The 72,089-nt window shown below is 34.4% G+C and overlaps 2 protein-coding genes and 2 long non-coding RNA genes across 5 annotated transcripts in view; all 4 read right to left on the bottom strand.

Annotated features, from left to right (window-relative positions):
- The window catches only part of LOC145804644 (uncharacterized), a 4,628-nt gene extending 2,309 nt beyond the window's left edge, over positions 1 to 2,319 (bottom strand). The window contains exons 1-2 of the long non-coding RNA XR_014346846.1: positions 2,258 to 2,319; positions 792 to 907 (exon numbers count right to left, since the gene is read on the bottom strand). This is a non-coding gene — a long non-coding RNA (uncharacterized LOC145804644). The remainder of the gene's footprint in view (positions 1 to 791; positions 908 to 2,257) is intronic.
- LOC145804643 (uncharacterized) overlaps positions 1 to 10,485 on the bottom strand; it is a 16,357-nt gene extending 5,872 nt beyond the window's left edge. Inside the window, exons 1-2 of one of the 2 annotated variants that reach the window (XR_014346845.1) lie at positions 10,380 to 10,481; positions 10,079 to 10,239 (exon numbers count right to left, since the gene is read on the bottom strand). This is a non-coding gene — a long non-coding RNA (uncharacterized LOC145804643). Of the gene's footprint in view, positions 1 to 10,078 lie in introns of both variants that reach the window. The other variant, XR_014346844.1, reaches the window with a different exon arrangement.
- Positions 10,486 to 10,888: 403 nt separating this feature from the next.
- Positions 10,889 to 11,637, bottom strand: LOC145803752 (plasma membrane ATPase 2-like). The gene is made up of 2 exons (XM_082897087.1): positions 11,517 to 11,637; positions 10,889 to 11,199 (listed from the first exon to the last, which is right to left on the bottom strand). Exons 1-2 carry the CDS (start codon positions 11,635 to 11,637, stop codon positions 10,889 to 10,891), a joined length of 432 nt encoding a protein of 143 aa, XP_082753213.1.
- A 12,081-nt stretch (positions 11,638 to 23,718) lies between these two features.
- LOC114262419 (strigolactones hydrolase CXE15-like) lies at positions 23,719 to 64,681 on the bottom strand. The gene is made up of 4 exons (XM_082897086.1): positions 64,637 to 64,681; positions 63,904 to 64,017; positions 44,563 to 44,981; positions 23,719 to 24,010 (listed from the first exon to the last, which is right to left on the bottom strand). Exons 1-4 carry the CDS (start codon positions 64,679 to 64,681, stop codon positions 23,719 to 23,721), a joined length of 870 nt encoding a protein of 289 aa, XP_082753212.1.
- Positions 64,682 to 72,089: the final 7,408 nt, after the last annotated feature.

Genomic DNA, 72,089 nt, shown 5'->3' with positions numbered 1-72,089 from the left:
TTCATTCAGAGATTTAACATCACTTCTTAAAATCTAAAGGAGTAAGGATTAATATGTATAAATCTCTCTTGTTTTTCTTTATCATTAAATCCCAAGTTACTTTCATCAAACTTGTAAGGTGTTTCATAGTGATGGATGAGTGTGTTCCCCAAGTGTCCAAAGCGTGTCCAACTATCTGTATCTAAAAAAATTTAAATAATAATAATAATATAACATGTTTGGACACGTGTCCAACATGTATTCAACACAGGCATAGCACTTTTTTAGATGTATTTGTGCTTCTTAGATCACCCAAAACAGTAAAGTAAATAGAAGGGAAAGGTGGAGATTTTGTTTGCTTCATCATTAAGCCACCTGTCAAGCTGTCAAAGAAAAAGATATAAATTTTGCACCCAAAAAAAAAAAACACTTTTCAGATCATTTACTAATTACAGGAAACATATTGCAAATGCAAGTAAAGCACTATGTTTCATAACGGGCTTTGTGAAGTTCGAAAAAGGGTCAGGAATCACCCTTCAAAAGCATACCCAGCGGTTAACAGCAAATTTATGTATTGCAAAAGAAAATTGTTTAGTTTGATATTGAATCCTATTTTGAGAATAACAATATCTTCCACTTTAGTTGTGTTTCTCATGGCATAATCCTTTCTTTTCTTTTACTTCTTAACTTCCAAGTCCCTAGCTAGTAGCTAGTAGCTACTATACGTCGGTTATAAAGTTTAATCAAAAGAATTCTAAAGAGTGTTTTTTATGCTTCCTTACTTCCTGCATGATTCTTCTTATTATGCTCACCTTGTGAAGACAAATGCTGGCCCAAGTTTAACTCCCTTTGATGCAGTAAATTTGAATCGGTTGAAGATCAGCCACCTGGATAGAATGGGAATTCCTTGTTCTATTTGCAGACTAAACTGCATATAAAACAAATTTGAAGTAAAAAATATAGCACTTTTAAGTTTTTGAATCACATTGGCAATAACAATATTTAGTTTTAGTTTGGTAATTAAAGATATATTACTCGACTGAAACTACAATCATTTGCCTCTGCAAATTGAGACTCCTGCTTCAGTACTACCATATTGTCCTCATAACTGCCACTGTACAACAGGTAATTCACAGAGAAGTTTCAATCAGTTTGTCAGTTAACTATGAATTTGTGGGTGAATGTAAAGCATATAACTTTCAATTGTTTGAGGTTTATGTGTCATGCATATATATTGACAACTACAAGTACTTGAAGAAATTGTTCATACACGAATGAAGAAATTGAAATTAATATCTGAATGGCTAGCAGATGGGAACGATTACGACCAAATGATGTTAACAAACTGTTCCATTTTGAACTCAAAATTATGTAGATAATGAAAATTACAAAAGGAATAGAGGAGGAGCGAAAAGGGGGCCTCGTAATTACTGGGGTGGAAATGTTAGGGATATCATTATCTAATATCAGCCATGTGCATCCAATTCAATTCAAGTTAAATTCGATAATATGTTCCAAAAGCCTCTCTTGCCTTTAACCAAAACCCAAGTTTTTTTTTTCTCTTTTTGTGTTTTCTATGATTATTATTATTTATTACTTTTCTATAGTTTTTAAATTCCATGCAAAGGACTTTTTTTTTTTCTTTTCGTATTCATATTGCAAAAGCTTGGAGCATTCTTTGTATCACACAATTAGTATGAAATCCCGTAGGCCTCAAAAACTAGAGAAAAAAGGCAAGTTGGGTTCCATGTGAGCAGAACTCATAGGCATGTTGTTTCCAACAAAACAATCACCTTACCAAATAAAATTATAATAATTTTAACAACAATTGAAATGAACAATTTTTTTTAGGAAGGTAGGTCGGCAGATAATGTGGCCTGTAGTATATGCTTCTCAAATTCATTGTACTACGCTGAAAATTATTATGCTGCTGCATATGGAGAGGTCATAGTATCTTCGACTATTCTCAAATATTATTGTGCTGCTGCACATGGTGGTCCACTAAGAAATGCAAAACAAACGTGTAAAGATGTTCTTTTTCCCCTAATTTGCTCACAAATCTATGGAACACGCCAAAAGATTTTATCAACAAAACAATTTGCAGAGTCTTAAAAACTAGTGTTGGACTCATGCAATGCATTGGATAATTAATTTTAAGCAGGCATTTCTTGCTAAATATATATTATAATACATTTAAGACAAACACATAAAGTGCACAGTTAAGACTAGTACCAGTAACCCAAGAAACCAACATTGAGGACGACTATATCATACTTACATTTGAGCAGAAATGGAGAGAAAATTTAGGGCAAAGATGAACTGTCCATCTTCTGATTTCGTTCTGACGCGTTAATGCGCCTCGCCACCTGGTCTTTCTCATCACAATCAGCCCGTTTGAGATCGCCGTTCTGACGAGGCCGACGATAGTCCTTTGTAGACAAAGGTTCTAAAACAGTTGAGGGGAGTGTAGGGTCTGGATTTGAACATATGGCTTGTGGAGGGATTGGAGAAGATCGAAGGTAGGGTTAGGGTTTTGGATCCGACGACGAGAGTGGAGAAGACGATGTAGACGACCGGCGAAGAGAATAGGAGAAGAGAGAGAGGGCGGTGAGGGAGGAGGTGTCGCGGCGGCGGCGGTGGTCGCCTGTGGCGGTACCAGAGGCGACGACGTAGGAGGCGGAAGAGATAAAAGAGAGAGGAGAGTGAGAGGGAGTGTTAGGTTAGGTATTGGGGATTTGAGATGGTGACAAACGGGGGGGGGGGGAATTCATGCGCGGGAAAAAAGAATAAATAAATTTTCTTTGTTTTTTTTTTTTTTTTTTTTTTTTAGTTAATGATTTTTATTTATTTTTTTTTTTAGGTTACTAAAGTTAAAAATTTATTTGTTTCATTTTATTTTATTGAAAAAATTTTATTCTTTTTTTATTTGGTAAAATAGGGTTAAAAGTATAAATCTAGATACATTTAAAAGTATAAAATTTAGATACATTTAAAAGTATAAATCTCATTAAAAAAATAAAATTACACCAAATATAAAAAAAAAACATTTATTTTTTTATTTTTTGTATTCATAGATATTTTTCCCTCTCTAACTTTTAGTAATGGGAGAGGTCCACAATAAATTTTTTTTTTTAGTCTAAGGTCCCTCACTCACACCCATATATATAACACATTCTCTCATTCTCTCTCCTTTCTTTTCTTGCACCAAACAACTCCTCTCTCTTTGCTCTTCATTCGCAACATTGTTCAGAGCTTCATTAGCATTGACTACGATGGAGGAATTTGCATAAACAACATTTATAAAGCTTTGCAAATGAAGATCATCGATTTATATGAAGATTCCTGATAGTGCTTTATACAGCAAGATTTACATGAAGTAGAGCACTAGTCCTCATTGTTATTCCTCCGATCACTAGTCCTCCAATGAAGATTCCTCCGTCGACAAATATGAATTCGTTTAGTAACTTGCTACTGTGGATCTTCGACGAGGCTGCATCTGAAGGGTTCAATTAATTTCTTTCGATGTTTAGAGACGTGCGAGATCAAGATGCCCAATAAAATTTCTCTATGATGTGTCCAGAGAAATTTGTGATGTGTAAACAGAAGTTGTGGTAGTGGTAGAGGAGATGGAGTAGCGATGGTGGAGGAGAGGTAATGGTAGTAGTAGTGGCAGTAGTGGTGGTGGTGGTAGTGGAGTGGTGCTGATAGTGGTAGTAATGATAGTCGTAGAAGTGGAGTGGCAACAGTGGTAGTAGTGGTGGTAGTGGAATGACATTTGCAGTAGTGGTGAAGGTGGTAGACGAGATGTGTGGTGAGAGAGAGATGAGTGAGAGGCAGATAGAGAAGATAAACAGAGATAGAAACAGAGACAAAGTGATAAGCGAGAGAGACAAAGTGGTCGCTAAAAGTGCATTTTCTTGTATTGGATCGATAAGTCCAGAGGGAAGCTTGGTAAAAACCTTAAAAAAGTGAGGAAGAAAGTGAGCAAGGCGAACAAACGAACATATATTTGCAATTGATCAAACAAACATAAATATGAAGTACCAACACAAAATACTCTTCGAAATGTATGAGGGCTTAGGGGCAAAACTTTGAGAGTCCTAAATTTTGAGAGGGAATTTCAAATTAAAGTAAAATTTTGGTAATTACACATATTATAGGATTAATTAGACAATAAATTAATTAAGAAAATTAAATTATCATTAGCTAACTTAAATGATAGTGACAATCACTTGTTTTCCAACGAATCCATTGATGACATCTCTCTTTAACTCATAAGTTTTCCATTTACTCGCTACTTCATCTTTACCTTTAAGTTTGTAATTTTTATTTCTTTAGTAGAAATTTCACTTTTTCAATAATTTCACCTAAATAATAAGGTTAAATTTCACTATTTAGAGATAATGAAATTTCACTACTTAAAATGATGGTATGTTTTATGATAACGATGACAAGGATTATAAAGGTGGTGGTAATAACAACGGTGGCTTAATGGCTATAACTAAATTTGAAGAATCAGGAAAGGAAGACCTACCACATACCTTGGAGCATTGTGTTCTTATACACTGTTTGGGCAATCTGGAAAGATAGAAACAATGTGGTCTTCAGACAAGATGATGGAAATGTCCACGAAATTATTAGATCCATTCAACACCAAGCCACAGAGACATATGAGGCATTCCAAACTGATCACTTTACAGGTCAACCTCTAAAATCACATAACTAATTGGGTTTTGCCTTTTGCAGGGGAAATTAAACTCAACGTTGACGGTTGTTCAAAAGGCAATCCGAGCCCAGCTGGATATGGAGGCCTTTTCAGGGATGAAAGAGGAGCTTGGCTTCATGGATATCATGGAAAATTGAAGAAAGCAACTAGCATGCAGGCTGAGCTCTGGGTAGTTTACCGAGGCCTCACCACAATGCTTGAGAAGGGAATGAAGGACATATGCATTGAGACAGACTCAGAACAAGTTGTTAAACTCATCAAGGATTCACCATCTCAGCACTTTCAGTATAGGGCTCTGCTTGAAGATGCTAAGTTTCTAATGCAAAGATACAACTGCACAATAGCTCATATACGTAGAGAGGGAAACAAGAGTGCGGATGGTTTGGCAAATATGGGTGTAAATCACCAAGTCCCTTTTGTGTTTCTTAATGATCCCCCCACTGAGATTGCAAATATGCTTGTTGCAGACATCATTGGGGTTTCTTCTTCTCCTTCTACTATGTAAGGCAGCTTTGCCTATTTCTCTATTTTGTCTGTTATCTCATTTTCTTATGAATCAAAATAAATAAATAAATAAAAATAACAATGGTGGCTTCATAATGGTGGCGGTGGTGGTGCTAACAGTGACAGTGACGGTGATGATGGTTGCAGCAACATTAGTGATGATTGTAGCAATTGTGAGGTTATAATGATGTATGTTGATGCTTGTGTATAAATATTTACAAATTCAATTAGCATTAAATAATTATGTAATTTTATGTGAGAAATTCATCATAATTTAAATGACTTTTATCCTACAAACTCAATTATAATTGGATTCAAATGGATTGGACAAAGGGTACCGCCTCTTACGCCAACACCACAAAATTATGATAATAAATTTTAAATAATATATACTTTGCAAAAAAATATAAAAATTATCATTTAGAATTTTCTTGACACTATGAATTATCTTCAAACTAGTTACGCGCTATAAGAAATTGCACATTTGAAAACTAAATTTTTAATTGTTAAAAATCATTTTTAGTCGACGAATGTAATTCCCAATTAAATTATCACCCAATTGGTCATTGACTAATTGTCGGGAAAAGTATTGGTGACTAAAATTATTTTAGTAGCCAAAGAATACCATTCGTCGACTAATAATTTAGTCGCCATAATTTTGTTTATAAATTTAATTTGAACTTTTATCGACTAAATTTTTAGTCGTAGATAAATTTTATGACTACTATGTTTTATTTAGTGATTAAAATATAGTCGTCAATTCTTTTTTCCATTATCAGTGACAAATTAATTTTGTAGCCAAACATCTAATTGACTCCTTTAGCTAGCAACCAAGCTTTTTTGTAGGCAACAAAATTGTAACTTTTTTGGTGACTTAGAATGTTTAGTCATAAAAAATATCGACAATTTTTTTGGCGATTAAATTTTTAGTAGGCAAAAACTTCAAATTTTTTGGGCTACTAAATATTTAGTCACAAAAAAAAATTTATTTTTCATCTTATTTTTATTTTTTACTACAAATTATTTAGACACCAAAAAATATTTTCTTTATTTTGGCTACCAAATATTTAATCGCGCAAAAGCCTTTATTTCTTTTTGGCTACGAATTGGTTAGTTGCCAACAACTTCACTTCTTTTTAGCTACTAAATGTTTATTCATCAAAAACTTTCTTCACTTTTTTTATTTTTAATTTTATCTTTATACACACACACACATATATATATATATATATATATATATTTATTTCGCCACAACCTGTATTTATTCTGTGCAACCTGTACCTTGTATATAAAGAAAATAATAACAATCCAAGAAAATTTAACTTTTAGCATCAAATTCGAAATATAATAGAAATTCCATACGAATCAAGCATAATCCAACCTAAAATAATAATTTTATACAAAACAGAGGATTATACAAAAATCATGTCTACCGTACACAAAACAAAAATAATATCCACAATACCATGTCAAATGATAATCTATACCCTGCCAAAAGTAATATGTTCTATGCCAAAAGCAATTTGTACCATGCCAATAGTTATCTGTATGAATAATAGTAATCCAAAAAAAAAAAAAACGAAGGACAACATAATAACGGATTATAAAAAAAACAATGTCCTCCATACAAAAATAAAGAATATCCACTTTTTCACGCCAAAAACCATCTGTAAAAATAAAATTAACCATTAGTATTGATTGAATAACATCATCATTTCAAATTATAAAAGAAAATTATATAAAACTCGAATGTATATTATCTTTTCAAAATTGTATAATTATAGCCGTAATCATACGTTGCATGTCCAAACAAGTTTCTGCCAAGTTTTTCCCTCCCGAAATGCAATTTTTCAGTTAAGTTTAAGGCAATTTTTGGCCACGGTTTAGTATTTGTTACAATTGATGAATCCTTTTGCGACGGATAATTTGTTTCTGTTGCTAATGATAACGCCTTTTTGCTCATTTATCAGCAACAGTCATTTTCTGTCCCAACAAATACTATTAGCGACGAATTATTTTATCCATCTGAAATGTGTAGCTTTTGCGACGAAAATCAAGGCGTCGCAAAAAGTTATACTTGGTTTTTACGACAATTTTTAAACCGTTGCAAAAAATTCCGTGTCTAAAGCTCCTTTTTCTAGTTGTGGTAATATTAAGATATTTTCTTCACTTAAAATATTATTCATGTGACAAATATTATTATAAAAATAATAATTAAAAAAAAGGGCTTACATGGCCATAAACAACCAGTGGAATGACTCACCTGGAGATAATGTACACCATTAATTTTGTTGGTGTAGTAACTAACTCAAAGATGGAATTTCCATTGGATTTCCTGAAATCTGGAAACCTAGAGGAGCTATTTGTGAAATCTATGAACCTCCAAGACCCTGCATCTCACATGGCCAAACAAGTATATAATAAGATCCAGAATAAGTACCTAGTAAATAGGGTTTATAAAGTACCAAGCAAAGAGCATGTATTATAAGGGCAGTACCATACTGGTATCATACTACCCAGACAGTTGTGCGGGTTTAAAATCTTGGTGTGTGGTTTGGATGAAGGGCTGCTGCTGTTCAAGGCAAGGTGTGGCAATGTAGCTCAAGGCAAATTCTGCTCTATCTGTTCTGTTTTGGTGCTTCAAGGGCTGCTGTTCTGCTTTGGTGTTTCGAAGGGTTGGTGCAGGGTCTGATCTGATTGATGCCTAAAGGAGTGCTGTGTTGTTTGTTCTGGTTTTGGTGCTATAGTGCCTAACATATCTGGAAAGTGATTGTCTAGAATCTGCTGTAGCTAAGCTCTTTGCATCTGCCAAGAGAAGAGGAATGTTAGTGAATATGGTGCTTTTAGTTGCTGCTTGCAGAACTTGCCACCTGAAGGAGAGATTCAGGCTACTACTACTTCCTTTCAGGTCCAGAAGCTTCTGGTTTCTGGGAGAATAAGAGAGGCTTTACAATGTGCACAAGAAGGTCAATTGTGGGGGCCAGCCCTTGTTCTTGCAGCTCAACTTGGTGATCAGGTTGCTCTGTTTGGTGCCTAAAGGAGTGTGATCTGATTGGTGCTGAAGGGCTGCTGCTGTTCAAGGCAAGGTGTGGCAATGTAGCTCAAGGCAAATTCTGCTCTATCTGTTCTGTTTTGGTGCTTCAAGGGCTGCTGTTCTGCTTTGGTGTTTCGAAGGGTTGGTGCAGGGTCTGATCTGATGGGTGCCTAAAGGTGTGCTGTGTTGTTTGTTCTGGTTTTCGTGCTCTCTTGCCTAACATATCTGCTTTTCCAGGTTTTCTTTTCTCTCTGTTTTGTTTGCTCGTTGGTTTCTGAGCAACTAGGAGGTTGGAGCTTGATTTAGCTCCAAGCTCCTCTTTATTGATGTAATTTTCCATATTCCATCAATAGAGTCTTCTTTTTGCCGATCAAAAAAAATACTACCCAGACAGTTCCCCACAAGCATACTACAACTCCGACAACGGTTTCCTACCAATCCTGCAGTATCTCATGCACATCATAGACAGATGGCACTTCTCTCCCCAGCCACCAACGCCATTGATTTATTACCAGCACTTGGCAAGTACTCCTATCACCCTCAGCATGACAAGCTCAATTTACCTTGGAGAATAGTTTTGTTCAATCGTTCTATGTGTCAAGTCTGCATGAAACTATGAGGCATGGAAACTTGCCTTCTATGGCTAGGGAAATTGGAGGCCAAATAGTACCAAGCAAGCATCATAGAGGACAAAAGACCTCTCACCTTGGTGGTGGGCAGAGATGGACCGACAAAGGGGCTGGTAGGGGCAGTGCAACCTAAACCAAAAAACTCATTAAATATTATAATATGGCCCATGTCCATGTTCATGCTCATGCTTCTTAGCTAACAGTGATGGTAACTCAAAAAAAAAAGCATGCAGCACTGAGCATTGTTGCCCTAGCTCCTTATGGTACCCTCCATACATTGTTTACCCATTTTTAAAGCTCTACCTTCTTCAGCAACGACAAACCCATTCAGCCAAACCTACCCACTTGACCATTCCATATGAAAGACATTGCACACCTACAAGATCCCTCATCCACCTTCACTCATATTCTGTCCTCTGCTGCCCTTTCTTCACCCTCCCAAAAAGATTTTTGGCAGCCCACCCTTCAGCTTCTAACCTCCCCACTGAACTCCTTGAGCATGTCCCCCACCACAAGCCAACCACCTCCACCTACATCTCTGGATTCTTAAGCAAACTCTACCTCCCTTTCTCAATAAATGGCCACTTCGAAATATTTCCCTAACATTACTGACAAGGCTTCGGCAAATGATGCATCTGCTGTCCATTACAGGCCACCAGAATGTCCGGAACACTGACCCATCTACAGCTCCCTGTGAGACATCACACATCATCTAGTACAACCATCACAACTCAACCCGTGTTATCTTTATAAAGCAGCTTGCTTGACTATTGTTGTCTTCGAGAACATAGATGGTATTCCCCTGGTCTTTGAAGATACTGTCTTACCGCGCAAATTAAAGAGTTCAACCAACTTCTTTATCAATCAACCAAAAAGGTAAAATCACCTTAAATCAACTAAACTAGATAAATTCCTAGGGAGTTTTTTCTCCAACCAGGAAAGGATTATATCAATCAACATCATCTGCCTAGCTAAACATGATATGGGCTTCTAACATAAAGAAATAGCAAACTTAATAGTGAATTGTGGAGAAAACACCTCAGGGCAAACCAATGCAGATGATCCCACAATGGCAGATCACAAAACCAATTGTATGATGATGACAAAAAACAAAGGAACTAGAAATGGGCTTACTTATTATGAATTAGAAGGAAGAAAAAATGTGAAATTCATTTGATATCTAATCTAGTTATAAGTTTATCTTACAGGAAAAATGTCTGTATCGTATGCCGCCCAAAAGAAAATGGCAGTCATCATGGCCAAGTAACTGCCAAGAATGATTCCAGTAGCAAAAATCTCTGACAGCTTCCAGCTGTCTGGCTGAGGAGACGGTTTCACCCTATCTTTTGATATTGCCATAATGGTACCTGGCATGCCATAAAGGGAGTTAAGTATTGAGAACCACACACAAAAGCAGTATTTCAAGATAATGAAGAAAATGAGAAGAAATATGCATGCATGTGGTAACTGGAAAAGGGAATGAGTATTTAGTGTAACAAAATACAACCATCATTAAGGATGGCAATGATCAGCACCATAAAGGGTGGGAAATCGAACTTCCATATGAGGGCGAGTAACATAAAACCAAGCTGTCAAAGCAGAGATAAAAGGGAAGTAAGAAAAAGGAAAACTACAAGCCATGAACAAGAGGATCCGTCAAATACTTCATAATAATAATATTAAAAGTGAAAATTAAAATTTAAAAGAGGTTTTTCAATGGTCATCCCAAATTAAAATACTTACCACGATACGGATTGTAATAGAAACAGCATATATTTGTACCAATAGCACCCAAGATATAAATAAAATTAGTAACTTGAATAGTCCTAGCAACAGTTGGCTAACAAAGATATGTTTGATACCTATGGCTCAATGCACACTAAAAGACAAATTTTAGAGTGCGTTTATAAAGAAGTGGAGTAGGAATAACATTTCCCTTCTTTTCCTTTTTTTTCAAAAGAAAATAAAGTTAACAAATAAGACACACATCTCCTAGATAATAAAAGCTGTACCATTTCACCATTTGAAAATGTACAGGACTCTCAAATGGCTGCCTCCTTGTCTAGGCCTAGAGCCAGCTCTACTTGCCGTGTAATTTTTCATCCTCTGGAAGATAGCTCGACTAGTTAGTACGGCGCTGATGATAACACTAAGTCCAGGTTCAGTAAGGACTATGTCAGAAGCACTGCGAGCAGCATCAGTTGCATCAGCAACAACTATGCCAATGTCAGCCTTTTTAAGGGCAGGAGCATCATTAACTCCATCACTGGTCATTCCGCATATATGTTTTCTAGCTTGCAGACGTTTTACAATCTCATATTTGTGCTCTGTACCAACAAATAAAACATGGCCAATCAAACAAGAATCACAGAAGAAGATCTCGGTGAACATTCAGTGCTGGTAATTCAGTATTCTGTTGTGTATGCAACAATTGAAACGTATTACATAAAAAAAAAAAATACCAACAGATTGGTCTTTAGGCCAAGTGGTCTAGCTTCCTCCTTAAAGGAGTGTAAGGTATCAAACCTTTCTCACTTGGAAGCTATGCCTAGGGTCTAGGTTTAGATATAGTTAACCAAAAAGTAGAAAAAATATCTTCGACTTACAGGAGGAATGAAAGATAAAAAAATTAAATAAACATTACCAGGGAAAACTCCAGCAAAACCATCAGCTTTTTCAATCAGCTCGTCAACTGGCAAAGCTGCAATTGACTCATCTTTGTGCTGTCCTAACAAGGCAAATGAAGGATACATATTGGTTCCCATTCCCAATCGCCGTCCTGTTTCCTTTGCTATTGCCAGTTGATCACCTAGTGGAGATTGAAAAGGTCAATGCCAATGGGGAAAAACAAAATAAATGAAAAAGGCCAATTTCCCATAATTGGAGATAGTGAGAAAGAGATGAAATTTTTAAGAAACAGAATTCTGGAAAAAAAAGAAAAAAGATGCAACAAGACTTTTTTCATGGCATAATGCCATGAACTAAAATAGTAAGCGCCCACACTGACAATAACTTGAACTCTGCAGCCACAAATATCTGGTAGAAGTAAATATCTATCTTTTCATCTCATAATTTTTTTTTTTGGTAATGATTAAACAGATCCGATTAAAAGCACTGACCGGGAGTATTCAACAGCAAAACAGAAAGAAATATTTATTAAAAAGAATGAAAAAGAAAAAGAATATACACACTAGTGATCATTTTAACATTTACCCCCAGATTCAAAGCCCTTGTAAGAGGCATAACCATGTCATAACCATGTCACATACACACCAGTCAATGTTCATGTCAGAAATTTTCTTCACTTTCTTCTCTTGCACCTGTTGAGCTCAAGAAATAACCATCAAAGACACACAAAACTGTCTCATTCAGATATCTACTACATATTTGAGATATTAATCAGAGTGAAATATGTCAAATAAGTGTAACAACCATTTGTTGAGTGTTGTACACATTCTCTAATATAGACTGTTATATAAAACTAGGGGGTGGTGGAGCTGGCTTTAAAGTTTTTGCCCAAAACATAAATAAAGGCATCATCTTCTATTCAACAGATCAACTTTGGTCAACAGAAAATTGGCATTCCTCATCTTTTACTTTTCTGAAATTTTGTAATAAGCTTAAAAAAATATTCACAACTCAATTAAAGCTATATGATAAATTTAAGAAGGAAATCGATGATGAAAAGTGATTTTCATCAATTGTATGAATCTAAAGCAATAAAAGGGAAAAAATAGACATCAAAAAGAAGTATTTTGAGTCATATATATAAAAAAAACTCAAAACTTCGTAGTAAATGAAAAAATAATTGACAGCAATGGAGCCATCACAATTGATCTGATTATCTGCTACTATTTATTGCAGTGAGTGGTTTAAATTCAGCCTCAAAATGAGGCTTGGGGTTGATACCTTGGGTTGCCTCAGACAAGGCTTTTTAGATTCTGGAGCATAGTTAATCTACAATTGTATACTCCCCCGTGATTACTTTCAGATATGATTGTCAATTTTTCAAGATTCACAGTGATTATACTTTCTTACACGTAAATCAACAAGTATCACTGGTTCACTACTAGCATGAATCCCTTCTTATCTGAAGCTTCTGATACAATAAAAACAAAACACAAATACGATACATGCATACTTCTCTTAGGAAATTTCAACAAAAAGTAGTAATGAACCTAACTGTTTGAAGGTACATGACAAGAGAGTAATAAAGGAATGCAACCACGATAAGTTCATTAAAAAACAAAAGAAATGAATGGAAATAAATAAAACTTTGGTCAGCTTCCATAAAAATAAAAAGAAAAAGTCATGCCGGGTTGGGACAGGCAGGACAAGTATATCCAGCTGGAGTAGTGTGTGGAGGAAAAACCTTAATATGTGAACCCAAGCAGCTTGTATTTATAATATCTAATATGAACCCAAAAAAATGTAAGTAATTTGGTATAATTCATTCAGCTCTCATTCAAGATAAAAATTGCATGCATGAGGTTTAACAATGTGCAGGATCACATACGCAAGCAACCCAATCAAATAGTTTGAGGATTGGTCCCCTCTTCAATCGCAGGATCACATAGGCAGCATTTAGGAGGCCAATCATACTCTCCATCTATTACCCATTCTGAGTAAGTTTGGACCTATACAGTGACAACAAATACAACATAAGCCCTAGCGTAGCTGTAAATCCTACCATGCAAACAAGAACTCTTGATTAAGCAAACAGCTCCAAGAAAATAAATCATACAACTTGAAAAAGAAACTTGTAGTGCATAGGACAAAATAAGTAAAGCAGGTATGGAGCTACCGATTTTCTTTATATGTTCAGTAGCTTTACAATGTTGCTAATTTACCAGTTTCTTAATTTTCTTCGTAACTTTTTTTTTTGTAGGTATGAAGCTACTGATTTTCTCTCTATTGGATTTTCTTTGACTAATTTGCTTCATTTTCTTTTTGATTTAGGGCACAAGGTCAACACGTACATACTTTTATGGAGGCTGGACTATAAGGATAAGGAAGCAACTGAAATATTTCATGATGGGGTTCAATTATGTGGACAGGATTTTGATGTCACTGAAATTGCTACTCATCCTAGGCACAAAAAGCAGATGAAACCCCATCAAGTTGAGGGCTTCAATTTTCTACTGAGTAACTTGGTTGCAGAGAATCCAGGTGGCTACATCATGGCCCACGCTCCAGGCTCTGGAAAAGCTTTCATGACAATTAGTTTTATGCAGAGTTTTTTGGCCAAGTATCCCCATGCTAGACCACTGGTGGTGTTGCCAAGAGGCATTCTGGCTACATGGAAGAAAGAGTTTTTGAGATAGCAAGTTGAGGACATTGCGCTATGTGACTTCTACTTTGTAAAAGCGGATAATCGAGCACAGCGGCTTGAGGTGAGGTTTGGCGTTGACTGTTCTATGTGTGTAAGAGAGAACAGAGAAGAAAGTGTTTGTGTGAAACAGAGAAGAGGGGCATGCGGTAATAAAATTTCTCACCCTTTAGTAACTAAATTATTATTTGTCAACAAATATTAATCAATAATGACTAATCTTTTGTAGTCAAAAACATAATTTCGCTACTAATTTTTTTTGCCGTCGGCAAAAATTGAACATAAAACGACTAAATTTTTTTAGTCACCAAAAGTTTACACCTTCTGTGAAATACTTTCTTTGGACAAATTCTCCACTCGAGTTTTGATGTATTTATCTTCCATATGCCCAAAGACTTTACATTTTGAGCACTTGGATGGAGTCCACAGGTATTCAACCCCAATCTCAACACTCTGATCTTCACATTTGATTAGAAAATCAGTAGGAAGAGAATCCAATCCTATTTCCACACATATTTTAGCAAATGAAATTCTAGCACTTGAAATCCTACTAAGCCCATCATCATCCCAAAATTCTAAAGGAATGTTAAACAACTTAATCCAAATCAAAATTCTATCAAGCCTCTCCTTAGATAATTTCATCATATTGTGCCACTTTTTCAGTACAAGAAAGTGCCCCCCAAAAAACCAGGGTCCATCCTTAACAACATTAGTACTACTTTCCACACAATCAAATAAGAAAAATATAAAACTGGTGGTAGTAGACAGTACCTCCCTCAATCCCTTGTTCTTCCAAAGATTAAAAGCATAGTTCCTCACATGGTTAAAAATAACTAACTACATCCATGTAACTGAGGCATAGAGATAAATTGCAAATGGTTAGAAATAGATTATACCACATGTAACTAATCCATCAGGCTTCAATCAGAATTCCTTGTGAAGAAAGACAAGAAGAATAAACTTCTAGTATCTTTGATTAGGGAAAAAACAAACAAAAATCTTAAAAGTTATAGTACATTCATCAGTTGACATATATACTTAATGTGGGAATTGAAAATATCCTACACCAGCTAGGTTGTACAATACATTCATCAATTGCACCACATGCACATATAAATAGATTTGTTAAATAATAATCTAGTTAACAAACACTTGGACTAAGTTGCCAACGCAAAAAAGAAAAACACTAAAAAAAATCTAATAATGAGTGAAAAATGATACCGCAGCTACGCAGGTTGCATTATCTTAATAAACAGACTAAAAGTTTGAGTCTCTCTTCCTTACCTAACAAAAACATGACAAAGGAAAAGAAAATACGATCAAAACATTTTATAAAAAGAAAAAAGAAAAAGAAAAAAGAAAAAAATGAAGCAAGAAGAGAATAGAGACAGAGGACAGTATATCATGCAACACTAAACTCAGGCTGCTATCCAGCTCAATTTCGCAAGGTTTAGTTTGGAAAGCAAAGAGCATGCAGGTCGGGCCTCCACCAAGGAAACATAGCCACTATAGCACTTGTTTATCTATCCTAATAGATGTCCTTATCAAAAAATAAAAAAATAAATTGAATTTCATTAAGGCAGTGTCATCTTATGAAGTGAACAACCTCAACCTCATCATAGGGCACAATCATTGTCAGAAACTATCAAGTTGTCCTAGATACAGTTTAATTTATGAATTCAATTTTATCTTTCATTTTGGAATGGCTTCCTAAAAATAAAAGTAGAGGTGGAGATTATAAAATGCTAGTGGATGAAGTCAAAGCAACCCAACAAAGTGTGAAAACCCACATGCACTTGCTTAGGGCTTTATTTTTCCAGTCAAAAAGTCTTATTCAAACTCGAAAACTAAAGCCATAGTTGTGTAAGTATCAATGCACCTTCCCTATTAACATCCACCCAATCCTAGCTTCATCAAATTAACCTCATATACCCTAGCTTCATCAATTAACAGCTTTCAAAACTCAAAATTATACAAAATTAAAAAACCAAAATCAAATCCCTAGAAACTTTTGTGTTCTATACCAAACACTTGAAAAAACATACACACAAAATCAACTTACAAAACCTAAAGAAACAGAACAAGAACACTCCAGATTTATAGATTAATAAATAAGCATCAATCGACCAAAATATAAATTAAAATTAAACTCTTAACAGCAATCAAAATAATAAAAATCGAACAAATTTGAATGAATCAACGAGAACTCATCTCACGCACAGATAATCAGTGTGATCTTGAAAGCATCTTCGATGACATCGAAAATGTACAATAACAGAGATTGGGAACAAAGCTCTGTTCGTTATGAGAGAGAGAGAGAGAGAGATTTGCAATTCGCACCTCCAGAAGATCGTTCGACTGTCGATTGAGAACAACTTGAAGGAACTTGATTCAGAACAACTTGAATTGCCTATTTACCATTGCTCCACGAGCATTGAATAATTTCTCCTATTTACCAACTGAATGAAAATCAAAATCAAGTTACACAGACACAGACACTCATTCGTACAAATTTCGAATGAGTGTGAAACAGGAGAGATTGGAATACAAATTTAGAGAGAGAAAACAGAGTAAAAAATGGGAAAGAACAGAGTTTTAGAAGAGGAAGGGTTTCAGAAATAATCAGAGGGAGGCATACCTTGTTGATTGCTCTTCCAAAAAAAATTCTTTATTTTCTTAGAAACCAAACAGAGGCTCACTTGGTTAGATTAGGGTTTTAAACAGAACAACCACTTCGGCTTGCATTCAATCGAGCCAGAGAAAGAGAGAGGAATGAGCGCAATAGAGAGAGAAGAGAGCGAGAGGAGCGAGGGGAAGAGATGGAAGGAAGGGGCAACAGAGAGAGAGAGAGAGGGGGCGAAAGAGAGAGACGAGAGTGAAAGTAGAGAGAATGCTATGCAAGAAGAGAGAATATAGATCTGTCAACCGGTTGCTCCGGTGTCAAATTTTTCAAAATTAAATAATTCAACCGTCAAGATCAACTTATGTAATCTAATGGTCAATAATGAAGTTGCATATGGTGTGCAACCTTTAAAGGGTTGCACACTACAACAGGTCCCATAAGTAGATAGTAAACAGATAGATAAATAGGTAGGAGTAAAATAGTGTTTTAAATTATAATTGTCTCTTTGGCCCAAAAATAATAGAATTTGTGTTTATTAGTCCAAAAATTTTAGACATAAATCCCTAACTTGGGTGTGTATATATATATATATTCATTTTAAGGACAAATAGGTCACGTTATCAAGTAGTTTTAAACATGTTTGGTGTAAGTTAAAAGTTAAGATAAAATATAAATAAATTTATTGAGATTTGCTTAAAATGTGAATTGTCACTTATAATTTTAGAATTTATATATCGTCACTTCAAATTTGTAATCGCATAATAAATGATCATTTTTTATTAATAAACCATCGAGATGATTAACAAAGTTTTAATGATATCACAAATATATTTCAATTAACAATTCTAGCAATTTTATTGTTATATAAAAGAGTAATTACAATTTTTTTCTGTTAATTATGTTAAATAAAAAAGGGTGGCACCAATAAGTCCCAAAATGTGGTATTGTGAACTGTTTAGCCCTCCCTTTTTTTCTTATGAACCCAAATGTCTCATTAAAGTGGAAATTATATAAAATGGGTCACTTACATGTTTGGTTTAATTTTTTAAGGATAAAAAAGGGTTCTCAAAATGTAAAATTACACATTTGGGCAATTTGCACTATAAAAATTTTGAATTTTCCCTCATTCTAGAACAAATCGCACATTACAACCAAAAACCTAACACTTCAATAATATAATACTTCAATGTAACAGAATAAAAAGCTCATTGGTGTCTTTTTTCCAAACGTAACAACGTAACCCTAAAAAAAAACTCTTTGATGTACTTTTTCCAAACTTAACATTTCAATATAACACACACAAAAAATAAAATAAATTGCTTAGTGTGCTTTTCCCAAACGTAACACTCTAATATAACATACTCTAATATAACACACAAAAACACTAAAAAAAAAATTTTAGTGTATTTTTTCTAAACGTAACACTCACAATTTGAAATTATACATTTGCCACAAAAACTTATTAAATAATATTTGTACTCCTTTTGAAATTGTTTGAAAAAAACTCACATTCTTTGGGAGTGTTTGGTGTGGATTTTAGACACCAGATTATAGATTTTAGCTTCCAAAAAGATATTTTAGACTGTTTGTTTAAACTTTTGTTCATTAGCTTCTGATTTTGTAGTTTTTTTTCCTTGAAGAAAAATGGTTGGAATCAGAAGTGGCTAGGAGTAGCTTCCGCGTTTGAGATTAACAGAGGACATGCAAAATTACTTAAATGCACTCTTTCTTTGTCAACTATTACCAAAAACCCAACTATATAAATCTCATTTCTCAAAACACTGTTCATTTGCTCACTTGAGAGACAGAGAGAAGCGATTTCCAGCAAGAGCGATTTTTCGGTGAAAACAAATCAGAGTTCTCTCTCTTTGTTATCTCTCCTCTTTCTCTTCGCGATCTCTCTTCTCTCTCTCTCTCTCTCTCTCTCTCTCAAACTCTCTCTCTCTGCCACCATCACCATCGCGATCTAAAACCCTAATCGAAGGAGCAAAACCCTCCCGTTACCATCATGTTGAGGAGCAAACCCTCCTGTTACCTAGCATCGTGATCTAGTTGGAGAACCACCGCCATCGCATCAATGAACCAGAGCTCTCTCGCTCTGTCTCTCTCTCTCTCTCTCTTTCTCTTTTCGTGATCTGGTCAGAGAACTACCGCCATCGATCAACAAACCAAAGCTCTCTCTCTCTCTCTCCGCGATCTGGTCGGAGAACCACCGCCATCGACGGCTCACGCATCTCCGGCATTGTTTCGACGGTGGCTAGGTCATTGACGACGACGGTGTTGGCGTTCTATCTCTAGCATGTACCCAACATTAATATAAATATATATATAAAACAATAATAATAACTTTTATATTAATTGATACTAATTATATTAACTTTCATTAATGAAATAATTTTATACTAATTGATACTAATTGATGAACAGAAATCACAATTAATAATAATAAAGAAAATAAATACAGATATAATTAAATAAAATGAATATATAAAAAATAATATGTAATGAAATCACAACATTAATATAAATTAGAACATGAATATTAATTTGTATTAATTTTAATGAATTAATAAATTAAATAAAATTAACAAAGAAAGAAGAAGGGAAAAAAAAAAAGAAATAAAAGAAAATAAAATTTAAAAAAAAAGAAAAAAAATGTATTATAAATGAAATCACAAATTTTATATTTTATAAGGACAAAAAGGATATTACACAGTAAAAAGCTATTTTATAGCTTATTCAACAAAACACTACTCTACTAATTAAATCTATAATCCCACAGTTGCACCAAACAGGTTAACAACTTATATTTAAAGGTATAATCTATAATCTGTTAAGTCATAATCTATAATCACCTTCCCACAACTATACCAAACGGGGCTTCTTTTTTTTTAATGTTACATTGGTGTGTTACGTTTAGGAAAAATATACTAAGAAGTTTTTTTATTTATTTTTATATGTGTTACATTGGAGTGTTATGTTTGGAAAAAGTATACTAAAGAGGTTTTTTTTTTTTTGTGTTATATTAAAGTGTTACACTAAGAAATTTTTTTTGTGTTACATTAGATGTTACATTAAGGAGTTTTTGTAAGTTAAATTAGAGTATTACACTAAGGAGTTTTTTTAGAATATTATATTAGAGTGTTACGTTTAGGAAAAATAAACTAAGTTTTTTTTTTTTTTTTTTTGTGTTACATTAGAGTGTCACGCTAAGGAGTTTTTATGTGTTACATTAGAGTGTTCGACTAAAGAGTTTTTTAGAGTATTATATTAGAATGTTACGTTTGGAAAAAATATACTAAGGAGTTTTTTGTGTATTACATTAGAGTGTTACGCTAAGAGTTTTTTTGGAGTGCTACGTTTGAGAAAAGTACTGTAAGGCCATGTTTGTTTGGGTAGACTCAATTAGGTTGGATTAATATTCCCATGACTAATAATCCTAGAATTACAAATCTTTTTGGATTGTATGTCCTATCCTATGTTTGGATTGCGTTAGGATTATAAGGAGAAATTAACAAAATATTATCAAATCCGATGTTTGTTTAAAGAGATTGGAATGGATAGGACATGACAAGACATGGTACATCCAATATATTGACCATAATAGATAAGTTAGTCTAGACTTTGACTTAGAGTATCCTTATCAGCCTACCTAAATTTTACCTTAAAATATTATTAAAAAATTAATTCATTATTTTATGAATCACTTTTTTATTTACTTTCCCCAACAAACTCCCTGTTCTTTCTCTATTCTATTAAAATAATATTTTTAATTACTTTTTAAAAAAAATTAATAATAAAATTAGCAAGCAAGCACATGCAAGCAGAGACGGGAAATGAAGAATGGCGGTCGACTGGCCGGACGACTAGGCGGTCAACCGGTCAGATTAATTTTTGGTATTTTTCTTCTTCAACTACAGGGTATTCATGGGACATGCGAGGGGGACATCCGTGAGGACATTCCCTGCATGCATTCAACGAAATAAAATAAGAATTTTTAAGTTATGAGGGAGCTATAGGGTATGTTTGGTTTGTGTTTTAGAGATAAAAAATATGAAAAGTTGTTTGGTTTGGTTTTTTTCAAAAGATGTTTTGGAAAATTATTTTGAGAGAGAGTTTTGGAAAAAGTGATTGATTTGATGTGTGTGAGAGAGAGATTTGTTTGGAAAACTTGTTTGGTTTACAAGTTTTGAGAAATTTTTTTGGAAAAATTTGTTTGGTTTGATTACTTTTAAAAACTTATTTGTAGAGAAAATTTCTCAAAAATTTTTCACAAATACAAACCAAACGAACCCACAATAACTCCCTACAAAATAGGGAGTAACTATAGCAACACTTACATTTGGGAGGTTGGATAAGGGATCTGTTGGGGAAGGATTTCTGAAGAATTAACCCTTTATAATAGCAAAAAACTATTATAAGGGAGCTATTGCAGATGCTCTTAGTCCCCCAATTTATATCACACCCTCTATATAGGGTTGAATAGTTCACCATATGTGATATACCATATTTGGATAGACTATTAGTCCGTACTTCAATTTTTCACCAAATATCAGATTAATAATTTTATTAGATTATTAATCCAATCCTAAGCACATGTTCGCCCAAACAAACATAGCATAAGGAGTGTTTTATGTGTTACATTAGGGTATTGCACTAATTTTTTTTTTTTTAGTATTAAGTTTGAATGTTACATTTGGGTATTACAGTTTGAAATTATACATTTAGCCAAAACTTACCAAGTAATTTTTATAATCATTTTGAAATGTTTAAAAAAATCCCACATTTTTTTGAAATTTTTAAAGAATCCCATATTTTAAGTCATTTTTATATTCCTTTTGAATTTTTTTTCCAAAAAACAAGATATTTATATAAAAATCCATTCCATATTTGATTCCCATATGTATTATGTACTTTACCTTTCTAGCACCAAAAAAAAAAAAAAAAAGAAAAAAGAGAAGGAACATAATAGAAATAAGGGTATAATCATAAATCTAATTTTTAAATAATATATTAAATCTACTTTTCCAAAATTAATGGGACTAATTAGTTTATAAGAAAATCCTTAGGACTAAATAGATCACCATTTCTCAAGATGACATTTACAAGTAAATTTTCCAATAAAAAATTGTACTTGTAATTTCCGAAAGATAATATATATTTTAAGCAAATTCTAAAAAAGTATTTATAATTTATCCTAAAAATTAATAATAATAATAATAATAATAATAATAATAATAATAATAATAATAATAATAATAAATTAAAATCATTATTCTTTCAACTTTTAAATAATCATTTTTTTAAAAATAAACTATAATTAACTCATTAAAACTGAACAGACACAATGTCATCAACATCCAAATCCAATTTCCATCACATGTATGTTTTATTCATTTTCTAAAATGATAGTACTTTTTTGAAAAAATTAGTCTAAGGTCCATCTCTCATATTTAGTAATGGAAGAGATCCATAATATTATTTTATGATGTCTAAGGTTCCTCAACCCACACACTAATATATCACAGAGAAATTTCTCAAATCAAACCTCATTTTTTTTTCTAACTTTAAACTCTCTTCCTCTGCTAAATTCATATTTTCTCCTCTTTCTCTCATCTCCGCGTCTTCTAGATCATCCCCATTCCCACCACCACCGCCATGCCCATGCTCATCTCCAATCGCTGCTTTTCTCGCCGGAAACTTCTAAATCGAATTCAGAGTTGTGGCAGTGGTAGTCCATCTCCATTATCATCATGGTCATATAGTGGAGAGGCTTCTTTCAAACTCGTTGAAGGTATCCATTGGAATGTGGGTTTCCATTACACTAGTTTATGTTTTATGTTTGACAGTTTCTGGGTTTTAGTGTGATTGTGGTTTTATTCTTTTTCAATTACAAGATTTTTCTCTACTTCTGTCTTTAAGTAATGATTGAAAATATCATAATGGCAACTAAAAAAACGAGACAACCTTACACGATATGGGGAGATGGATTTAGCAAAGAAGGTGTTTGATGAAATGCCAAGTAGAGAATGTCTAAGGTCCCTCAAATCAATCTAGAGAAATTTCAATCCAAACCAAAGAATTTCTCTGGACCAAACCAGAGAAAATTCAGTCCAAACCAGAGAATTTCTCTGGACCAGCCCAGAGAAAATTGAGTTCAACCCAGAGAAAATTCAGTCCAAACCAGAGAATTTCTCTGGACCAATCCAATTTTCTCTGAAGCAGAGCACTAGTCCTCATTGTTGTTTAGAGAAATTTGGAATTTTCTCTGTGATATATTCAGAGAAATTTGGAATTTTCTCTGTGATTTGTCCAGATAAATTCTCTGAATCGATATTGAGGGACTTTAGACATTATGAAAATATTGAGTGTGCTTTCTGCTATAAAATCTTAATACCAGAGACCTTAAAAAAAAATTCCTATTTTTTTTTGTTAATATTAACAATAGTACTATTCCTTATGGAAAAATAAATAATAAAAATAGCAGTGTTATATTTATACAAATTCTTCTCCTATAACCCCAAATGATGTGATAAAGTTAGATGAAAGATTTTGAGAAAAGAAAGGAGTGTATAAGCATGAGTCATTAACTTTTTCTTTTTTGCCACATCATTCAAAGGGATTTATAAAGGATAAATTATGCACATAAAATATTTTTCTAATATTAATTTCATGAATCAGATCATTTTTCCTCTCTACTACATGATAGATAAATTCTCTCATAGAAGAAGCTCTTTGAAATTGCACATAGAAAAACTTTATTTAGAGAGAACTTGGCATGAGCAAACAAAAGCCAAAAGCAAGTAATGAAAAGAGACATGGAAAAGAGAGATATCCAAACAAGCCCAAAAGGGCAATAATCTAATACATACGCAGCTGGAAATCATAAAAAATCTAATTCTCAGTGATGAACCGTTTGATGATGAGCATCAATTGATCTGAATCAGGCGAGATAGGATCAATGGTGAAGAAACCATGTTGCTTTCCTTCAAACTCCGCGTACTCCACCTTCTTTCCCCAACCTTTCAACTTCCTAGCGTAGTCCTCTGCACGGTCTTGTAGCAGATCACTACCCTCGACCACCACAAGCATTGGATCCAAATCTTTTGATTCTAGATTTGGGCTAACTGGTCCGAATGGATTCACAAGTGGGTGATCCGTAGTCTCTCCAATTGGTATTGATAGCCTTCAAAACCTACCCAAATTATTACCCAATTACTCAATTAATTAATCCAACAATTTTAAAAAAACAACTAGTATTTATATGGGTACAGATTTTTTTTGTTCCCCAATTTTTTATATTTGATTGTATCAAAACAAAATTTCAAGACACAATTTAATAATTTGAGACTAATGGAATAAAGAAATTGAAAAAAAAAAAAATCCTATCTATTCTTTTTATCTATCTATTACTTCCTCCGTACTAATTTGTTAGCTCCTTTTAGGAATTCTTACTTTTTAAAGGACATACAACCATTACACTTACATTTAAATTTCAAAAAAAAAAATCATTAATGCCCTATCTTTTCAAAATTTTAATATAATTATAATTACTCAAAGGGATAATTCTGAAAAATCAAATATTTTTTACTTTGATTTTCAAGTGAGACAACCATTTTGGGACATTCCACAATGAGATAGTGGACTAACGAAATCGAACGGAAAAGTATCTTCTATCATATAATAAGGGTTGGTGTTGAAACTTTTTTATCACATAATTTTTATTTTCAGATTATTCTTGTAATAGATTCTTTTATCGTGATCAATTTCAGTGTGAAAATTTTAAACATCTTTTTTCTTTGAATTCAATGTTTTTAAACATTCACCCACCTAAATAATTCCTAATTTTTACTTTTTATTTTTCATTTTTTTTTGAACATCCAACTACTTTATTTCAACTATATGGATATTTCTTTAGACTCCCACCCTTATCATTCCCATTTCTAGCAGCCCTCTTCCCAACCGTCCTCGCCACCCCCAATCTTTCCTAACAATCTTTACCAACCTTTCTTCCAGCCTCCATTCATTCCCTCTTATTTTTTCTTTTAACACTTGACTAAATTCCAACTATCTTAACAAATATTTTTAAAAGTTAGGGATGACAATAAAATCTCAATATCATGATAAAGTTAAATCCTAATAAATAAAAAAAGGCAGTGTAAAAAAAAAAAGTACACTCACATAGTTGATCACTCCTATATTTATATCTACAAAGTTAGGTGTTAATTATTGTGGAAGATAAAAATTAACAACACTGGCATAGTTATAACTCTTATATTTATATCTATAAGATTTGGAATCAATTATTGTCCAAGATAAAAATTAATAATTATTCTTATTATGGAATTTCTTTTGTTGGACTATGTTGAAACAATCTTCTGTGTACAATAAATAAATTGAAACTAAATCAAACAAATAAAATAAATAACGTACCGAAATTATTTACCAAACCGAATGAATAATAAAAGATCAAGTCGAGTGTGTGACACTCTGTCCTTAAGACAGATTCGCCCCGCTCCGGTGCTTACGGTTAAGTGGCGTTTATTTCCCAAGATACAATGATCCTCACAAATTTGTAGTAGCACTCCAAACAAATTTGTCCGGCGAACTAGAACCTTGTGTTCTATACTCTATAAAAATTCCTAAAAACTAATATGAAGAATATATGCAATAGTGTAGAAAATAGGATAACAACAAATGAATTTTTCAGTACCCAAAGACTGCTGGAAAATCGTTATATTTATAGGCAATTGGTGACAGATTGAACAGGTCTGAACAGGTATGAAACACACCTGTATAGATTTAATTTTTGAAATGAACAGATGCAACCAGTGTCGAACAGATTAACTATTGCAGTTACAGAAACTGCTGAAACTGTCTGGGCAGTCTTAAAAATTGAATCTGTCTGAAATTGAATCTGTTCGGGTGGAACAGATTCAAGACCTGTTTGGACTATTTTAAATTTTTGTGGAACTGATCTGAATGGGGCACAATTTATGGACAAAATTTTTGAATTCAAATTCAAATTACAAAATTTAAATTAATTTTTCCTGCAAAAAATTTTGAAAAAAATTCAAATAAATTTTGTCTAAAAAATTAATGTTAGAACTGACCCAACCCACAACTCACATTCGCGCCCGGCACGGCTCGACCGGACAGCGGCATCGGTGCGCACGAGCGTGTGTGGTGGTTTGAGTCAAGGTTCCATTTGTTCATAACTCTTCCTTTTTACAAACTTGGGGTGCCCCTTGGGGCCCAACCCAAGTGTTCTAATCTAGACCTTATATACATACACAAGTTCTCTTAAAGTTTCAATGTGGGATAACCCATTTCAAGGAAACCCACATTTACTTATTTAATTATCCATTTCACGAACCCGAAAACGACATCAACTTCTCATTCACTCATAAATGGTTTTGACGAACCGTCTTCACCGTGTGACTTGCCATGCGGCAAGGAACACGTCACCTCTTCGGACCCACCCCAAAAGACTTTTGGGGCCCACTCAATTTTGGGCTCAAAGTTGGCCCAAAATAAGCCTTATAAAACCAAAATTTCCAACAATCTCCCACATAAATGGAATTTGACGGAGAGAAAATGCAACAACGTGATCTAATTACAGAGAGTACAGAAATTGAAAAATATTCTGCAAAGAATAGGTAGCTTTTGGCTTTGAACCTCCCCTTGTGAGGCACTATCAGATTTACTAGCTAACCAGTGAACATGATGTCTTGAACTGTTCATCCGTTTGTGTAAACCAACACAATAGAACTCACATAATATATCACCAAACACAGTTTAGTTCTCACTATTGTTTTCATTTTGGCTCTGAATAACCTGGTCATTCATGAGTGTTCTAAAGACTTGTAGCCCTTCACAAATCTCATAGAACCGGCCCAGTTCACACTCACATAGGTGATTCTTATGAAAAGTATTATGCCATATTCCACTAGGTTTACCTAGATATTGGAATCATTAAAATTTTACTTAGCCTAAAACGCTGTAGACATTACTATTTCATCCTAGAAATGGGTAGGAGTTGGACTCCCAAGTGATCATTCTGGGTCATTCACAACTCGGTTGTCCCTTTGAACCTAGATCTTGGGATCTCCAGTCAACTAAGTTGGGTTTCCATTGTGGTAACTGTTATTTAATAGGCTTTAGTCCCATTCCCCTCGATGAATTCTCAACTAGTTCTCTAGCTAACCCTTTCGTTAGTGGATCCACTATGTTGTCTTTAGACTTCACATATTCAATGGAAATAATTCCATTAAAGAGTAGTTGTCTCACGGTGTTATGTCGACGACGAATGTGACGTGACTTATCGTTATACATATGACTCTGTGCTCTACCAATTGCTGATTGACTATCACAATGTATGCATACAGCAGGCACCGATTTTGGCCATATTGAAATATCTTCAAGGAAGTGGCGAAGCCATTCTGCCTCTTCCCCAGCTTTGTCTAAAGCATTGAATTTTGATTCCATAGTAAACCTAACAATGCAAGTCTATTTGGAAGATTTCCAAGATACAACCGCCCCACCAAGAGTAAAGACATACACATTAGTGGATTTTGAGTCTCTAGTATCCGATATCCAGTTTGCATCACAGTAACCTTCAAGTACTACTAGATATCTAGTATAATTCAGCCCAATGTTACGAGTAAATCGGAGATATCTTAGAACCCTTATAATTTCTTTCCAGTGTTCTACTCCCGGATTACTCGTATATCTATTTAATTTACTTACTGCATAAGCTGTATCTGGGCGAGTGCAGTTCATCAAGTATATTAATGTAACACCCCAAAAATAAACCAACATGAGCTACCCACATTAATTATCATTTACTAGACCATAACAATAAACCTTCCTGTAGACACCCCATTTTCGACCGACCTTAAGACTCAGACGTCATCGATTAAGCGTTCGGTGATTGCGCATGCTGTGCTCGTTCTGAGGTTACGGAGTCTCGGCTAAGAGCCTTGCCTCCGGACTTCGAGACTCTTTTGTCCTTTGCCTGGGTTTGCGAACCAGGTTCTATTTTCTCTTCCCAAAGGGAGAGAGAGGTCTCGTAGATCATCTCTTAGTGGCCGTAGGCTACTTTTCGTGGTCATAGACCACTGTTCCCATTTGGAGACCAGTTTTTGATTTTCGGAGTCATTGGTCGTGCGCCTCGGTTCAAGACTGCTTAACTTTCTCCGTTTACACCGATTTTTGGCACACACCTTGTTTCCTCTCTCTAGAGGGACACTGTGGCCCGAGAGACCACCTTCGTGGTCGCATGCCACTTTCGATGCCTAATAGTCAGTTTTCGGGGCACCCGGCTGCGCGTTTTGGCCCCTGAATCCTTGTTTTGCGTCCGTCTTGGTTCATTTTTGGCATGAACCCTTTTTTCATTGTTTGGAAGGTGGTACAAGGGTGGGAGACCACCTTTTCTCCTTGGAGACCACTTTTTCCCCGCCAGCCGGTTTCCTTGACAGGTAGCTGGTCTCCCTCACTTTTGGGCCACAATTGCTGGTCTCCCACCATACCGCTAACTTGCATTGAGTGAGAAGACCACGCTAGGAGGCTGCTGACCAACTTTTGAGACTTGACCCTTTTGAACCTGGTCAGCCGACCATTTGAACTGGTCGGCCTACTCCCCCCTGTCTTGTCTCTGTGAGTTGTTGCCAGTTGTACCAGCTGGAAGGCACAGAATTGATCCTCCATATGGAGGATCTTTAAACTTGTTTTTTAGCTTCTTGGAGAAGCTTTGAACCCCTTTGGCTATAAGAGGGACTCTCTCCCTCATTAGCAAAGGTTCAGAAAATTGGTTAAGGCATACATATATCTATCTCTCTATATCTTTCTATTTTGTGTTAAAAAGTCCCTTGTTCTTGGCCTATTACATACCACCTCCTAGCCTAACCCCTCCACCATCACTCTAAACATCTTGGAGGCCATTTTCAAAGGTTGAAGGTTTGCTGTTTTGGTCCAGAAGCTGCTGGAGTTCTTGGTTACAAGGGTAACACACCTTTTCCCCATTTTTTTAGCTTTATTTTGCTTCATATCTTAGCTATATTTGCAAGAATATTTGGACTTTGTCATAAACTGAAAAAAGTCTTATTTTGAGGTCCTTAACATGTTTGTTTAAGATCATTTTTCTATTGGGGGTCATCTACCCCCTTGCATGCTTCATTTTACTTTGTTTTGAGCCATGCCTTTGAGCCTTTGCATTGACCTTTGTTTGGCATTATAGCCACTAAAATACAGTGAATTTTCAGTGGCTATCATGCTATTTTGAGTGCCAAAATCAGAGAGGGGTGACCCTCTCACCCCTTGTCTTGTTTACTAGCATATTTGGCCTAACAAAGGGGTCCTTATTTGCATGCTTCCAAGCCATGTTTCAGGCCATTTTTGGTGGGTTTTAGGACTTGCATAGGCTCTGTCCAGGGCCCATTTTTTCATTTTGGCTGTCCATCTTGCATGTGTAGAACAACCCTCTTTATAGCCTATCAAAGCAGCCTATCATTCTTGCATGCATAGACCATGTTTCAGTGGGTTTTTGAACTTTATTTGGCATTTCATACCTCTGAATTTTGCTGGTTTGATGGCCTCTTGATTGCCCTACATGCTTGTAGTGCAAATCCTCTTTACTAGCCTACATTGCATGCTATTTTGGCCTTTGATTCTAGCACTTTTGGCTATGCTCTAAACTGATTTTGTGCATGTTTTGGACTGCCTTAGCTCTGTTTTTATGCCTCATGGTCGAATGATGCTTGCTATGCATGGTTGTAGTTCAATATCCTTGCCTAGCTTTGAGTTTTGGAGCCTATTGCATGCTTATGTTGAAGTGTTTCCATGTTTTGGGGCCATTGTGCATCATATTTCAGAGCTTAAATGTATGCCATATTCCCATATTTTCCACTCTTTAAATGCGTTTGAGAGTCGTGCTTGTATGCCTCGTTTTTGGACCATTGCATGAGCTTCATTTCCGTGCCTTTTGAGTCATCATTTTAGACCATTTTCCCACTGTCTTGGACCTGCCTAGGGTCTGTTTAGGGTTGGTTTTTCCATTTGTGCATTGCTTTATGTACCTCTAGTGTAATGCGTTTCACTAGTTTCGGTATTCGGGCCATCTAGCATGCATTGTGTGACATGTTTGCATGATTCGGGACCATCTTGCATGTCATTTCAGAGCTGAAAAATGTGTGTTTGTATGTCATATTTCATCCCTTTCCATGCTTTGATAGAGTTGTATTTGGTGCCTTAGGTTTGGTCCCTTGCATTTGTGCATGTTTGCATGTGTTTTGTTGCCTAATTTCATCATGTTTGGCCGCTGATTTGAGTGTGGCTGAGGCCCATTCATTTAGTTTAAGTCCATCTTGCATTGTATATGCCATTTAGTCCATGTTGCTGCATGATTGACCATTGCATTGTGTATGCCTTGATCATTTCATTATTAGTCTCCATGTGTGCATTGCGTATGCCATATTGTTTTCATGTGCATTGAGTATGCCATTGATCATTTCATGGCATTGTGTATGCTAATAGTATGTTTGTATATCATCATTTGCATATTTGCATCATTTAGTAGCATTATGTTTAGGTTGCATGTTAGAGTTGCATTCATGCATGCTAGGTGTATCGCATTGTGTTTGGAGTAGGGTTTAGTCCAAACACGGGAAACGAGGGACGTTTCCTACTCCAAGTGACGAAACGTGCCTCGATTCTCGATCGCCGACACTCCGGATTACCCATGATGGAGTTTAAGCCTTGTTGCGTTTATATGTGCATTCATTTTACATCGAGTCGTGCAATCCGACTCCTCGGCCATCATACATCGAGATGCATGATTGGTGGCACGAGAATCGAGGACTACACTCCCTAGAGCTTATGCGATGACGGGGAGAGTGGTCGTGCATACATATGTTGAAAATACTTTGCCATGCCCCTTTCTTGCTCTCTGTTACAGCAAACCGGAAACCAGCAAGAAAAACTGGTCAACAGCCTTCTGGAGTTTTGTGCAATGTTCTGGGACCAGTTGCAAATAGAGGCAAATCGGGACATCGCGATGGATTTTCCGGCAAGGCGACTCGAGCATGCATGCATTCCTTATCATTCAAGACCGAGCTGAGGCAGTCCATTTCATATGTTTTGCATGCTAGTTTATTTATCTTAGTTAATTTGTTAATTAATTAGGGTTGTGTAATAATTAGCTGTAATTCTTTATTTATTCGGTTGTGTATTACATATTCGGACCCCCCGAGGAGGGCAATATTGTAATAAGTGTACGTGTGTGTGCTGTATATCTTCCAACCCCACGTCTTTCTCCCTTTTATTTACCAGCTTATGATGGTTAGTTTTAGGGCACGTTTAAATTAGCATCCTTATGCTCGTATGTTTGCATCCATTCATCTGTTTTGCATGCACCCGGCTAGGCGCATCATGCTAACTGCATTGTAGTTCAATTCCAAGTTGAATACATGTATCGATTGTTGCATCTCATATGCCATCTTAGAATAGCCGAGCCTATTGTAGTTGCATTTTTGCATGTGTTGCATTAGGCATTTTAGCATAGTTAGGATTCATGCATGATTTCTAATTAGCTTTTTTCTTTGGCTTGGAGTACTCGGTAATTATTTATGCTTTAGCATCCTTGCATATGTGTGAGTGACTGCCATGATAGCATGCTTACCATGAGGCTACGTGCTTACGTGATATAACTGCCTGAATGCTTGTGGGTGAAGGTTGGGTTGCTTGAGTTGGAATAATTCGTCGAAACCCGTGTTTTAACCTACTTGCGAGTAGCAAACTTCAATCCATTTTAAAAAACAAACGGATATGCGATGCTTTGTTCCAATTTAGGCGACCCAGTCTATACTTGTTTTGCTGTGCGCATCACATAGTAATTCTAGGGTAAATAACCGGAATAAGAGCACATGTGTTTTCAAAAAACTCGATATCATGGTTAGTAGAGGTCGATCTTTGATTGGGCGAGCAGGGGTGCTCACGAAGTGACCTTCCCCAATCGTACCCAAGTTCCTGAGCCGAGGCAACTTTGGTGATGACGGATACGTGGCCTTAGGCACGAGTCAGGGTTTCCTAAATTCCCCAAAATAAAATATTTAGGTGGCGACTCTGTATCTGGCAAAACAGTCTATGTTTGGCACTTCTTTCTAAAAATCAAATTTTCAAAACGATTTGCCGGATTTGGACTCTTTGATGATTCATCGGTCTTGCATTGCACTCTGCGAGATTAGGCACAAGACCGTGACATTTGAGTCTGAGCTGTAGTAAGCCCAAATGAACAAAACGGGATTCCCTCCCGGGACGTTCGGGGACGTCTACACTTCCATCTTTACATAATCAATGAGAGAGAGTTTATACAAAAGTTTACATGCGGGTATGCATTCAAACGATAAAAGAATCACATGAATCTATAGCATGTGAGACATCTAATCTCAAAACAATAAAGATGCCCTTAAGGGCTTACATCTTCCAAGGCAATAGTCCGGTTACACAAAATGGTCTCTTGGACCCCTACATGTTAGCCTTTGGCTTTACAAAAAATTTACAACCAAAAAGGAGAGCTATCTACTCTTCACAAAAATATCCAGGCCCTCAGTTCGGCGGAATCACCACATCTTTTCCTGTATCAAATCCCATAGGGGTGAGCATGAAGCCCAGTAGAGAATTCTCACAAAGTATATACAGTTATGCAATTCAAATTAAAATGCAAATGTCCATGCCATGCCATGCTCTTTTAGGGAAAATTCATTTCATGCTCTTTTAAAGAATATCATCTTTGCATAACATTACAATCTCAACTTATTTCAAACTTCCACTTTTAAAATCAATAGGGGCAGTAAATATGACACTAGTAATCCCTAGGCTGGTGTCTACAAGTAGGCTCAACAAGCAATACCAACTGTCATTTTTACCAGTGCTAACCGGAAGGCTCGATACCTATCCGCGCGGGTTTTCTGGTCTTTCACCATGGACACTCAGGCCAACTTGACAAATTTAACTACACTCCCTATCCGGACTTACCACGTATTTACCCCTTTCACATTACCATAGTTCTCATTTCGATATACAAGTTCTTTTCTTGAAGTAAATGTTTCCATTCAAACTTTACAAATGCAAAATAATAATAACACGAATGAGTATGAAATGCAAAGATTACCCATATCTCATGACATTTCTCCGTTTTCAAGGTCTCTACAATGAGCCACAATTCACCTTTTACAATTCTTAGCAACATAGTCTCATCAAGACTACATGTAATGTTTTTCAAACATAATTTCTCACAATCCATAATGCACAACAACTATCATCTTCCACTTAAATATTTTCCATACATTCAACAATAGTTAAGAAAAGTACACCACTCTTTTATATCAAGGAAGTTATCATTTCTTATATCACATTGTGAAATCCACAATCATTTACTTATTTAAAAAAAGAAAAGAAGAATGTCATAGTTTTTCTCATGATTTCAAAAACCCTCAATTTCTAGGGTTTTCATCAAAACCCAATAATCCTTCCATTTCATGATAAATCCCAATCAAACCCATATTTTTCTTAAATTTAGCATGAAAAACATTCTCAGAGATAAAAGAAGTTGAGATTTAAAATCCCTATTTCAAAAACCCCATTTCTCTCTCTTCATTTAGTGCAAGAGTAAAATTAACACAACAACCTCATGGAAGCTTAAGAATCAACATTTATATAGCAAAACATGTATATATGACTCAAGAATCCCCTACCTCAATGTTTGATGGAGAAGGATGAAACCCTAACTTTAATGGTGGATTCTTCAACTTCCGCTACACCAAGAAGAGCTTAAGCTTGATCTTCAAGGTTAGAGGAAGATGATGATGTTCTAGATCCAAGGATTGCAAGGAAATCAAGGTGTTTAAGTGTTTTGGTTAGGGTTTTTAGAGAGAAGGATAAGAGAAAATGGTCTTTAGAGTGAGAGAGTGAACCTCCAAAGTGATATGCAACTCGGCCAAAATGTTACAAAAATGCAAGTTTTTGGACTCAAGCCGACCGCACGTGCGGCGCTCATTCCCGCGCGTGCGGCTATCACCCTGTAGACACCCCATTTTTGACCGCCCTTAAGACTTGGACGCGACTGATGGTTTACTTGATGGAGAAAGGTGTGCAGGGCAAAGGTTCAGTTTCTTCGGTAAGGAGAGAGTCCAATCTCAACTTCATACCCCTTTTTTGGACCGAAACAATCTTGATCAAATGATTTTAGACTTGAAACCCTCTCTTTCAAAACATTTTGAAAATAAAGTTCCTACGATGTTCCGACGCTCGCATTTCGTTAAATGTTGCGCTTTTCGGTAAACCGTGCAAGGACAAAGTGGAAATGAATGAAAGAGAGATGAAATCTTTGAAAAATCTTTCAAAACACCTTACTTAGGGCTTTGGAATTGAGGAAAAGAAGAGAAGAGGGAAGAAACTAGTTTGGGAGAAGTTCGACATGAATTCGGGTAGGAGAGAGTCGAGCAGCCCTCGCTGAATCAGGCCTATTCATTTGCATACTTGGATTTTAGCTATAAGGCCACCACCATTGGAAATCGTACTTCCAGGGCTTCATTTTTCACTCAAGAATCTCCTAAATCCAAGTCCAGACAGGGGAGATATGGTTGGTTGAAGTAGGGCATAACTTTTTGCATAGATGGAATTTTAATGCAAGGTTTGCGCCATTAGAAAGCTAACTTCTGGGGCTTCAATTTGGGTACCTAGCCGACCACGTTTCTTTCCGGAAGACCCATTTTTTGTCCTGAAAAACCAGAAAAAGTAGCAGGCCGACCATAAAAGGTGGTCGGCCGACTACTTATGCCCAGAAAGCCCAAAATTGATAGATATTCTCCTTTTAGCTGTCTTCCACAACCTTCAGCTGCCCTTAAATGAGATATTTTCGAGCCAACTCTGAGGTTAGCCATATATGAGTTATATCTCTCATTTTTCAAAAAAAAATCTTGCTAAGCAAGTTTTGGGAGCTTCTCACTCTAAAAAAAACCCCTCTCTCTCTAGAAATTCTAGGGCCAAATCTCAGCCTCTCTCTCCTTTTCTTGCCTTGGTGTGCATAGCAAGAGCTATACTTGGAGATATACATCTCCTTTTCCTAAGCACCGTTGATCAAACTCAACTACCATTGGGATGAGGTTCTTTGAGGATCAATTTGAGCTCCAAAATCTGGTTTTAGCTCAAAGTTTGGATCCCTTTTGCTGCTGGAGTTCTTGGCTACAAGGGTAACATACTCTTTCCCTCTTTTGGTCTTCATTTTGCTCCTTATTTTTTCCATACTTGAAAGCATTTTTGGACTTTGTCATAAACTGAAAAGTGTCATATTTTGAGCTCCTCTTGAAGATTGTATAAGGACACTTTTCTGTTTGAGGCCTCCTATACCCTTGCATGCTTTACCCCTCTTTATAGGCCTATTTTGCATCATATCTTAGTCCTACTTGTGAGCATTTTCGAGATTTTCTATGAACTGTAAAGTGACTTATTTTGAGCCCCTCTTCAACTTTGTTTAAGGGAACTTTACTGTTTGAAGTCATTTACTTCCTTTTTGTTCAATCTCTCTTTTAGGGCTATTTTTGCATCCTATTTTAGCCTTACTTGTGAGCATTTTAGAGATTTGCTATAAACTGGAAAAGGTCTTGTTTTTACATTCTCTTCAAGTTTGGTTAAGGTCCCATTTCTGTTTAGGGTCATCTTTCCCCTATACATGCTTCATCTCTTCATGATTAAGGCTATGCATTAAAGCACTTGCATTGGCCATGGTTTGGTCTCTTAGCCACTGAAATCCAGTGGATTTTCAGTGGCTTAGATGTATTTTTAAGGGCCAAAATTAGAAGGGGGTGACCCCCTCTCTCCTTGTCTTGTTTGGTGGTCTTTTGGGCCTTCCAAAGGGACCCTATTTTGCATGCATTGAAGTCTTGTTTCAGACCTCATTCTGTGAGTTTTAAGGTCTTCCTTGGCGCTATCCAAGGCCCTTTTGGCCATATTTTATGTCTACAATGCATGTGTAGAGCCTTGCTTTGCATGATTCCTGGATTGATTTCAGGACCTATTTGGTGAGTTTTAGGGCTGTCATAATCCATTTCCAGAGTTGGTTTTGCCATGATAAGTGTCTATCTTGTATGTGCTTAACAACCCCTTGCAAGGCCCTCCAAAGAAGCCCCTCATTTTTGCATGCATTGGCTGCATTTCAGTGATTATTTGAGCATATTTTGGCATGTTTTATTCACTGTTTTTGGCTAGTTTGATGAGTTCTCATTTGCTTCGTATACATGCCATATAAACCATGCTTGCTAGCCAAATTTGCATGCTATTTTAGTCCATCATGTTAGCACTTTTTGGCCATGCTTTAAATTAGAAATGTGCATGTTTTGGGACTGCCTTGCTCTGTCTTTGTACTTCATGGCCAAATAATGCTTGCTTTACATAGTTATAATTCAATACATGTGCCTAGCTTTGAGTTTCGGGGCTTATTTCATGCATCGGGTGCCATATTTCCATGTTTCGGGATCATTTAGCATCATGTTCCAGTGTTGGAAATTGCATGTTTGTATGCCATCTTTCATCCCTTGCCATGCTTTGGCAGAGTGGCATTTTATGCCTTAGGTTCGATCCTCAATATATGTGCACGTGTGCACGCATTTCGGTTGTCTCTTTTCCATCTAATGGCCACTGATGTGAGTGTGGCTGAGGTTCACTCATATTGGTGTAAGTCCATCTTGCATTGTGTATGCCATTTCAATCCATAGCATTGCGTATGCCAGGTTGCATCTTAGAGCATTGTGTATGCCATGTTACATCACGCACATTGTGCATGTCATTTTAGTACAGAGCATTGCATATGCTAGGTTGCATGTTAGTCGCATTGTGCATGCCATTCCATTTGCATGGTGCTTGGAATAGGGTTTAGTCCAAGCACGAGAAACGAGGGGCGTTTCTTACTCCAAGTGACGAAACGTGCCTCGATTCCCGGTCCCCGACGTTCTTGATTATCTATGATAGGATTGTTGGCTTCATATGTTCATACATGCATTCATGTCATATTAAAACGTGCAATTCGGTCTCTTGGCCATCATGCATCGAGATGCGTAATTGGTGGCTCGAGAACCGAGGGTCACACTCCCTAGAGCTTGTGCAAGGACGGGAAGGAGTGGTTGCGCACACATATGTTGAAAATACATTGCTTTCTTTCTTTCTTGCCTTTGTTGCAGAAAAACTAGAGTCCAGGGGCAGAAAGTGGTCAGCTGACCAGGTTTTCTGGTAGGCCGACCACCTTTTTTGGTTTTCACCATGAGGGGTGGTCGGCAGGTGTTTCCCAAGCCAAGAGCTAGTCGGCAGCCTTCCCCAGGTGGAGTTTCAGCCTCCTAGAGCTTTGTGTAAGTTTCTGAAATCAGCTGCAAACAATGGCGGGACAAGGCATCGCGATAGAATTTACCGACAAAGCGCATCGAGCATGCATGCATTCATTGTCATCCAAAACAGAGCCGGGGCAGTCCATTTGCATGCCAGTTTATAGCTTACTTAGCTAATTTGTTAGTTAGTTAGTGGATGTGTAATAATTAGCTATAATTCGTTATTCATTTCGGACTGTATTATTTATTCGGACCCTCCGAGCGAGGGCACAATTGTAATAAGTGTGCGTGCGTGTGCTGTATGTCTTCCAACCCTACGTCTTTCTCCCTTTTATTTACCTGCTTATGATGGTTAGATTAGGGCATGTTTCAATTAGCATACTTATGCTTGCATGTTTGCATCATTCATCTGTCTTGCATGCACCGGGCTCAGCGCATCATACTAACTACATTTGTATTTCGATTCCAAGTTGAATACTTATTAGTTGTAGCATTTCACATGTCATCCTTAGAATAGCCGAGCCTACTATAGTTGCATTTCGCATGTGTTGCATTAAGCATTTCTGTATATCTAGGATCATGCAGGATTTCTAACATAGCTTTTGTTTTGACTTGGAGTACTCGGTAAGTTTTATGCTTTAGCATCCTTGCATGCGTGTGAGTGACTGCCATGATTGCATGTTTACCATGAGGCTATGTGCTTATGTGATATAACTGCCTGAACGCCTGTGAGTGAAGGTTGGGTTATTTGAATTGGAACAATTCATTAAATACGAGTTTTAAGCCCACTTGAGAGTGGCAACACCATGTTTTCTAAGCCCACCCAAGGGTGGCAAAACCTGTATTTTAGCCTACTTGCGAGTAGCAAACCATTTTCGAAACAAACATGAGATATTTTGTTCCAATTCAGGCGATCCGGTCTATATTTGTATGTTGTGCGCATCACGTAGTAAATCTAGGCTAATAACCGGAATAAGAGCACATAATGTTTTCAAAACTCGATATCATGGTTAGTAGAGGTCGATCTTTGATCGAGCGAGCGGGGGTGCTCATGAAGTGACCTTCCCCAATCGTACCCAAGTTCCCGAGCCGAGGCAACTTTGGTGATGACGGACACGTGGCCTTAGGCAATGAGTCAGGGTTTCCTAAATTTTCCCAAAACAAAACATTTAGGTGGCGACTCTGTATTTGGCAAAGCAGTCCATGTTTAGCACTTCTTTAAAAAAAAAATCTGTTTTCAAAAACGATTTGCCGGATTTGGACTCTTTGATAATTCATCGGTCTTGCATTGCACTCCGCGAGATTAGATACAGGACCATGACAGAAATTGAGTCCGAACTGTAGCGAGGCCCGAGGGCGCGTCTACACACCCCCGCACATGCGGCACCTCCCGCACTTCACTCCCCGCTCGTGCCTTTTATGCAGAATGCAACCCAAGCAATCCCCTGAATTCCGCACGTGCAGCCCCTCTCCCGCACGTGCGGCCCCTAGCCTCCAACCCAGAATTTTTTTCCACATCGCATCCGAGCACTCCGGACCTGACCCCGCACTTCCTGGAACAATTGAGATCCAACACCAAACACCGCAAGGACAAGGATTCCATTTTAAAAGAAACAATCTCCGAACGTTTCAAGCCCAAAGAAGAATAAAAGAAAGACGAGGCGAAAGGAAAGAAAAGAGGAGAGAAGGAAGAAAGAAAGACTCGGTCATCACAATTAAGCTTCCAATAATTTGAGCATACTCTAATTGAGAAATATTTTCCTGTACATTCTTAGAAAGAAACAAATTTATATCCACAGGTGTTCTAGCAAGATGATCATCATCTTTGCTGAATTTGCCAAGTATTTTCTTAATGTAATTAGATTGTGACAAAGCATATCTTTCTGATGTTTTGGTAATATTCATACCAAGAATTACATCAACAATGCTCATGTCCTTCATGTCAAAATGTTTATTCAACATTTTCTTGGTAGTTTTAATCATGTCATTATTATTACCTATGATGAGCATATCATCCATATAAAGACATACAATGACATAACCTTTGTTTGTGTTTTTAATATAAACACATTTGTCACACTCATTAATTTTAAATCCATTTGACATCATTGTCTTGTCAAATTTCTCATGCTATTGCTTTGGCGCTTGTTTTAAACCATATAATGATTTAACCAATCTACACACTTTTTTTTCTTCTCCTGGAACAGAAAAACCTTCTGGTTGTTCCATGTAAATTTCTTCATCTAACTCACCATTTAAGAAAGCAGTTTTCACATCCATTTGATGAATTTCTAGATTGTATAGAGACGCAATGGCAATTAGCATTCTAATGGATATTATTCTAATAACCGGTGAGTATGTGTCAAAGTAATCAAGACCTTTTTTTTGTCTAAAACCTTTAACCATAAGTTTTGCCTTGTATTTATCTATTGATCTATCCGCTTTCATTTTCCTTTTGAAAATCCACTTATATCTAAGAGGTTTACAACCTGGTGGCAAATCCATCAATTCCCAAGTGCGATTTTGCAAGATGGATTCAACTTCATTATTGACAACTTCTTTCCATAAAAGAGCTTTAGGACTGGACATAGTCTCTTTAAAAAGGCTCATTTTCTAACAAATATGTTAGAAAATCTGGATCAAAAGATTTTGAGATTCTAGCATGTTTACTACGCCTAAGTTCCTCTTCCTCATTTTGATCTATCTCTTGCTCTTAATCTTGTTCTTGATCATTATTAGTAATAGCATCAAAGATCTTTTATTAGTACTAGTCTCTTGTCTAGTCTTATTTGGAAATACATGTCCAAAGAATGATGCATTCCGAGACTTAATAATCGTATTTACATGCATTTCGGTATGTTCTGATTTATAAATAAAAAACCGATATGCACTATTATTATTGGCATAACCAATAAAAATGCAATCAACTGTTTTAGGACCTATCTTAGTCTTTTTAGGATTATGAATAGCCACTTTAGCCAAACACCCCTACACGTTTAAGTATTTGTAGGACGGTACTCTCCCATGCCACATTTCATAAGGTGTTTGATCACTTTCTTTTGGGGTACCTTATTAAGTATATAATTAGCAGAAAGTATTGCTTCCCCCCACAAGTTCTGAGGTAATCCAGAACTTATTAACATGGCATTCATCATTTCTTTTAAAATCCTATTTTCCTTTCAGCAATTCCATTTTGCTGAGGTGAGTAAGGAGCGGTCGTTTGATGAATTATTCCATATTCTTTACAAAATTCACCAAAAGGTGATTTATATTCATCACCTCTATCACTTCTAAGTTTCTTAATTTTCTTACCAAGTTGATTTTCAACTTCATTCTTGTATTGAATGAAAGTTTCCATAGTTTCATCCTTAGTTCTTATTAAATAAACATAACTATATTTAGTATAGTCATCTATGATAGTGATAAAATATTTTTTCTCACCTCTGGTTTGAATTGATTTAAAATCACAAATGTCACTATGAATTAATTCAAGTGGTTCCGTACTTCTTTCAATTGAATGAAAAAGAGTTTTGGATAATTTTGCCTCAACACAAATTTCATATTTATGATTTGAATCAATGTCAAATTTAGGTAAATATTCCATATTAATTAATCTACGTAAAAATCCATAATTAACATGTCCTAATCTACCATGCCATAAATTTGAAGACTCAAGCAAGTAAGAAGAAGATGTATTTTTATTAATAACTGAGGGTACAACAGTCATTACATTTATCTTGAAAAGGCCATCAGACATGTAATCTTTTCCTACATACGTCCCATTCTTAGTAAGGACAAATTTATCACTCTAAAAAACTAGCCTAAACTCATTCTTACTCAACAAAGATCCGGATACAAGATTCTTGCGAATGTCCAGTACATGCAGCACATTATTGAAAGTGAGTTCCTTTCTAGATGTCATCTTCAAAACAATCTTCCCTTGTCCTTCAACTTTGGAAGTTGAGGAGTTGCCCATAAAAAGTTGTTCACCGTTGTCTTCTATAGAATAAGATATGAATATCTTTTCATCGGCATAGATGTGGCGAGTAGCACCGGTGTCTACCCACCATTCCTTAGGATTTCCGACAAGATTTGCCTCGGAAATAACTACAGAAAGATTGATGTCATCTACACCATTGGAAATATTGTCCACTTCGGTCATATGGGTTTGAGCAGGCTTCTTGCTTGTTCTTCTTTTACTTTTGCCTTTGCTACGACAATCTTTGGCCTGATGTCCCTCTTTGTCACAGATGTAACACTTGCCATTAAACTTGTACTTTTTAATTTCTTCTCCTTTAGAGCCTTGTGATGAACTCTCTCCAGAAAACTTCTGTTTCTTTGCTTTTGGGGCATGTTCCACAGCATTTGCCTTAGACTCCATAGGATGCTTATCAACCCGTTTTTCAGAATTGCGGTTGTCCTTCTCAATCCTCAAATGCACAATTAATTCTTCTAAAGACATGTCTTTGCGCTTGTGTTTGAGGTAGTTCTTGAATTCCTACCAGCCTTGTAATTTCTCAATTAAGGCTGCAACTTGGAAGGATTCACTGAGAGACATGCCTTCTGCATGAATGTCATCCAGAATGAGTTGGAGATCTTGAACTTGGCTGATCACATTCTTAGAAACAACTATCACAAAGTCTAGGAATTTGCCAACCACAAATTTCTTTGAGCCGACATCTCCCGTTTTGTACTTTTTCTCCAAAGACTCCCAAAGTTCCTTTGCTGTCTTGATAGGACTGTAGACGTTGTATAATGTGTTGTCAAGTCCATTCAAGATGTAGTTTCGGCAAAGGAAATCAGTATGTTTCTAAGCATCGACCGCAACAACTACTTGTCGGTTAGTTTCATCCTCGTTCAGAGTAGGAGCATTCTCATGGAAAAAACGAGTCAGATTCAGAGTTGTAAGATAGAATAATATTTTCTGTTGCCATCTTTTAAAATCAGTTCCTGAGAACTTCTCTGACTGCTCACCGTGATTTATCAGTACTGTCACAACATGAGAGGGGGTTGGCGCAATTGCAGCCACCATTGCAGTACTCGTTTGAGCATTTGTTTCAGTAGTCATGAATTCTAAATTATAAAACAAAATTAGAATTAGAATTTATACTACACAGAAAATTAATCCAAATTCACAGAATTAAATTCTGTAAAAATAAAAGAAACAAGAATGTAACTTTTATTTCTCAATTAATTTAGAAATAAAATAAAATTTTATTTAACCAAATTAATTTCACACAGAAAATTAAATTTCTGTAACACTTCAATAATTAAAAAGAAAAAGAATTTATTTTTAATTAATGAACACTAAGAAATTATTTAAGAAAACCAAAATTAATTTCTGACAAATTTCACAAATAAATATTTTGAATTGTTAATGACACAAGTATATTAATACTACTTGTCAAAGAAAATAGACAGTATATTACTACTATCTGTCAAACAGTATATTACTACTATTTGTTTTTCAACCAGAATATTATTTTGTAAAATCACAGAAAATAATTTCTGTAAGAAGAAAGAAAAAAGAAGAAAGAAGAAAGGAAATAAACGAAAAATTTTGTAAACAAAATAATTCGAATTTGTCTTAAGAATGTTGGAACAATCTTCTGTGTACAATAAATAAATTGAAACTAAATCAAACAAATAAAATAAATAACGTACCGAAATTATTTACCGAACCGAATGAATAATAAAAGATCAAGTCGAGTGTGTGACGCTCTGTCCTTAAGACAGATTCGCCCCACTACGGTGCTTACGGTTAAGTGGTGTCTATCTCCCAAGATACAATGATCCTTACAAATTTATAGTAGCACTCCAAACAAATTTGTCCGGTGAACTAGAACCTTGTGTTCTATACTTTCTATAAAAATTCCTAAAAACTAATATGAAGAATATATGCAATAATGCAGAAAATAGGACAGCAAAAAATAAATTTTTCAGTACCCAAAGACTGTTGGAAAATGGCTGTATTTATAGGCAATTCGTAACAGATTGAACAGGTCTGAACAGGTATGAAACACACCTGTACAGATTTAATTTTTGAAATGAACAGATGCAACCAGTGTTGAATAGATTAACTATTGCAGTTACAGAAACTGCTGAAACTGTCTGGGCAGTCTTAAAAATTGAATCTGTCCGAAATTGAATATGTTTGGGTGCAATAGATTCAAGACCTGTTTGGACTATTTTAAACTATTGTGGAACTGATCTGAATGGGACACAATTTATGGACAAATTTTTTGAATTCAAATTCAAATTACAAAATTTAAATTAATTTTTCCCGCAAGAAATTTTGGAAAAAATTCAAATAAATTTTGTCTAAAAAATTAATGTTAGAACTGACCCAACCCACAACCCAGTCCGGCACGGCTCGGCCGGACGGTGGCGGCGCGCATAATGGTTTGAGCCAAGCTTCCATTTGTCCATAACTCCTCCCTTCTACAAACTTGGGGTGCCCCTTGGGGCCCAACCTAAGTGTTGTAATCTAGAGCTTATATATATATATATATATATATATACAAGCTCTCTTAAAGTTTCAATATGGGACAACCCATTTCAGGGAAATCCACATTTACTTATTTAATTATCCATTTCACGAACCCGAAAACGATGTCAACTTCTCATTCACTCATAAATGATTTTGACAAACCGTCTTCACCGTGTGACCTGCTATGCGGTAAGGAACACGTCACCTTTTCAGACCCACCCCAAAAGACTTTTGGGGCCCGCTCAATTTTGAGTTCAAAGTTAGCCCAAAATAATCCTTATAAAACCATTTTTTCCAACAGACTATTTGTTGGGCATCACTTTCTCTTTATAAACCCCTTCTAGAAGTGTTCAAATGTCTAAGGTGCATATCATATGTACTTGTATAAGTTCTCATAAATATATATAAATTACCACACAAAATTATTTAAATTCTCACAAACATACGTAAATTATAATTTTTAAATTTTTTATAAATTAATTCATATATTTGTGTAAAATTTTACGTTATATTTGTGAGAATGTACAAAATAGATATCATAATTATCGACTCTGTAATGGATTTATTATTTAACTATGATTATTTGAAACTTGTGTCAATTCTTTTAGAATTCGTGTGAGAATTTACAAAATAGATATCATAATTATCGACTCTGTAATGGATTTATTATTTAACTATGATTATTTGAAACTTGTGTCAATTCTTTTAGAATTCGTGTCCCACTTGAACTCTTATATATTTGCAATTATTATTACTACTAATTTTTCTAAAAATAGAGAAGAAAAAAAAAAACACAAACAAACCTGTCAATTAGTTCCCTCAGCCTCAGACCTAGTGAGAACCTTTCCATCAAAAAAAGGTGCCAATAACACATACCCTCCCACTCTCACCGGGTCTAACTCATTTGACCCAGCTCCGAGCCTAACAGCCAAATTATGCGCTATATTTCCCCCAGTCGAGTCGCCCGATATAAAAACTCGGCTAAAGTCAGCTACATCACTCAACCACGGATCCGACTTGGCTTGAGCTTGAAGAGTAAGCCACTTCACAGCCATATAGCCGTCCTCAATAGCAGCCAGGAGTCGATTCTCGGGAGCCAGCCGATAGTTAGGGGAGATGATCAGGGCTTGGAGATCCAAAGCGAGGCGAAAGCAGTAGTTCTGACAGTTGGGCCAGGTTCCGGAGCCGATGCAGAAGCTGCTGCCGTGGATGTAGAAGAAGATAGGGAGCTTAGCTGATGAGGAAGTGGCTGGCTTGTAGAGGCGAAGGTGTAGGTTGTTGATGGAGTCAAATTTCTAGATAACAGAGCCATCGTCATGGACAAGGACGTTGAAGCTAGGTTTAGAGGATCGAACGATTGAGCCGTCGCTGTACACTCTGAGGACGCCTCGGCACTCGTCCACCTCGTACGGCGGCGATGTGGTGGCGATGGGGGTGGCGGAGGATCCAAACATTCTCTCTCTCTCTCTCTCGCTCTATATATATATTTGTGTGTGTGTGCGCGCGCGTGTGTTTGTGTATATATACACACCTTATAAACACACAGAGATAGAGATAGAGATAGAGAGGGAGGAAGGAACAGTGGAAGAGTTAAAAGAGAGAGGTTGGGTTGGAGAGGAATTATTCATTGCCTATTTATGTATAATGAAGATGATTAAAGTGGTGGCAATGTGTGTTTGTATTATTTATGGGTAGGGGTTAAGTTAAGACAAAGGAGCCATTTCAAAATATTATGAAATTTTTTTTTAAAAAAAGGTAAAAATTAATTTTTAATTTATTTTGAGTCATATAACATTTTACATAAAAAAAAGTTCAAAATGTCAAAAAAAAATTAATTTTTAACTATCTTTTCAAAACACCCAAAATGTGTTTCGCCTGTTAAAATGGCGGGAAAATTATGGAACCAAAAGCCAATAAATGAAACATTTTATAAATTAAACACAAATTTACCGTAGCTTTTAATTTTTTTATAAATTTATGTAAATTTGTATTCAATTTATACATTTTTGTTATATTACTTATGGGTGAGCAGCGGATATACTAATTCACCTAAATCGATCCGAACCGAACCGATCCGATCCGCCGTATTTTGGACGGATGCGTGATGACAAACAGACGGTTGCAGATTTATTTTTTTCAATTTGCCTAGTTTTGGACGAATGGCGGATTTGAAATTTATTTGGCCGCAACCGAACTGTTAAACCGCGAGTACCCTTAATAATTTGTAAGATTTTGTGTTTTTGATTTGTTTAAATATTCTGTTTGTGTTTTCAATTGAAAAATAGTTTAAATATTTTGTTGAATATATTTTATTGAAAAAAAGTTTTCAATTCGAATATATTTTTTGAATTGAAAAAAATAAATGTATTATTTATCTATATTTTTTGATTTTTAAATCTAACTCTAAAAATAATAAATAAATAAGATGATATATGCTGGTTGATTTTTGTTTTCAAAAACAGATATAGATGTAACAATACAGAGGCATACAATCTCTACTACTGGTATGTTCATGGTTTTAATGGTTTGAATTGTTTTTATATTTTAAGAACCACATATTGTAATACTTTAGGTAGATAAGGCATGTTGCGATTGTAATATGTAAACGAGGTATGCAATAATTGTAATATTTTAAAGTTTCAAACTTTCTTTCTTTGGATGAGGCATGCAGTGATTGTAATACTTTTTTAAGTCATTGACTGTAATATATATATATATATATTTTTTTTTGAGAAAGTGTACAAGTTAAAAATTTATAAAATTTTAAATTGTTAAACCGATTCGCATCCATCCGTCAATCTGCCAATCCAATCAATCCACATCCACAAGATTGGTAGGCGGATGTGGATTGATTTTCTCTAATCTGCCAATCTGGTAGACGGGTGACAAATTGAAGGTTCTGTGACCGCAATCGATCTACGCCCACCCCTAATATTACTTATATAAGTTCGTAAAAATTTATATAATTTTATAATAAAATTACATACAATATGCATTATACATCAAAACATTTTCCTTAAATTAATTGCATGTACTTATAAATGTTTTTAGTACAAGTTGTTTCTCCATTATTTCACTCCAGCACAATTTTTTCAAAAGTTGTTGAGCAATACTAGGACTCAATGAAACCCACACCCACGTCAACATGTGTAAGTTTTTTAGTAATTTTTTTAAAGTTTGTAATATTTTTGAAAATTATTACGCAATCTTAGATCATCATTATACATTGTTTATGTAATATTTTTAATAAATTATTAAAATATAATAGGAGCATTTTTAACTTTAAATTTTTTATTTATCATAATTATTAGTCTTGACGCATTTTAGTCTCCCTAATAAATTAGTTCATACAATACTTATTTTAACATTTATTCTACAAGCTCGTTACATTTTAAGATTTTTAGATATTTCTTTGTATAAATAAATAAAATAAAAAATCAGTGTGTTTGGTTTTAATTTTTTGAAAACTAAATTATTTATTTTTCGTATTTTTTTTATTTTTAGTAAATATTTTAAAAAATTTACGCATTTTTTTAATACTTTTTTAGATGCACCTTACTTAGATGTATCTAAAAAATAAAATATTTGTAAAAAAATATTTTTAAAAAAGTAATAAATACACAAAAATATAAAAATAAGTATATTTTTGGTATTTAGTGAATTTTTTAAAGATTTTTTTAAGAAAAATTATACTTTTTAAGTGTATTTATTTAGGTGTGTCTAAAAATTAAAAGAATTACTTAAAATATTAAAAAAAGTCAGTAAAAATAAAAAAATACAGAAAACAATAAAGTAGAATTTTTTGAAAAGTATTTTCAAAAAATTAGAAACAAACGTGGTGAATAATATTGTGTATATAAATAATAAAGAAATTAAGGTAAAATAAAAAAATATACATTGTTGGTAGGTATACTACTCACTAATAAGAGAATCTCCAACGGTAATAGACATTTTACCTATCTAAACGTTACTACAAAGTATATACTAGCGGTAACCCGTACCATGCACGCGCAAGTAACAGAAAATGGTAAATACTGTTGAACATGCTAAAAATTAATAATTAAATACTATGCTATTAATTTAAATGGGTATTGAAATAATATATTTAGTGATCTTACTATATTTAATTAAATAAATTTTAGAAGAAAAAAAAGTTCAACTGAAAATTAAGAGTAAGAGTGGATTCTGTAAATATAAGATATAGATAAAAACAAATTAAGTTTAAATTTGAAGATAAACTATAAATAAATAAATATATATATATATATATATATATATATATATATATATATATATATATATATATATATAAGAAAATTAGACAAATCCTAGAAAAATGAGGTAGAGAGAAATTCAGTAATTAAAAAAAAAAGAAAGTTGAAATTTAAAATTAAAAAATAAGATAAGACAAACTTGAAAAGAAAAATAAAATCTAATATAACTCTAATAACAGAAGAAATGGAGAGGGTAATAATTAAAAAAATTAGATAAGAGTGAAATGCCACTTATAATTTTTTAAAATTTGTAAAAAAAAACTAAAATAAAATCGAGGTAGTATGTTAAAAATCAGATAAGATTTAAGTGCCACTTATAATGTGACGCCCCGATTTTACACTATATGTTGCAGTCAAGGGAGAGTCACTAGTGAGTCCTATGGCCAATAACCAAGTAAGATCCCAGATCGCCGGAGGAGTCAAAATAGCCTCCCTTCTAAGTCCAGCTTTCTTAGGCAGCGCACTACCTTTTTGACAGATCTTACAAGGCATTGACACAAGGTCTCATAAGCAACGATAAGGTTCATACATAGGATATACATACATAATAACCACAATTATACTTGCTTCAAAAGATTGTTCCATTACATTACATCACAAAAGAAAGTTTTAAACTTCATATGAGTCTTACAAAATAACAAAAGGAAATTTCTAGTATTCCTAAGATAGCCAAAAGTCTTCAAAGGTTTCCGGCTCGTCGTCTTCCGCTATGAGTTCCGTTTCGTCACCTAGCATGATACGCCGTGAGCTTTGAATGCCCAGTAAACACACACACACACCCTACCCCTTTTTCCCAATCCAATGCATAATCACAAAATATAACATCAAGTAGTAAAGCATGATATTCCTGTAAATAAATCAATAAAGAAATAAATAAATAGTTAAGTTAGATGTTAGTAAACTAGAAATCCCCTAAAGAGATTTCGTCCTCCCAACTACAAGAATCGGACGCGGATTATTCGGTATGCCCCCTCTTTTGCTGCTTTGTTGCAGACCTAACCTCGGATGCCTACCAACGGTTATATACCGTGTAGCGCCAACCGCAGGGCCTCAAAAGAGACAGTAAAATAGGGCCTTGCCCGAATCCCTCCTTACACCAAACCACCTAGGGTCCGAATACAACCGCTCCGTTCAAGGGTTCCGAAAACCACTTGTGCAAGACTTTAACCTTCGAATAGGGAACGCATCCCAACAATCCATATACCACATTTTCTCATCTTTTCATTTCTCAAATGCTCGAAAACCCAATACCCACCCAATTAGGTTTCCCGTTGAATTAAGTGTTTTAAGTCAAGGTTAGTCTAACTAAACGATAAAATAAAATTCACATAAGCATGCCTCCTCAAGATAAGAAGATAATTAACATAACATACCCATACAACATTATGCCAAGATATGATAATAGGCCATTAAACATTTCATGAATACAAGGGTATAAAACATCTAAACATAACAAATTTTCAGATTTGACATCACATGAAGGTTAACATGGAAGGACTACTTAGGTTCATCCACCGGACTCGATTTTCCTATGGTTCGTAGAGAATTTGATCTAGTTCCTAGAACATTTTTCGGAAATGGGATTGCTTTTCCCGATTTTAAGTTATTTACAAAATAGTCCAGCACTGTTCCAGAATCTGCCCAGATCTGTCGACTGTTACGAAAACTTGATTTTCTTGCAAACCACTCAATGTTTTTCGATGAAACCAATTTTAGCTGAAAGCTAACTCCGTAAGGAAGGTTTTGACATAAAATAGAGGTTCAGAATATTTTTGTACATTTTTCTGGAATTTTTGAAAGTTGACTGAAAAAAACAGGTTTTAAGGTGGAATGCCAAAACAAGAAAATTTATAAAAAGGGGGTTCCACCATGGAAAAGTTTCATTTATTTTGTGAGGAAAACATGCTAACTATCCCATGTTTAACTCAGAAAATTTGTTTGAAAGAGTACCCTTGAAAGGTTGGGAGATTTGTACAAAAAGAAGATGGTTTGTACCAAAATGAGGAAAATACAAGAGAGATGGAAACAATACTCAAATCTTGGTATTTTTTAACATGAGAACATGATAATAACAGATCTGAAACATCACTTAAAATCTTTAAAAAAGAACATGCATTAGAAAAGAAATTGAAGAGAAGGTTGTGTTGGTGGCTTACCTTCTAGCTTTGCACAAGAAACTCTCTTCTTCTTCCCTCTCCTCCTCTAGACTCTTCTTCCTTGCTCTCCTCCCTCTCTCTAACCAAAATGTGTGTGTGAGTGAGTGTGTTGTGTGTATGTTTGCAAGCTAGGGAGAGCGTGGTATATATAGGCAAATTTTGGTGTAAAAGGACATAAAAGCCCTTTAGTTGGAATTGGATGGAAAGTTAAGATTTTGCTTGAATTCTAAAGGAATAGAAGGGACTTAGGAGGTGTGTTCCATTGGTTTAGGCCACCTCTAGTTGTAATAAAACTATATCTTGGATTTTGTATCCTAGGTAGGTCACTAGGTTGTATTTCTCTAGGATTTCATAATCATGATTCTTGAAAATTGGCTTCTCTCTCCCTTCCCTAGGAGGGCTAGCCTTGGGGAAGTGTGATGGGGCAATTTTTTTATTAATTTTGGTCCTAGGCACATCCCTCAAGGTGTATACACACACACACACATATATATATATATATATATATAGCAAGATTGATGGCATATCAAGGTACAAAATATAAGTACTATTTTGGGCAAGTTTTGAAATAAAAAAAAAGAAATATATATATATATATATATATAAGGGCTTGAAGTTAACTACATGTAACCTAGGTAGAATTAAATTAGGTTAGGAAATTTTTGTTTTGATAAAATAAAAATAAAAGAAATAGAAATTTGCTAATCGACAAGATTCGAATTAATTCAAGTAACGAGGGCTTTAAGAAAATAATTCATCATTAGAGTCTTAAAAGTAAATACATATTTTAGGGGCCTTACATATAATTTTTTAAAATTTAAATTTTGTGTAGTTAAAAAATAAGCAATTATGTTATCATATTATACAAATTTTAACTCTATTTTGTGTCTACTACCTATAATTTAATCAAATTTTGTCTTCTAAAGCTACTTAATTGAAATAAGAAAGAATAAAAAATTATAAGAATATAGAAAGTGAAAATTAGATAAAAAAAGAATAAACTTAATTGAAAATCAAAAGCAAGAATCGATCCTGTAAATATAAGATAAAGATTAAAAAAAAAAAATCAAATGCAAATTTAAAGATAAATTATACGAATATAGAAAGAGAAACTTAGATAAATTGCAAAAGTAAAAGAGAGCAAAAAAACACAATATGAGATTTAAAACATGTGCTTCTTTTCACATAAGATGCCAAAAATCTTGCATAATTTGTTAAATCACCCGTTTAATTTCTTTAGAACGTTATTTTTGTTCTCCAATCTTTTTGCCTAATTTCATATTGTCATAGAAGGTAGGTTTTGAGATTTATAAATTTATTTATTTATTTATTTCAAATATCCTTGGGTAAGACATAAATTGATGAAGAAATTTGAATTAGAGTCAAACTCATCTTTTATTTTTAAATATTTTGAAAATCTTTTATATCCATGCCATAAGTAATTAAAAAGTGAAATAAAAAATAGAAAAAAAGATAAGAAAAAATAGGAAAATAGAATGAGAGAAGAATAGATGTGCCATGTAGGAAAGAGGTTCATGAGATGTTAGGATTGAGAGTTTGGAATTTTTTAAGAGACCACTACATTTGCTTATATATATAGTATAGATTTTATTTTTCCTATCAACTGTTTAATGTTTCTACTCCAACCATGCTATGTATTTTAGCATGTGTTTGGCAAGAGGGTTGTGGGCTAATTTAGCCACAAACCGACAAAATTGGCTAAATTAGCCACAAACGGACAAAACACATTCAGCCTCCGTTTTGGAGCATAACTTCCATACAAAACTACTCTAAGAAGACTCCAATGTCAACCTTTTCCCAATAAAAACACGTTTTCCCAGAAAACCAAAGAAAGTTGAAAAAAAAAAAATTTAAAACATTTTTTTGTTTTTTGTTAAAATATTTTATAAAAATAAATCCAAACTCTATTTATAAAAATATTTTTAAATATTTTAATTTTTTTTATTATGTATTTGATTATTTTTTGAGTGTAGAGTTGTGAAAGTAGTATGGAATTTCGAGTTATGTGTTTGATTATGAGTTTTAAAAATAATTTATTAATTGAGTGTAGAGTTGTTTTTAAAGTTAAAATATTAACATTTTAAATTATTTAATTTTTTTTGTTAAAATAATTTTTTGAATATTTAAATTATTTAAATTTTTACGATTAAATTTTTTGAATATTTATTTTAATTTTTTGCTTATTAAATTTTTTAGATTATTTACATTATTTAAATAATTTAAAATAAAATTAAAATTAAATTAAATATTTAAAATTAAATTATTTAAAATACACAGGACAATAAAATAAAACCTCACTTTTTATCATTTCACAGAAAATGAAATAAAAATTAAAATAAAAAACACATGAAAAAACCATTTGCAAAAAAAAAAAAAAACTTAAAATGAAAAAAACATAAATTAAAAAAAAATAACGAGAAAAAACTTAAAAAATGAAAAAAACGTAAATTAAAAAAAATAACGAGAAAAATATACCTCATTCAAAAATATTTTTTAAAAAAAACATAAAAACATAAATCACCATTCGCGACGTAATTTTGAAATAAATAAAACACATGAAAACTCATTTTTGAAAAATAAAAAAAAGTTATTGTATACCAATAAAAATAAAAAAGAAAAAAAAAACATAAATTAATGTGAGTGAATAAAAAAATGACAAAATCGTAAATTTAAAAAAAATAACGACAAAAATACGCCTCATTCAAAAATATTTAAAAAAAAACATGAAAACATAAATTACCATTCACCACGTAATTTACAAATAAATAAATAAATAAGTTATTGTATACCAATAAAAATAAAGAAGGCAAAAAACGTAAATTAAAGAATAAGAACTAATTAATGTATATAAAAAAAAAGACAAAAACATAAATTTTAAAAAAAAAATTTAGGCAAGATATGCCAAATCCAAACCCAAAATAAAATAAAAAAAACAAAAAAAAATGTACGCAAAATACGCCAAATCCAAACCTAAAATAAAAAAATAAAAAAAATTTAAGCAAAATACGCCAAATCCAAACCGAAAATAAAAAACTTAAAAAAAAATTTAAGCAAAATACGCCAAATCCAAACCCAAAATAAAAAAATAAAAAATAAAAAAAAAATTTAAGCAAAATATGCCAAATCCAAACTGAAAATAAAAAACTTCAAAAAAAATTAAGCAAAATACGCCAAATCCAAACCCAAAATAAAAAAATAAAAAAAATTTAAGCAAAATACGCCAAATCCTAACTGAAAATAAAAATAAATATATAAAAAAAAAAACATTTAAGCAAAATTTGCCAAATCCAAACCCAAAATAAAAAAAAAAAAGAGCCAAAAAGGGCATTTGGTAATTTAACAGGAAGACACCTCACCAAAAAGCCAAAAAGTCAAAAAAGTCAAAAAGTCCTTCCCAAACCAGGCTTTTTAACCCCAGGCAAAAATAGCCAAAAAAGTCAAAAAGCCAAAAAGTCAACCCACTTCCCAAACGGAGGCTTAGCTATTTATCCAAATGCTATTAACTTTATAGAATGTCACATCAGCAACAAAGATGGAGAGAAATAATCCTAATGATTAAATACATTTTGTCTAGCAATAAAGGCTCGCTACATGTAACTAGTGAGTGTGAGCTGAGTTAAAATGCCTAATCATATGCCTAGTGCATTGGAGTTGAAAAATGTGAGTCATCCTAGACATTTTGACTAACAAACATTACATACCTAGTGGGTTGGAGATGGTTTAAGAGAATTAGTTAAGAGCCCTGTTTGGTGGAGCTTTTTTCAAGTTAAAAGCTGATAATTAGAAAGTAGAAGCTAAAATCATCCTTACCTCAACTTTCAGATAATCATTTTTTTTTAACCTCATTTAAGCTATTTCTATCAAATAAGCTATAAGCTAAAGTTGCACCAAACAGTCTGACACAGACTCTCAAATCAAATAAGCTATAATCACCTCTAAAAATTGTAACAAACAGTCCCAAAGTAGTAAACAATTCATATGATTTTATAGTAATATATCGTTATTGTATTGAATTTTTTACGTGTTTAATTGGAGAGAGTTGGAGTGGTTATGTTTGCCACCTGACTCAACACATATAGGTTGCGTTTGGTAGAGTTTTGTAAATATAATTTGAGAGTATGAGTTGTATTTTAAGTTTGTAAGTTTTGGAATTATAATTTGAGTGTAGAAAATTTGTTTGGTTATGGTTTTTGAATATAGTGTTGAATTGAGTTTTGAATTGTATGTGGAATTGGGTTTTAAAAGTTTGATGTGACATGTGAAATAAGAAAACTTGTTTGATGATGAGTTTTCAAAATAGTTTTCAAAACTTAATTCAACCTATAATTGATAATCAAACACACAACTCATAACTTGATATCCGTATTTTTTATCAACAGTCATAACCAAATTATTTTTAAAATACTCAAATAAAAAAATGATTTTTTTTCAATTAATTGTTTTTAAGTAATTTTTTTGAATAATTTTTTTTTTCAAATAACTTCTATGTCAATTATTTTATGTCAATTAATTTTTTTGTGAATTCATTTTTTAGGCCGGTATAAACATTAAAAATATTTCAAATATTTTAAAATTATTTAGAAAATTAAAATAATAAAAATATTTAGAAAATTAAAATATTAAAAATATTTCAAAAAATAAAATATTAAAAATAATCCAAAAATTAAAATATTAAGAATATTAAAAATATTCCGAAAATCAAAATGTTTACAATTAAAATATCAAAATATTAAAATTAAAATATTAAAATATTTTTATGAAAATTAAAATATCAAAAATATTCCTATAAAATAAAATAAAATAAAATATTTAAAATAAAAAAAATAAAAAAAAATTTAAAATAAAAATTAAGTTGTTTTTGAGTTTTGAAAAGTGTTTTGAGTTATGTGTTTGGTTGTGAGTTTTGAAAAGTAATGATTATAGTTTGAAATGAGTTTTGAGAAATGAATTTAGAATTATGATTTAAAAGTTGTAACTAAATACCATACTTAAATCAATGGTGAAACTATGTTTTGAAATTTAAACCGAACGAAGCCATAGTTTTTCATTATGTGCCCTTTGTCCCAATCTCCCAATTTCATTTACTGCTTATTATTGGTAACCCATGCTAGTATGGCACGTGAAAAAATTAATAATATATTTTTATATAAAATAATATAAATAGTTAAATTTTTGTATATAAATTATAAAAATAAAGAATATTAATATTTACAATTTAAGTCTTACTATTTTATCACAATTTTTTTTTTATTTTTTAAGTTGTCACAAATTTAATCATGTAACTTTCAAGTGAGTTCAGCTCAATCAACTTGAGTCGAGCTTAAAATTTTTAAAGATTGAACAAACATAGTTTTTCTCAAAAAAAAAAAAAAGTTTTTAATTAAGTGAGGACCTGTGCAGAATTTCAAAAATTCAAATTAAATTTGAGTGGATTTAAGCAGAAACATCAAATAACTTGAGCAACTAAAGCAAAATTATATATATATATATATATATATAAAATATTTGCTAATTTATTTTTTTAAATAATAAATAAAATTAATTAAAATTTTAATATTTATGAATAAAAAAAACAATATACTTAAGATTTTCAATAGAATTTTTCTTGAAAATATTTAAAAACTGCACTTTTTCGAAATAGATCATCGAATAAAGGTTTTTTTGGAAAGTGCTAGCTTACTTTTTTATCTTTTTATTTTTTTAAGTCACATCACATCTATTTTTCTATACATCTTTTTGTAAAAAGTAAAAAAATATACTTAATTATCTTTTTTTAGTCTCATCACATCTACTTTTCTGTACATATTTTCAAAAAAAGTAAAAAAAATATACTTATTTAGCACTTCACAAACTACCACTAAGTTGATATTAAAAAAAAATACTTTTTATAATTGCATAAATAATTTAAATATGATTTTTTAGAAAAATATTTTTTATTTAAAAATTACAATAAAATATTAAATAGAATAAAAATAAATTTCTTACAAAATAAAAGTATTTGAATAAAAAAAGGTAAGAAGAAAATTTAATATGGTATTTTCATTTAATCTGAAAATAATTATGGATAAACAATAAATTATCACTTATAACCCTCTCTTTTTAAAAAAAATAAAATAAAGGAAGTTTAACGAACTATCATTTTTAATAAAAAAAAAATTAATGTTTCTTTCTAATTTATTTTAGCAAAAGTAACTTTTTAACAATTTGAGCCAAATATATCTTTATTCTTTAATTGACAATTGAGATAAAAAAAATAAATAAAAATCTAACAAAATCTACCATGTTTGGTAAGTATTAAAAAAGTTATGTTTTGTACTTTTGTTAAAAATATATATATATATATATATATATATTAAAAAATATTATTGTTCAAGTCCTTATAGTTTAGAAGGATATAATTCTATTTTATTAAATTTAAAACAGAAAAAGAAAAAAAAAATAGCAATTAATAATTTGAACACATGTAATTAAAACAAATTATATTTAGAGCAATAATATTATGACACATCATTATGACACATGTAAATATTGATCTTATTCTAATTGTAGTAATATAATTTGAAGAAAAATTTAAATTTGAAATTTTATTTTATAATTTAATAAATGATGCAAAATTTAAGGACTGAATATTGATCTTATTCCAGTTACATTAACATAATTTAAGTAAGACTCCAAATTTGAAATTTTATTTTAAGATTATAAAATTAATTTATAGACCAATCATATTGTAACACGTATTAACAAAAAATTAAACAAAATAAAAAAAATGAGAAAAAAGAATTACAACTTTCAACCTTAATGAAATGACAATATCTTACAATTATAATAGCATATAGATATTGTCACGACCCGCTTCCTATAACGCCCTCAAAATAAATGCATAAATCAATCATTCATAATATCCATAGACATAGAAGAATAAAATATACATCCATTCATCAGAGTGTTCTTTACAAAAAGTACTACATGTTGGCAACCAAAGTAAATACCCTACGGGCTTACAACTTTCCAAGTCAACACTTAGTTACAACAAAAGAGGGTCAGAAGCCCTTTACAATTTAAACCCTCGGCTTGAAAATAAAACATATAACATAAAAAAAAATCAATAAAAGAAGCCTGCTGCCTCTAAATCACCCAAGCTAGGCCCTTGGAGGTGACATGTCTCCTGTACCTAAAAATGATGTCCCATATAGGGTGAGCCAAAGGTCAGTAGAGATATGCTAAAGCAAATATCTGATAAATGTTCAACACATATACATCGATATATACCATTTTTATAATCCACCAACATTGATAGTCATCTTTCAACCCGGTTTCATTTCTATTTCCAATTCACTTAATTAACATGGCTCATTTATCCGAGTAATTTAAATGAGACTACAACTCATAAAAATAACACTTTAAATCATCAACGTTATTCAAACGTATATAAGATTTCGGGACTTTCACCCTGGACACTCCGGCCAACTTAATTATCAATGAAGTTCATCCCCTATCTCCTCCCAAACAGTGGAGTACATCCCCTATCTCCTTCCATACGATGGAGTACATCCCCTTTCTCCTCCCAAACAAATATACATATGCAATGTATTTAAACACTTCATCTTATACAATGATCACTTAATGCACATATTCAATGTGTTATTCCAACTGTCACATTCAATGACATAATTTAATTGATTAGTTTCAATTTACCTAATCATCATGTAGTGTCTACAGCAATCAAGACTATCCTCCATCGATAGCCCAAAGCAGTTATCTCTAAACAGATAAATAATTCTATTAACAGATAATTTATTACATTTTCCATCGATGAGTAATTCATCAATCCAACTACACCAACTAGTCCTAATTCCATCCAATTTCATGGTTTTCAATTCAATTTCATATTCCCCACAATTACCAAATTAATTATACAAATTAATTATTTAATACAATTAGGGCATTTTTCCCATTGTCTCAAACATTGATCCTAAGAACAAATTTCACCTATCAAACCCACAAAAACCTCATTTCCAAGACCTCATAAACATATGGAGCTTGAAACACAAAACCCCTCTTTTAAATATTACAAATCTCAAATTACCAAATCTCACCATTTATACAAAATGACAAGTGTTTATGTTAAAACTCATAAGAAGGAGTAGACTATCCCTACCTCAAATGGAGAAGATGAACCATACAAGAGACAAACTCCAAAAGTGCCGAAATCCACTTCTTTTTAGATTAAAGTGAAGATCTTGACAAGCTTTATCTTTTACTCCAAAGCACAAGGGTGGAAATCTTAACGGATCTAGATGAAATCCAAGAGAGAAAGTAAAATGTAGAGAGAGAAGCTCAAGAACAAGTCTTTTGGAAAGTCTTAGAGAGAGAGAGAGAGAGAGAGAGAGAGAGAGAGAGAAGAAAAAATGGTTCAAAATGACCTCTTCACGGACTGAAATACGTGCAGTCCACTCGAGCGTGGGAACCCCCGCTCGAGCGTCAGACACAGCCTCCCGCTCGAGCATGAAATTGGACGCTCGAGCGTCGAAAGCATACTTCCAGCATCTGCAGACCTGCAAAAATGCTGAAGGCTGAAGAATTCCGTTCGCGCGTCAGAATGGCCGCTCGAGCGGAGGAGCAAATAAAGCAAAGCCCGCTTGAGCGTAGGAAGTCCCGCTCTAGTGGGGAGACCAAAATTTGGGCAATACAGGTTTTAAAAGAAAAAGTCACCAACCTGATCCACACTTACCCAACACATCCCACAATTCAAATACAAATAATTAAAGGATGGAAACAAGATATAGACAACAACAACCACTACGGAACCTAAGTCCGAAACACAATACATGACGGGAAAAATCGGGATCGCTATACTTCCCGTACCCAAGAGTTAAGCATCGTGATGACCAGTAACTGAAGTTACCTACGGCCAATTTTTGAACAAATAATAAACGCGAGTGAAAATAATATTTAAGTGAGGGTACCCAAAACAATCATTAAATTTTTGGGTTGTTACATATATATAGATAAATCATGGAAATAATCATTATTTAAAACTTATATATTAGGGGTTAAATCATTATAATTTTAAATTTAAATTAATCGAATGCTTTTCATATTTAGTACCTCTCAAATTTGAATTTTGAAATGGATTAGTATATTTTCTATTTTTTAATTTATATATTTGATATACTTTCCATTTGAAAGTCAAAAATGAAGAGAGTTTTTTTTTTTTGAATGAGAGCTATTGAGGATTTTTTTAATTATTTAAAATCAAAAAATTAAAATTTTTAGTTTAAGATTGGAACTTCCACAAAACTTATGGTTAGAAAGCCCTTTTACTTATATAATATATATAGATAGATTTAATAAGAATTTATATTTGTTTTAGATATTTTTTTTAATATACTAATTATTTTGGGTAAATTACAAACACACTCCCTGAGGTTTGATTAAAATATGAATTGCCCCCTGTGATTTTGGAAATTACATTTTACCCATTGAGGTTTCTAATTTCATAATAAATTGTCCATTTCATTAATAAATCATCAAATTAATTCACAGTTTTTAATGATGTTAAAAAAATGTCTCAATTAATAAATTAGGTAATTTTATTATTGTATAGGAGACCAATTATGAGTTTCATTTTTTTAGTTAATTATGTTAATTAAAAAATACTAACAATGAGGTATTTTTAATTCTCCAAACCATAAAGGGCAATTTGTACTTTAAGCAAATCTCAGGGGGTGTATTTGTAATTTACCCAATTATTTTTTTTAGATTTTTTATAAAAATAATTTAACATTTCTATCACTAACCATAGTGTATAGAAGAATTTGAAAATGGTGTAATAGTAGGTATGAGAGAAGACAAAAAGGCTTGTGGATTGAAATAAGTCAATAAATGTTGATATTTTTTTTTTAAATCAAAAAATTAGAAAATTAAGATTAAAATATTAGAACTCTTATATGAGTTGTGGGTTAGAAACTCTATTTTCTTTATATAATATATAGATATCTTATGAAAATCATAATTAAATTATATAAAATTTTCAGATATAATTTAATAATTATGAAAACTTTGAAAACAAAAATGTGCAATTTGATAGTGAAAAATTTCTGATGGTAAATTTAAATTAGTTAATTCCATTTTAATGACATATTCATACAAATTAAATACAGCCAATGCAAGTGGCAAACAAATCCGATAGGACCCACTTGACAAATTTATTTTTGAACAATTACTTCTTTTAACAGATTTTTTTTTTTTTTGGGGGGGGTTATTTTTTTGTTTGTAAGCTAGAAGATCCTTAAAAAAAAAAAAAAACACTAATAATATGAACACATAATTTTTTTTTTTTACTAAAACCAACACATTATCATAGTCACTTCCGCACATTAAACAAGTGGTTAGGAACACTTTCATAGCATAAAACAAAAATTAAAAATATTTCTCCTCTTTTTCTTATTAATCAATTTTTTTTTAAAATTTATTTAAGTTATTTTTACTTTTTAAAACCAAACACTCCAACATACTTCTAAAATCAATTAATAAAAACTCTAAACAATCCTATAGACTGCATTAAGTAAAACTTTTGAAATCTCTTCTCAAAGGTGGGATCAACAACTATAAATTTGATATTTATTTTTTAAATAATTATATTTTAATTTAGAATATAATAGTTTGTACTAACTATGAAATAACAAAACTGTATTATTATAAGATGATTGAAAAATATAAATAACAGTGAACAAATCACAAAACACTTAGACTCACATAATGTTATGGACATGCAATAATTTTTAGTATAAATCACAAATAGCAATGGGTAAATTATGTAACGGTGATTACTGTTATAGTTATAAATTTCTATTATATAAGTCGTACGAATAATAATAATCACTACAATTGTAGTTGCCGTCGCTTTTTAAAATCATGATTGGACCATGTATTTTAGTAAAACATGAGATTAAAGTAAAAATGGCGAATAGTTTCATATTATGTAATTGTTGTGAGATTTTTTTTCGGTTATTGATGGTATCATCTAACCAAATGCGTTCAACTTGGAAGTAATACTAACATTGATCTACATCATCACACGTGAACTTGAGAGTTTTGTAGACAATTACGTTCTTTTACACAGTATTTGGTTAGATGATTTAAAAAAAAAAAAAAATTAGAAAGAGAAATAAAAAAAAGTATGTGAAATTAATATTTCACCTACATTTTCTCTTTTTAAATTCCTTTTCAAATTTCTAAACCAAGCACGAGATTAGGAAGTTTCTGGAACAAATGTGACCACTTATGTACGTTTTAAGAAACCTTTCCATGTTTGGATTGTCGGGTAGTTTCTTAAAAAAAATATCAATAAGTCTTATTTTGCAATTAAAATTACTATTAATTATTAAAGTCCTAACAAATTTTAATATGAACAAATAAATTTTATGTTATCCAAAATTCATTCTTCCAGAATGGTGTATATTATCCTAATTTTAACCTACTCATATAATATGAATAACAATTTTAACTTAATTAAATTTGGAATTTTAATTGTAAAAAATATTAATATTATTTAAAAAAAAATCATAAATAGCAATTGAATCAAAACAATTATCGTATAATATATATCATTTTTGTTATATCAAATTATGAATTTTTTTAGTGTAAAAAGCGTAATCCTATTAAAATTCTAAAGAGTTATGAAAAATAATACTGTGACAAATTTATATATTTGTCAATGCATAAAATAGGTGATGAATCTTATACTTATGTTTTTGTTTATAAAAATTTTACTTAATTTTAATAATTAAAAATAATTTTTATTGGATTAAAATATTTATGAAATTATTATTTATATTAACTGAGAGATAAAAATGAGAGAAGATATCATTATGGAAGAATGAACATTTTAGGAATGTTTAATGACAAATAGAACTTAATCACTTACCAGTGTTTGTTTACTAATTTCTTTCTTGTTTGCATGACACACTAGGATTTGGACTACTAACGACCAAAAACCTATATATATATATATAGACAGTAAACATCATACTTTGTATTTTTGAAAGAAAAAAAGAAATATGAATATGAATATGAATATAAATATGAATACTTTGTGTTTATTACCCAAGTCATTATCAATATGCTCGAATGAAGAATTGTTGTTGATCGTCCTCCACTACCTTGAAGATATCCACCTTTCTAAACATGTTTCGCAACCGATTCAACGATGCATATGGAAGAAACTAGAATATAGTTGGACGAAACTGAATGCGGATATGGATCTATTAAGAGTGGTAGAAATAATCTTAAGGCTAGTTTTGGAGGGATTTTTCATGACTATAAGGGTGATTCAATATGTGCTTATGCGTCTAAAGTTCTTCATCCTCAAGATGTTCATAATATTTTTGTCGTTGGGTCATGGACAATATGGGGAGGTCTTAAATTCGCCTTAGAACTCGGCATTAAATCCATATGGATTGAATTTGACTCTCTTAGTACAGTTAAAATAATCAATGGAGAACAACAATCTCATAATCCAAGGGTGAAGTACGGTTTGGTTCGAATTTAGGAGATCCTAAACAAATTTGACAACTGCATAGTTTCTCATACGTGGCGTGAAACTAATAGAACTGCCGATTATCTTACGAAGATTGACCTTGAAGTAATTGATATTATTTTACAGCCAATTGAATTTCCACATACCCTCATTGATATTATCAAGGACAACGCTGAAGGAAGATGGTATTATAGAAACTAGAGATATTGACTATAGTCTATGTGGCTGATTTGATAAAGCTTAACTGTTTCTAATCCATTTGGTTATAATTTTACAATTATAATTCATTTTTTTTATTAAATTATATCAAAAAATTATAATATAAAAATTTTGAGATATAATTTAATAATTGTAAATATTGTAAGATAAAAAAAATAAAATGAATAAAAATAAAAATAAAAAATCTCTCTTATCGCGTAGTTTAATAGCGAGTAATTTCTGACGGTGAATTATAATTATTATTTCCATGATACATTCATACAAATCAAATGCAACCAATGATGCAACTGACAAACAAATCCGACAAGACAAGCTTGGCAAATTTATTTTTGATTAATTACGTTTTTTTAACAGTATTTTTTTGGTTGATTTTTTTAATTCAAAAAAACATATTTAAAAGTTAGAATATCCTTGAAAAAAAAAGAAAAGAAAAGGTTAAAAGGAAAATACTAATAAATAGAAAACACATAATTTTTTTTAATAAAAAATACTAAAATTAAAATCTTACTAAAAGCATGAACCATGTGAAATCTTACTAAAAATCTTATGAAATACTTCCTATGCCCTAGATGATAACTCTTGAGTACATGTTGTAGGGGTTCAACTATGCTAATGGTCCAACAATGGTGGAATGATTGGAGGATGAGCAACAGCAACTGTCTGGGAGGTTGGAGAGTGAGTAGTTGGGTGAGAGTGGAGCAAGTAGCTCAAGAAGAAGACAATGGCAGTGTCAAAATGGGCAGTATCTTCCCAAAATCCCCTAAAATTGTTCTCCTCTTAGGTTGGGAAATGGGTCCTATTTATAGGCTTTTCCTTGGTACTAAGAGGACACCAAGTGGCCAAATAGAGAGAAAACATGTATCCCAGAGGATCATATGGAATATTCTGCCTTGAGCTACCAGGCTGAAGGTGCCACATGTCCCTCTGCATGTACTGTATACTATCTGTTTGGCACAGATGCCTCAGCAGGTGCACTTGCGAAGGGAGTATTTGGCATTGCAACTACCTTTTGAGCCTCAGCAAGTGCACTTGCGGCGGTAGTGTTTGCCGCTGCACTTGCCTTCTCAGCTTGAACCTCAACAAGTGCACTTGTAGCGGTAAACCTTGCTGCTGCACTTGCCTTCTCAGTTCGAACCTCAGCAAGTGCACTTGCAGCGGTAAACCTTGTTGATGCACTTGCCTTCTCAGTTCTATTTAGTCAGTACATGCATTCTCAAGATTTCATAGCCTGTTATTAGCAATGTTTTTGTGTTCACCTCAGCGAAGCCTCCACTTTTAGCTACCTAACCACAAACTTCCCAGCTTCCCAGGGCGAAAGCCACAGCCAAGCCTGTTATTAGCCATGCTGTGCCTTAGTACCAAGTCTAAGGGGCTTTCTTAGTCCTGTTTGTACGACTAAGGCAGGTTCATGACCTGGGTAATGGAAGGGAGTCCCTTACACTCGGGTTACCCTACTCTCATCTTCGCGGGGTCACCACGGTATACTAATATCTCTGGGCCTACTATCAGCTCCAATCAATAAGCCTTGGGGTCTGCTATTAGCGCCAAGCTACTGAGCTTCGAGGCTTACTATCAGCACCGAACTAGTGAGCTTCGGGGCTTGTTATCAGCACCGAGCTAAAAATGACTTTGGGGGCCTGCTATCAGCCTTAGGCTAGTAATGCCTTAGGGCTTGCTATTAGCGCCAAGCATTAGCCTCTACTTGTGGAGGGAAAACTTCTCCCAAAGGCTGCTATTACCTTAGAGGGGTGTTCCCTCCACAAGTTAGTTGGTGCGGTAGTCATTTCCCATGGTAAGTTCAAATGACAGAATCGACAATATTGGTGATAGGGCGCCGACAGAATGCCTCTGCAACTTGGTCACTGCAAGTGTTGCCTCTGCAACTTAGCTTCAGTTTTCTCATTCCCTCAACAACTCCAAATGGCTGTGATACCGATGATACTTGGAATGGCGGTGCTAAGACAAAGTGCCTCTGCAACTTGGCTGTTGCAAGTGTCGCCTCTGCAACTTAGTTGCTTCGGCTTTCTCTTTCCCTTAACAACTTCAGATGGTGGCGGAACCGACAATACTTGGAATGGTGGTGCTACCGACAATACTTGGAATGATGGGGCTAAGACAAAGTGCCTCCGCAACTTGGCCGTCGCAAGTGTTGTCTTTCCAACTTAGTTGCTTCGGTTTTCTCTCTCTTAGCAACTCCAGATGGTGGCAGAACTGATAATATTGGGAATGGCGGCGCTGGGGCAAAGTGCCTCAGCAACTTAATCGCTGCAAATGTTGCTTCCTCAACTTGACTTAGACATTTTTCTTCATAGAATTTGTTCGGACCTTTGGTTGGTCAGCCCTGCTCTAGCCCACTGTTGATCCACTTCTCTTTGGCTTTGGCCCATGTTTCTTTAATCATTCCTAGTCACCTAACAGAGGCGGCCTTCGCACTTGGGTCCATACTTAATTTGGACTTTAATTTCTGACCCTCTACATTTGCTCCCTACGCGTGTGGTGAACATTTGTTTTTCTGCGCGTGCATAATGTTATGTTTCAAGTGAACCTCACCGGTAATGTTTCTTCACTTAGTACTCCTTTAACTTTGGTTGCATAATTGTGTCTTTGTCTAGGGTCTATTTATCTCAAAGAGGGACAATGTCTCTACTATTACTTCCTTAGGTTCAGGTAGCCCATCCAGTATTGAGGGGCTTTCTTCAGACTTCAAAGATGGTGATGATGTACCCCTTGGCTTACTGCTTCATCGGTCCAAAACTCAAAGCATAATGACTTTTAACACTGAAAGGGGTAATAATAGTGGTCATAAGGAGCTTCTCTAATGAAGATAAAGAGGTAGTAGAAGGTGGTGGTGGGGACTTCATTCTTGGGACCCCTAGAGTTGATCATAGGGTGAACATATCTCTTGGGCTGGAACCGCTCAGTGTGGAGGTTGCTTATGGGTACTTCTCCTGCCCAGTCTCCACTATGCTGAGGTTGTTGGAACCCAAGTTGCTGCAGAAGTTGAAAACATCACGACTGAGTTTAGTATTGCCAATCTAGGCTTGGCTTGCCTGGCGAAGTTGGCTATGAACTTAGAAGCTGTTGCTGCTACCATTGAAACTTCTAATCACATTGCCTCTGTAACTTCTGCATGATATACTGGTATCTCTGGGCCTGTTATCAGCTCTAACCAGTGAGCCTTGGGGCTTGCTATTAGTGCCAAGCTAGTGAGCTTCATGGCCTGTTATTAGTGCCGAGCTAAAAACGACTTTGGGGGCCTACTATCAGGCCTAGGCTAATAATGCCTTAGGGCCTGCTATCAACGCCAAGCATTAGCCTCTACTTATGGAGAGGAAGCTTCTCCCAATGGCTGCTATCACCTTGGCGGGGTGTTCCCTCTACAAGTTAGTTGCGGCTGCTGCAATTGCTGCGACAGTCATTTCTCCTCTGTAACTTTTGAACAAGTTGTTGACTTGTACCTTACTTACTTCCTTGAGTTATCCTCTTAACTTGTGTCTTAAGACCTTTTTGTTGGTCTAATGTGGATGATCTTGCCTTGTACTACGAGGAGCTTGGTGATAGGCTTCTTTATTTTAGAAAGGGGCAATATCTCTGCCATTCCTTCTTAAAGCTCAAGTGGTCCATCAATAATTGTTGGGCTTCTTCAAATTGCAAGGATTAAGAGGACCTTATAGCCTCATTGATCCTTTGGCCAAAGACTTACAGGTTGATGCTTTTAGGCATTGAAGACGAACTAGTTGGCTAGGTCTAAGTCATAGAGGAAGACCATGGCAACTTCCCCGTTGAGGGTGATGGTAATGAGCAATGCCAAGTTACAGCTGACACCCAAGTTGTGGGTGATGAGATAGCTGCTGAGGGTGTTCCAAATCCAGAGGTTCCGAACCTTATTAGCTCTGCCCTTATTCCAGATCTTTCTATACACTCTGGTCGCTCCTTTGTTGACGGTGATGACTTCATTCCTGAGACTCGTAAGGATGGCCAGGGGGTGAATGTATCATTTGGCCTTGAGAACCTTCCTTTAAAATGGAGGTTGTCTCTAGGGGTTTATCTCATTCTGCTAAATCTCCGTTGGTCGCGTAGACTAGAGTTGCTGAGGGTAAAAGACATGATAGTTGGCCTCAGATAGTTAGGCATTCTGCAAGTCTGCCCCTCTGTGACTTAGACTAGTGGTACTATGGCAGAATCTTCTATGCCTTTTGAAAGGGTCCCTTTCTTGAACTAGTGGGTATTTACTGAGGCTGCCTCCATACTTGTTCGCATTCAAGCGCTGCACCCGGAGACTTTTACTGTTTTTAATGTTCCAGGCTTTATGATGCAAACGGCGTTGCTAGAGTCTTTAGTTGGTTTTGTCTTTGATCTTGTCACCAAGAGAGTTCTAATGACTTCAAGAAAGCTTATGGAAGGTGCTGAGGCAAACCTCAACGGGCTTGAGAGAAATGGCCTGAACTTGTCCTGAATGAAGGCAAGGCTCTAGGTGGTTGACGGGTTCTTTGAGCACGCTAGCCATGAATACTTCTTTGGAAGAGACCATCAGAGATTGCGAGGGCGCCTTGGAGCAATATTGCTAAAACTTAGCTCGGTTCAAGGAGAAGGATTCTGCTCTTATTACTTAGCTGCCTCATGATGTTGGTTTGACAGACTCCTTAATGAAGGGTTTGATATAATGCAGTTCTCTTTTTTTCCTTTTTTTTTCTTTGTCACAACTTTTTTTCAAACTTTGTAATCATGTTCTAGAAGTTTGACTTTTATGACAAGTATGGACGTTTGGTAGTACTTTTGAATTTCATTTCATTACTTTCTTTACATTGCTTTTACATAGCTTCTAAAGATAAGCAAGACTCTTTCCATGATCAAAATTTCATCATGACTAAGTTTTTTACATGGATAAAATTTCACGAAGTATGAAAAACTTTCTTTACATTAAGTGTAGACTTGAAACTGTTTGCTATCAAAACTAAGGAAAATATTCCTTTACATACTTGGCATTTACAAGACTAGTTCTAAATCCATCATTTACCCTCACCAACTTGGTACCCACTGCTACTTGCCTCAGTAACTTTGTAAGAACCTTCCCCTCTTGGTGAGAACTTGGGGATTGGTTGCCTCTGCATAATCGCATCCACTGTCTTCCATACTAAGTCCTTCTCTTTAAACTCCCTGTGCTAGACAGATTGATTGTGTGTGCGGGCTATGGACTGATGGTACTAAGGTTTCTAGCCGTTTCAATCAAGGCTGAAAAGATGGGTAGATTGTGGTTCACCAAGAAAAGTTTGTAGTTGCGTATGGCACCCTTCACACATATGCTAACTGAATAAGCCTCATCCACCGGTTTGTGGCAGTCAATGGCTTTGTCTTGGAACTGTTTGACATAAGCTAGTATATCTTCATCTTCTTTCTAAACATCTCGCCCAAGTGTGAGGGTAATGACTTTTTTTTTGGACTTGGAAGAACTTCGTATGAAACTTGTTCACTATCTCCTCCAAACTCTTGATCGAGTTGAGGGGCAAGTTCACATACCAGCTGTAAGCCCTTTCAGTGAGTGATTTGGAAAACTCCTAAAGACGTAGAGAGTGGTCACTACCATAGACACCAAGGGTTTCAATGAACCTCACCACATGTTCTCTGGCGTTGCCTTGTTTTCCATCAAACTTCACAAACTTGGGTATCGTATACCCAGTTGGGCATGGCATGGCCAGTATTTCTTGGGAGTATGGGGGCTTCACATTTAGATCTGGAAGAGATGACAGTTGCTTCTTGCTGCGCTCTTGCTTGAGCATAGCTGGTACGTTGGCTAGAGTAACAAAGTGAGTGGGCTGGAATGGGCCAGTTTGCCCTTGGGTAGTTGAACCAGCAACTGTACTGTTTGCCTAAGGTTTCGCCGGAGACATCTGGATTGGAGCCTGATTCTCAGGAAACAGATTAGGCACTGGATCTGGGACTGCTATAGGCAGAGGCACTTGCGTTGGAGTTGGACTAGACGCCATAGCCATGATAGCTCTAGTGAGAGTTTGTAAAGCTGTTAATGTAACGGCCCAAAACGCATGTCACAATTATCCTTAATTAATTATACGATAATATGAATTAATTGGAGAATATTTGTTTGAATTAGAAAAATATCTATTGGGACCACAACTTCGGGACTGAAATTGACGACCATAATAGGTTCGGAAAATGAAATTGAACACGTCTATGTGTCACCGGGAATTTTTAGAGCCATTTGAGAAATTTAATTGAGAACTGATTTTCGTCTGATTCGTTAAGCCATGTTTGGCTCAATTTTTAAGCACAAATATAAAACTAAAGATATGGACCATTGTTGACTCAATACAAAAGGGAAAAAAATCTGGGAAAGAGAGAGAGTTCTAGAGAAAAGAAGAGATCAAGAGAAAGGAAGGGAGGAAGAAAGGGTTTGGGCCAAATCTTCTCCAATTAGTTACCTAAGGTAAGAATCTACTTCTAATTTCTTGAAATAGGGTTGATTCACCTATGATCTCATGGTAAGTAAATTGAATTAAGAGAAAATTATGTCTAATTGAGAATATTGTGATGTATTTTAACCTAGGAAGCATATATGAGCATACATGGCATAAGATTATGAAGTTCATGTTTATAATCATGTTTTCCTTGCATGATTGACATATTGGGGAGGAAACTCCATGGATTTGAGAAATGAAGCTTTTATGTGCATGTTTATGATTTTTCATCTTAATTCAAGGTTTAAATCTTTACATGATGCATTTGGATTTTTGTTTGGAAAGTATGATTTCTATTTGAAGCTAGAAATTCAAGTTATTTCCAAGTGTTTTGGGCCTTGATTTCATGATTGTGAAGTTGTTTTTGTAAAAGAGGGAGACCCACGGTTTAGCAGAATTTCGGACTAGTTTTTCACCCAGACCGCTCGAGCGGCCAAACAGTGTTTTGGCTATTGCAGTTCCACTGCTTGTGCGGCCTGGGCCACCACACGAGCGGCCAAGCCACCGCACGTGCGGCTAGGGCCACCGCATGTGCGGCCAAACAGTGCACATTTTCCAATTTTGTTTTTGTCTCATTTTCTGACTTCTGAGGCTTCATTTACTTGATTTTCGTATGTCATTTGCATCCATTAGCATCTCATAAGCATGAAACAAAGTAAAGAAAGAATAGAATGGCATTAACTAATTGATTCGATGGCAAAATGTGTTAAGGAATTGTGTTATAATGTTGGTATTTGTAGGTCAAAATACGAAGACCGCGCAACCGGTTTTGGAAACCTACGGTGAGTAACATTTCTGTAAAGATATGTTAATATGAACTATGTTCCAATGTGATACATTAAGTTATGTTTTTGAAATGTGATTTTGATTCTGTGAACGAATGTCCTATTTGTGAATCTAGTATGGTATCTACGGATAGTCCCAAGTCATGGGGGACGGCACATTAGTGCGGGTCCATGCCATACACGTGATACGAGATCTCGTTAGCCACTTCATTGTGGTGATATGTGTTAATCGGTAACCGGAATCGATTCTCTAGTCGGAAGACGATATATGTTGTATCCTGTGAGATGTACCATTATGTTATGTTCTGATATGAATGTTTATGAATGATTTATTTTATGAATACCTTATATATGGAATTCGTTCACTACCCCTTTACTTTAATGTTATTCACTGGGTTTTAGCTCAATGTTTGTATATATATGTATTATAGGTGAGCGTTCTGGGAGTCAAGCCTAGGCGGAGTCTTGAACCGAGCTGCCATTTTGGAAGCCTACCAGGTGTTTTGTGTGCCTCCGAGCTGGGGCTAGACCTGGAAGGCCGTCTGCAAGCTTTGTTTTTGTTGTACACCTGTAACACGTGCCTATGTTTTGTGTTTGTTATTTCGTTATATGTTATGTAATGTAAATGGGTAAATTAACATTTTTGGCATGTAAATATATTTGTTCATATATATGCACAGCTCTTTGGACTTATGGCATTTTGTCTTTGCTTCCGCTAGCCCCGATTATTTACGTTTTGTACAGGAAGGCCTGTGGTAATCTTGGATTACTGGCCGGTTACGATGCCAAAATTTTAGGGGCGGGTTTGGGTTGTGACAGTTAAGATCTCCCTCTGCGTGTCTTGAAGTGACTGGACTGCTTCAACTATAACACTATGGTCATGGTCCTCAGTATGTGCGGCTCTACTATTAAAAGAACCTTGCTGTCATGGTTGTTGCTGAACTTCATCTTCTGCCATTTTTTTCGATGAAGTGTGAAAGCCTTTGTGAATATGAACCATCAACAAAGTAGCCTCCCCGGCGGAGTTACCAGAATTGTAGGGGAGTTGAAGGTTAAGAAGGTGATTAGAGCGGCAAAACTATGCGAATGGTCTAACAATGGTGGAATGACTGGAGAATGAGTAGCAGCAAATGTCTAGGAGGTTGGAGAGTGAGTAGTTGGGTGAGGATGGAGCAAGTAGCTCAAGAAGAAGACAATGGCAGTGCCAAAATGGGCAGCATCTCCCTCAAATCCCCCAAAACTGTTCTACTCTTGGGCTGGGAAATGGGTCATATTTATTAGCTTTTCCTTGGTAACAAGAGGACACTAAGTGGCCAAATAGAGAAAATACATGTGTCCCAGAGGATCGCATAGAATATTCTGCCTTGAGCTACCAAGCTGAAGGTGCCACGTGTTCCTCTGCATATACTGTATACTATCTGTTTGGCACAGATGCCTCAGCAGGTGCACTTGCGAAGGGAGTGTTTGGCAGTGTAACTACCTTTTGAGCCTCAGCAAGTGCACTTGCGGCGGTAGTGTTTTCCGCTGCACTTGCATATTCAGCTTGAACCTCAACAAGTGCACTTGTAGCGGTAAAACTTGCTGTTGCACTTGCCTTCTTAGTTCGAACCTCAGCAAGTGCACTTACAGTGATAAACCTTGCTGATGCACTTGCCTTTTTAGTTCTATTTAGCCAGTACATGCATTCTCAGGATTTCATAGCCTGTTATCAGCCATGTTTTCGTGTTCACCTCAGGGAAGCCGCCACCCTTAGCCACCTAACCACAAACTCCCCAGCTTGCCAGGGTGAAGGCCATAACCAAGCATGCTATTAGCCATGCTATGCCTTAGTACCAAGTCCAATGGGGCTTCCTTAGTCCTGCTTGGCAACTAAGGCAGGTTCATGACCTAGGTAATGGAAAGTGAGTCCCTTACACTTGGGGTTACCCTGCTCC

The sequence above is a fragment of the Camellia sinensis genome, chromosome 12, assembly GCF_055761805.1.
Source record: "Camellia sinensis isolate YWXY chromosome 12, ASM5576180v1, whole genome shotgun sequence".
Lineage (NCBI taxonomy): Eukaryota > Viridiplantae > Streptophyta > Magnoliopsida > Ericales > Theaceae > Camellia > Camellia sinensis.
This window is presented reverse-complemented; position numbering and strand designations above follow the sequence as displayed.

Coding starts and splice junctions, on each gene's coding strand:
- LOC145803752 (XM_082897087.1), bottom strand. CDS start 11,637: ATGGGAACCAATATGTATCCTTCATTTGCCTTGTTAGGACAGCACAAA. Junction 11,200..11,516: donor TTTTGCTGGAGTTTTCCCTG/GTAATGTTTATT, acceptor TTGTTGGTACAG/AGCACAAATATGAGATTGTA.
- LOC114262419 (XM_082897086.1), bottom strand. CDS start 64,681: ATGACTACCGCACCAACTAACTTGTGGAGGGAACACCCCTCTAAG. Junction 64,018..64,636: donor GGAGGGAACACCCCTCTAAG/GTAATAGCAGCC, acceptor CGAACTGAGAAG/GCAAGTGCAGCAGCAAGGTT. Junction 24,011..44,562: donor GACCCGGTGAGAGTGGGAGG/GTATGTGTTATT, acceptor TAGGTTTTGAAG/GCTATCAATACCAATTGGAG.